This window comes from Tauraco erythrolophus, chromosome 23, assembly GCF_009769465.1.
Source record: "Tauraco erythrolophus isolate bTauEry1 chromosome 23, bTauEry1.pri, whole genome shotgun sequence".
NCBI lineage: Eukaryota > Metazoa > Chordata > Aves > Musophagiformes > Musophagidae > Tauraco > Tauraco erythrolophus.
The window spans coordinates 606,298-677,156 of NC_141487.1; the positions used below are offsets into that span (position 1 = coordinate 606,298).

General features: G+C 54.0%; 1 protein-coding gene across 1 annotated transcript; it reads right to left on the minus strand.

The window, feature by feature from the left end:
- Positions 1 to 1,636: 1,636 nt before the first annotated feature.
- Positions 1,637 to 53,886, minus strand: EPHA8 (EPH receptor A8). Its single transcript, XM_086625748.1, is given in 25 exon segments — positions 1,637 to 1,722; positions 1,725 to 1,750; positions 3,167 to 3,189; positions 3,191 to 3,307; positions 3,310 to 3,328; positions 3,703 to 3,850; positions 3,853 to 3,892; positions 5,668 to 5,817; positions 7,030 to 7,157; positions 7,160 to 7,238; positions 7,633 to 7,695; positions 8,291 to 8,487; positions 9,129 to 9,146; positions 9,149 to 9,253; positions 9,796 to 9,863; positions 10,538 to 10,634; positions 11,112 to 11,268; positions 11,453 to 11,577; positions 13,910 to 13,990; positions 13,993 to 14,061; positions 14,064 to 14,243; positions 15,227 to 15,382; positions 31,486 to 32,149; positions 41,390 to 41,454; positions 53,802 to 53,886. Coding segments are annotated over 25 exon segments (2,946 nt in total).
- Positions 53,887 to 70,859: the final 16,973 nt, after the last annotated feature.

A 70,859-nucleotide genomic window follows, 5' to 3' on the forward strand; every position in this document is an offset into this window, starting at 1 on the left:
ACTGGCAGGAACAGACCTCAGGCCAGATCCTACCAGTACCCGCATTTGAGTGATGCTGGATTTACTGTGCCAGTGCTAAGGACAGGATTCTGTGGGCCAGGCTGGTCCCTGGCAGTCAGCGTGGCTCCCCTCCACCATTTCACCTTCTCCAGCAGCCCCCCTCCCCAGCCATGCTCCCAGCAGATTTTTTTTTTGCAGTGAGTTCAGCCCCACGACTGAGGGCTTCTGTGCTTTGAGACCATTTTGTGTACTTAACTTCATATTTCAGTAAAACAGTTCCCAAACCCATAGAAAATTGTATTTACACCCACGAGAAACCTTGCCAGTCCACAGCCTGCCCCCACCCCGTGCTGGCACGTCTGCGTCTCTGCAGCCAGCTTGGCCTCTTGGACCAGCTCCATGAGTCTTTGGAGGCCGCCGCTCCACACCAGGCAAGCTCACCAAGGAGATGCTCCTGTGGAGGAGAGAGGAGAGCTGCAGAGGAAAGGCCAACCTCTCAGTCACTGGGCTCACCAGCTGGGTTGTGCTGAAGATCCTCTTTGCCCAGAGCAAACCCAACCGTAGGACTGCGTGATCACAGCTGGAGATGTTGCTGAGGAGCCTTCCTCTGCAGATGACACGGCAGCATAGGCAGGTTGTTGTGGTATCAGCTCTTGGGTTTCTCTAGGGCAATATAAGAACAAAGTAGAGTTTGGCAGAAGTGTCTCTGTCCCTCCACCATGTAAGATGGGAGCAAACTCCTCCACCCCTCCTCTCTGCTCTGGTACAGCTTTGCAGGAGGCCAGGATGGTTGTTCTGCTGGGAAGAAACCTGAGGTTGTGGCCCTAGAAAGGTGTCTGGGCTGCCCTGGGCTGCCTGTGCTGGATCCAGAGAGGAGCAGTGCTGCTGGGTTAAATGAGGTGGAAAGCCTCCTGCAGCACCCTGGAACTTCTTGAAGCTCCAGATAGCAGACTGTGGCCACCTCTTCTCCATGCTGCTGGGGAAGTCTCCTCTGCACGCAGAGCCAGAGGTTCCTGGCACTGTCAGCTTGTAATCTGTCCACTGCCCTCCTGGGCTTAGTAGAGGTGGACCGATGAAGTCACCTGCAGGCTGTTGCAGTTCAGGAGGTCCAGGCTGGAGCACACTGGCACTGAGAGGTATTGGGAGCAGCGTTGTCTCTGCTGTGTGGCAGCCTGCAGAGCCCTCTTCAGTTCAGAGATCCAACAGACTCCCAGTTGTCACTCCCAAAGAAGCCGTGTGCCATGTCGAGCCATACTGCTCCCAGTCATTGCTGTTGCATCTGATACGCTTTCATCTGCAGGGGCAGCTGGGGCCACCCTGCTGTGTGAAGGGGTTGCCACCCGACCTGCATAGTTGTGTGGGGACCCCCAGTCCCACAGGGACACAGTAGAGATGGAGAGGGGCACGAGGTGTCCCTGGCCCGCTTGGAAGGCTGCTCCCCCCTTCAGGTGGGGGAAGGAGGCAGCGGACCATCGAGGTATCTAGAAAGCCACGTTTCCACTGACACTGAAATCAAAGAGATGCGTGCCGGGCTCCAGATCCTGGTCTGGTGCCCCATTTCCTGCTCACCACCCTGCTGCCCCTTTTCCAGGGTAAGTGTTAAGGAATGCCCGATGCGGGTCTGCAAAGCCGGTGATCAGAGATGCCTCCTGGGGCCATTTGTGTTCAGCAGCTGGGACCTCATGGCCTGGATGCTGCTCAAGATCTTCTTCTGGTGGCCCTCATGGTAATGCCCAAACTCCGAACGTCCCTGGAGAACAGGACACTGTCAGACACACCATGGGCTGCATCTGTGCCAGGCCCCAGAGAGATGTTACTCCTCCCTATGTGTGCACTGCATGGACCACCCCAGGATCCCACACCGGGCTCCTCTCTACTTGCCCATCAGCACAAGGCTGTGGATGTGCTGAGGGATGGAGAGGCTGCCATGTCCATCTGGCACATCCTCCTGACGGGCTGCTGTGGACAGCCCTGGGGGGCGTGAGGGGGATCGCTCCTGACAGGGCTGGTAGGTGACAAGATCGATGCCTGAAATTGATTCGCTTTTAGCGAGATGCCCTCAGAGTAACCCAGTCATAAAGACGGATGGATGATGAGCCTTCCCACTCAGAAGCTTTCCTGATGTTCATGAGAAACAAGATCAGTATCAGCTCAATCCCACAGCAAGGCCCCAGGTACAGCCCCGATCAATGCACATGACAGCCCTCTGCCTGCTGGTCTCTTCCATCTTCCCTTTCACTGCCTCCTGCTCTACCCGCTGCACCTCGACCAAGCGTGCACTGTCACATCCTTCCCGAGTCACGGGAACTACCATCTGGCAGCTCCAGTGTCTTTTGACAGGGAACAAGTCTCCTCAGAGGAAGGAGAGGTTGTTGCCAGCCCTGGCACTAATGCTAACACTAAGGATGGGGAATGTAAGGCCAGGGTAGGAGCAGGTACAGGTTGCCATCTTTTCTGGTATCACTTGGAGCATCAGCCACCTCAGAGATCTCCTAGACAGGAGGCAGAGCAAGCTCCCTACAGCAGAAGGCGGAGGATGGGTGGTGGGCCACAGCTTCCCCAGCTCTCCTTACTTAACCCAGCCTTGTCACTTGGCTATGACATTCCCCTCACGCCATCGCCCTTGATGCGTCCCTCCCTGCCTAGCTTCACTGAACAGGGAGCCAGTCAAGTGCACTGGGGTCTAAAGAAGCTCTGAGGTGCCCCCCAGCCTGGTTTGTTACCCAATGATCTCAGAGAAGCTAAGCAGTATGGAGCAGCCACACTTTGGTCCAGACATGCTTTTGTGAGGGTAAACAAAGGTGAGACTGCAGGAGACAGCAACTTCATATCTGACCCTGCTTTGATCTAGAGGTTTGATTACATGACCTCCTGAAGCACCTTAACAACTCAAGTTACCTATGAACCTATGGTGGCTTGGAGAGCCACCACAGAGCACCAGAGGTGACTGGTACTCAAACTCTCTCAGTACATCTCCCACACTTGTTCCTCAAGGTCAGCACAGCCTGGGACTTGTCCCAGGTCCTCAACAACCATTTCCACCTAGGGATGTGTCCTACTGGCATCAAGGGCCAACTAGATCTAGCAAGCCAAGGCAGGATGGCCGCTATCTGGGGCTAGTGGGACAGTGCAGGGCACCCCACCGGTGCTGTTTGTTCTCTGATACTCCTCGATGTTCATGCGCATCACACATGCCCAGAGAGGAGTACCCTGCCATGGCAAAGTTGTCCCCGTAGTGCCCCAGTCGGATGGAGTCCAGCCAGTCCTCCACTGTCAGACAGCTGGCCAGGTCGAGCAGACCTCTGTCGAAAGGGTGTTTGGGTTGAACCTGGGAGCAGGATGGAAGAGGGTTAGCCCAGGAGGTGTTGGTCCCAGGTCTGTCTCAAAGAGCCTGTCATGCTGCAGGGGAGGGAAGAACAGAAAGCCCTCGCAAGCTGGCAGAGGCAGGCACGCCACTACATGGGCACTGCTGCTGGTGCTTGGCCAGACCCTGGCGTGGGGATGCCACGGTGGGAGCGAGGCAGTGAAACACAGGATGCTGCCCACCACCCAGCACAACCTGTACCCGGGCCCCGTGCAGGTCCATAGCTGCAGGGAACCCACAGCTGCTAGAGCTGCATGGAAATATCCCTTATTTGCTGCAACCCGAATGTTCTGCCCAGCATCACCCTGCCCATGGTGGCGGCTCAGGAGAGCCCTTACCGGTTGACAGTGGCTGTGCACTTCAAGTTGTCAGGGTTGCGGATGAGCTTGTCCAGGATGCCGACGATCTGGGAGAAGCGTGGTCTCTCGCTGCGGTCCTTCTGCCAGCAGTCTAGCATGAGCTGGTGCAGGGCTGTGGGGCAGCCATGGGGGCAGGCAGGCGGTAGCCTTCCTCCACGGAGTTAATGACCTGGAAGGAAGCACATGCCGAAGTGGAGCTCCACTCCTACCCAACTCCGAGCACCCCAGACGGCAACACACGGGGAGATCCCTGGTGCACGAGCTGCTGGGGCCATCAGATGGGGGAAGCGGGGCAGATGTACACAGGATTCATGCTAAATGACAAGTGCATTGCCAGCAAGCTGTGTACCACAGAATCACAGAATGTCAGGGATTGGAAGGGACCTCAAAGGATCATCTAGTCCAATCTCCCTGCCGGAGCAGGACCACCTAGATCAGATCAAACAAGAACGCCTCCAGGAGGGTTTTGACATCTCCAGAGACGGAGACTCCACAACCTCTCTGCGCAGCCTGTTCCAGTGTTCTGGTACCCTTACTGGGAAGAAGTTCTTCCTCACGTTGTAAGCGGAACCTCCTATGTTCAGCTTATATCCATTTCCCCTTGTCCTGTCATTGGATGCCAGTGAGAAGAGCCTGGCTCCATCCTCATGACAGTCACCCTTTTCATATTTATAAACATTCATGAGGTCCCCCCTCAGTCTGCTCTTCTCCAAGCTAAAGAGACCCAGCTCCCTCAGCCTTTCCTCATACGGGAGATGCTCCACTCCCTTCATCATCATCGTGGCCCTGCACTGGACTCTCTCAAGCAGTTCCTTGTCCTTCTTGGACTGAGGGGCCCAGAACTGGAACCAATATTCCAGATACGGCCTCACCAGGGCAGAGTAGAGGGGGAGGAGAACCTCTCTCGACCTACTAACCACACCCCTTCTAATACACCCCAGGATGCTCTGTGGGGAGCTGGAAGCAGGCTGGATACACACACATACAGAAATCACTGCTACAACAGTGGATTTATTAAGTGGTCCAACAGGTCTAAAATATTGCAGCTTCCCTCCAGCAGACAAGCCACGAGAGCTGCACTGACCTTCGGTTACTCTACAACCAGGGCTTGCCACCGCTCAGCAAGGCTGGAGGAAAGCCTACTCAAAGGAACTGTGTGGAGGGGGTGGTGTAAGCCACTGCATCCATGCCCTGTTGTCACCAAAGCCACTTTCTAAAATAATAAAAACACTAGGAGAGAGGGAGACTGTCAGGACTCCAGAGCAAGGAGAAGGCAGATAGGCTTATAGTCCCCGTAGGTAAAAAAAACGGAGTACTGTGGTTCTGCAGAGTCAAAATGTTAATTTTATTGCCTCCTTTGGAAATTTTTCTTCCAGGCTGTAATCAGGAGCACAACTTACATTCTCCTACAGTTTTTATGCTACTCTTGGTGTAAGAGTGGCTCCCCCTAACTCTGACAAGCCCAAAGCCTACTTCTGGGTGGTGTGAGCCTGGGGCTCTCAGCAGCCTCACGTGGACACTGGAAGGGACGGACCCCAGCACCGGGTGCAGGAGGCACTGGCAGGATGATGCAGTGGGGCTGCGGTGATCCTAGGGAAGCCCTGACCCCTTCCAGGGAAAGGGAAAGGTGGCACAACACATGCTGAAGCTCTCCAGCCAGCAGAAAGGCTTGTACAGAGCAGCAGACAGGGATGGGGAGACCGGGCACAGCCACGTTGCTGCAAAGGGAAGGGCTGGGCAGTGCAATGACGGGTAACATGTCCCCAGTTGGGGGGGGGTGTCCCCCACGGAGGGGACAAGCACTCTGTGCGCAGCCCTGTGGGACGTGAGAAGAGGCAAGGGTTGCTCCTTGGGTCCCTCCTCCCCAGCCTCGCTGCTAGGCTGGCTTGGGTGAGGGCAGGAGGAGAGGCAGGCTTGCACCCGTGCTGCCCTGTGTCCACTCACGTCCCGGTTGGTCATGTTCCAGTACGGGCGCTCGCCATAGGCCAGGACCTCCCACATGACGATGCCGTAGCTCCACACATCGCTGGCCGAGGAGAACTTGCGGTACGCGATGGCCTCCGGAGCTGTCCAGCGAATGGGGATCTTCCCGCCCTGCGAAAGCGAGCAACAGTGGGGGCTCAGAGCACGCAGGGCTCGGGCACCCCTACCTCTCTGCATCTGGGACAGCGGATTAGAGAAGCGATGCACTGGAATGGCATCTTTTGGAAAGGACTGAGGAGGCAATTTGCACAAGATAACCCTGAAGGTGTACTTGAAGGATGACGTCAGGGATTTCCAGTAGAGCATGGAGAAGGTTGTGCTGTTTTACAAGGTCTCCTTCATGCACAGTTCTGGCCCTCAGCGCTCAAGAGAGCGGAACTCAAAGTGATGTGGTGGAGTCGAGGTCTAGCAGAGCACAGAGCATGGAGACAACCCTGGGCGCAAGCAGAGAGCCTGACTTGTTTAGTGTGGTGGACAAGGAGAGTGATGACATGTGTTCCCTGTCCATTACTGCTTTGGCAGGCAAGCACTGAAGAGGAGGACTTGTTGGATTAAAGGGCCATGCCGACAAAAATCAGCCAATAATGAGCTAAGAATACATTTAAGCTGGAAATGTGGTTGCCAGCCACCTGAAGAGGAAAGGTGTAGGGAACATCAGGTGGGTTTCCCAGAGCAGCTGGGTCAGGCGTGATGTACCTGGGAACACCTTTCAGGTATCCATGTCTAGGGAGAGTTGCCTAAACCCAACTGAGTCCTGCCTGCTCTGGGGCATGCCTTGATGAGGACCGAAGATGAAAGATGTGGTCATTTGGGTGAGTTCCTTTGGGGAAGGCATCTCCTGAACAGGTCCAGAAACACAGGACACTACCTTATCACAAGTTTCTGAACAAAAAAAATCCTCAGTTCAGTATTATACCATAACACCCACCTACTGACCGATGGCTTTAGGGACAACTGAAGGAGTGGATGTTTACACAGTTTAGGGAGGGACTCCAACAGGGAGCATCCATGTGCAATGGCTGTGTATGCCCACAGGAGCTGTTGGCTGGGCAGGGTTTAATCAGCTCCCTGTTCTCCTACCTCACTCCTCTTTGTTCGCTGCACACTTCAGTTCTGGGATGCCCTGTATGCAGGAAAATGCATTAAGGCTCAGAAGCTATTTGGGTTCATGCTCTTGGTCCAGATATCAGTGTTGGGGTGACTATCTCCATTCCTGCCTAGCCTAGCTTGACTTGAGAATGTCTAACTTCTCCATCTCTCAGTGGCCTGGGGCAATCACCATCAGTAAGGATCGGCAAGAATGCAACACTGGGAGCCACGCACCGTGGTGGTGTAGGCAGCATCGGGGTCATCCTCCAGGATGCGGGAGAGGCCGAAGTCAGACACTTTGCAGACCAGGTTGCTGTTCACCAGGATGTTGCGGGCAGCCAGGTCCCGATGCACATAGCCAGGTCAGACAGGTACCTCATGCCCGCTCCAATGCCACGCAACATGCCCACCAGCTGAATGATGGTGAACTGCCCATCATGTTTCTGGAAAGGAAACAACTGAGAGTTCATTCAGTATTTTCACCAGCAGCCTACTGATGCTGTTCTGTTAAAAAAAACCCCGTAGTACTCTCATCTTTGGCTTAGTATCTCCTCTGACCCCAGTGCTTCTCTCTCTTCCCCCCAGCACCACCTCCTGCACTCCCAGCACTCTGACACGCCGCTCAGGAAGGTTGCCCCCGCTTTGCCAGTGCCATTCTGCAGAGCCAGCCGTGATGCCCTAGAGCTGGGTGTCTACTGGAGAGGCGAGAACCCAGAGCACACCGCGCGTGCATAGGGGTCGCAGTGGCTGGGAGGATGAGGAGCAGAAACAGCCTCTTCTGCAGTGGCTCGGTCCAGGGGGAATGTGCAATGAATAGAATACATGAGAGCTCCTTACCCTGAGGAAGGTGTCTAGCGAGCCGTTCTCCATGTATTCAGTAACAATCATTACCAATTTTGCCTGCAGAAGACAAGGGAGGTCAAGTTAGTAGAGAAGTCACCTTTCTCTGGGAAGCCCAGTGCCAAGCTTTTACTGGGAGACACACGAATCCAGGCCCAATGGATCTCCTGCAGCCCTGCAAAGTAGTCTCACCCCTGCACTGTGCAGGACAGGCACAGTGGGGATGTGGCAATAACCCCAACACTTACCTCTCCCTCCAGGTGCTATGGATGTGACTAGGTCAGCTTTGCTATCCAGCTGAAATTTGCATGCTATTAGCATAATGCTTTGCATCGGAATGTGCCTCTTTGAAGGAAGACTTCAAATTATGATTCAATACAGGCAGCCTTTAAAATAAACGCTAATGGGAAGGACATCTCCCAATTCAATAACCCCGACCTGGGGCGCACTGCAGAGCAAGATGGGGAACTGGCACATGGAAAGTTTATCCATGTGGGCAAAGGGGTGGGATGGAGGGGACTCCAGGAAATGAACATCTGACAGTTGAGCAACCAGGGCAGGCAAAGGATGGAGCGCATCCAAAGTGATCCCTGACCCCATCTCCCTTATCGTCCGCTGATCCCAGCTCTGCCCCACCAGTGGATCCCATCCCCGCCTGCCACATACTCCTGGTCACCACTCCCTCCAGATGGATGACATTGGGGTGGTCGAACTGTGCCATGATGCTGGCTTCACTCAGGAAGTCCCGTCTCTGCTTCTCCGTGTAGCCTGCTTTCAGTGCCTTGATGGCCACAGGAATCTCCCTCTTCCCTGGCAGCTTCAGGCGGCCGTAGCACACCTCTCCGGACTCCCCTGCAAGGCAAAGAAAGGTGAGGGCATGAGAAGCTCCTCCTCTTCTTGCACCAGCCAGCAGCACCGTGGATCACCCAGTCCACCAGCACACTTGCAGCGTGCTCCAGCCCCTCAGGACTCCTGGGCTCTGTGCATCGCTGCCTCCGAGTACAGAAAGGATTGCCCATCTTCGGCTCCCTTGCCAACTCTGGAACTGGGCAGAAATATCAGAAACCACCTCTGTCTGATGCATTGTACTGAAAGTGATGAGCCAAGAGTAATGATTACAGTGACACTTGCTTTACGCTTTTAATCAACAGATTTTGAAGTCTCTTAGGGCAGCAGGGATGTCTCTTGGCCAGGCTTCCTAATGCTGTTCTGGGGAAAGCCCTTGGAATGCTACTGGTGAAATTTCAGCTCGGTCTATGCCCTGTGCTTGCCTGCAAGCCCCTGCTCCTATGCAAAAATCCCTTTTGTTCTGAAAATTTACCGTTCTGGCTTACTTTGAGGTTTGAAAGCAGGGTGACCACGTTGGAGCACCCACGTGGGACAGGCTGAGCCATCTGCTGTGTCAGCCCGAGCCGTTGGTGCCACGCTGGCTGAGCAGCAACCCTCCACACCAGGCTGCCTCCCAAGAGTTTATTTCATGCCCGAGGACTCACCGGATCCAATGACCTTCCGATCTTGATGCGGGAGGCCTCGATTTCACGGGTGAACTCATGCACGGCTTGGCAGGGGTCCTCATACGTGTGGGGGTCCACATAGAACTTGGACTCAGGGAACTTCACTGCCAGGTTTCAAAGGGGAGAGAGAAAATAAGCTCTTTCAGGCAGCTCTGCCAAGAAGTAGAGGCACCAGCAGCCGGGCAGAGGATGGGCAGGGATAAGACTTCTTGGGTTGACATGCTGAGGAACCACAGAGGTTTGCAACCCCAAGGAAACCCAAGGGCACTCTTCGGCACAGCAGTGACCTCAGAGCAGTCTAGGAACTGGCTGTCTGGGTATCCTCCATGGGATTGTCCCCGTCCATCACCCCCTCACCCCTACTCCCCACCTATGACGATTTTCCACTCTTCTGGCCTGCTGCTGTCTAGGATGAATGTGCTGCAGTCCCATCTCACACTGTGCAGCTCTTCAACCCCATTACCAAGATTCCCCTGGGACAGAGCTGCTGCTCAGCTCTCCTAGACACATCCCCAGAAGCAGTTAGTGGTCAAAACCCTTCCCATTGGCAACCACAGCAGTGCCAAGGGTTAATGGTCCAAGTCCCTGCCCATCAACAGGGCTGAGGTCCTTCACACCCCAGGGGCAGAAGCAGGGAGGGTCCTACCTTGCCCGTTCTGATAATGCATCTTCTCTTCATCAGAGTCCTGGAAAGCCTTGCTGTACCCGCAGTGCCTGACCATGAGGGACACAAGGGTCAGAAGAAGGGCTCCTGTCCCTCATGCCCACAGGCAGCCAAAAGCCGGAGCGGAAGGCAGTGTCTGCCAGGGCTGCAGGCAGCCCAGGAGAAGCTGGAGCTGACACTTGGCCCTCCACCAGCTGCATCCCTGCATCTTGCTGGACTGACTCTTTGGCCTGGAGCAGGTACTTTCCAGGTACTCTCCAAGGCTTGCAGTGCTAAAAGCTGCAGCCCTTTCGTCTCCTGTGGGCAGTGGCATGTGTGTTCCACATGCCTGGCTTGGCCATGATGAGATACAGCAGCACATAGTCCCTCTTGGACCTTTCTGATGGACAAGAGCTCTTTCCACTCCTGACCTACTCCCCAGCCCATCCCGTCAGCCCTCGTACGGGTAGTGGTATTGGTACCGGTATTGGCACAGCTATCACTATGGCTATCTCTGTCGCTATTGCTACTTGGCTTGCTAGCATGAGGGGAGGGTCTGGATACTGGCTCTGAGTTGAGGAATTTGAAGCAGGGTGACTTCCAAATGAAGTCTCTTGGTTGCTCATTAATTCCTCACCTTTAGCTGCTCTGGACAAAACTGAGAGGAGAAAAGTTGCGCCCAAGTTCTCCCATGCTCCCTGCCCTGCTGGTGACAAGCCACACTGATCTCCAGTGAAACTCTTACCTCTTCTTGCAGATTAGGACCACCAGCAACGCGACAAGGCCAGTGATGAGTGTCAGGCAGATCCAGACAAGCGTCATCGTGTCGTACCGGAGAGAGACTGGAGGAAGCAGAGTAAGAAGGAGGTGAGCTGGAGTGAGGAGCGCTCTGTTGTGCTCAGAAACTCGCCTGCCCCACTGGGGTCATGTTCTTCAAAGATAAAGCACCATTTCCCATCCAGCCCCAGCTTTGGGGATCTCCCAGTGTACAGGGACCATTTACACATGGGGAAACCAAGCATAGAGCTGGGAATGCCATAGTGATACAGCAAACCAGCGCAGAGAGGAGTCTGGAGCCTCAGGCCCTCACGAGGTCTTCCCTGCCCTAACTGCTGTTTCATTCCTCCCTATTTTTTCTAAAGTGTAAGCAAATCTCAGGAGGGCTACCTCAAGCAACCCCTGCAGGCTGCAACCCCATGACTTGTGCCTCCAGCCTTCCTCCCCACATGGCAGAGGAGCAACGGCCACAGACAAGGGCATTGCCATCCCTCACGCTCCCTCCCCCACACTTCCCACATCCCACAACGGCACATACTCACCTGGCTTCCCTGTTTCCACCTCCACGGTCTGACTGAACCTCCCACAGCCAGCAGAAGTGCGAGCCCGAACCTGGAAAATGTAGCGGGTTGCAGGCTTGAGCCCAGAGATGGTGGCAGTGGTGCCCTTGGATTTCAGAGTCGAATAGCTCTGCATTTCCTGTCCTGGGGAAAAAACCAACACCAAAAACTCTGCTGCATCAGCACAGCCTCCACTTCCAAAATGGTCCTTTGTGCAAGGCTGGCTGATAGCAGCCATTGCACCAGCAGAATTTAAACTGAGTCGTGCCCCTGTATAAACCCACCGTGCTGGGACTGGTTTGCAGCAGCAAGCTCAGCGTTACCTTCTCGTAGTACTTGATCTCGTACTCCAGGATGATGCCGTTGGGCTGGTCTGGCTCTTGCCACAGCAAGGTGACGCTGTTCTGGCCTGTGCTCTCCTGGCGTACCACCACCACCTGGGACGGGGCTGGGGATGCAGACGGCAGGGTGTTAGGTGCCTGCTGGTGGGGGTCCTGCGTGGGTGAGGGCAGCAGGACACAGCAGCAGGGAAGGGTGGAACTGGAGCCCCATGCAGGACCTCTGGTTTAAACCATGATTCAGTTTTAATTAAAGCCATGTGGAGATGAGTGTTGTGAAGGGGCTTGCTAAAGGCTTTCGTTCGCTTCAGTTGCCTCAATCTCTTTCCCATGGAGTGAGCAGGGCTCTGAGGAGATCAAAGAGGAGGGCACTGTCCCAGCACAGGCAGGAGGGGACACTGGTGCTTCGCTGTGATCTGGAGCCAGAAAGGAGAAGTGACTGTGGGCTGGAGGTCGTGGAGACCCTTAGCAGGACCCTGACCTCTCCTGCCCCTCATGGGGAAGGGGGAGAGGGGCAGGGGAAGAGGGAAAGGGGAGATGATAAATGCCCAGAGGGTGATCAGGGGCTGAGCATCAGTCTAAAGGTGCCCTGGGGATGTTCTCCTGCTCTGAGATTCTGGTCACCTGCCTGGGTCTGTGTTGAGAGCCTGCAAATTGGTCCTTGTACCTGCTGTGTCTGAACTGGAGCTGCCACAGCCAGAGGAGCCAACTCACCGGCCTCTTTTCCCTCTGGGAAAAATCCCCTGGAAGGACCCCAGAGAGCGTGGTAGGGTGCTGCGATGGCCAGGCACAGCCACTGGACCCTACTCATGGGAAGGGGTCAGGCACCCCTTATGACCCTAACTGCCAAATGAAAAAATGGGATGTGGTGGTTCTGGGGAAGATGGAGCGGCTGTCTGCCATGGCTCAGCTCAGGGTGTCGCTGGAGGAGCACAGAGACCAAAAGAGGCCACAGAGGCTGCATCAGCAGTGGGGCATCCAGGGACTGAAAGGCAGCACTTATAGCCCAGTTCATCTTCGAGCTGGCTCTTCTGAGAAGCAGAAATCACCATTAGGACACAGGACCTCAGGGAGTTGGGACAGGGTGGGATGGTGGCAATCAGCTAAACCCCACAGGCACGTGCAACGCCATCTCTGCAAACAGCCCCAGGACATGTCTGCTGCACCTGCTCCTGCCCTGCTCAGCCCCCCCACAGCACCGGGTGGACAAGAGTGACCAGCACCCAGCACGGGCAAGCCACCCGACACAGTGCAGCAGGGGTCCCTCAGCCCCTCCTGGTGGGCCCGGGTGCTCTGTGGTGTGCAGCAGCTGGAGCACCGTGCAGGCACAGCAGCTAAACTTCAGTCACTACCAAATTCCCAACCCTGCTGGTTTCGCAGCACCTGCTCAGTATCCACTTTGCAGCAGACAGGTTGAAATGGGAATATTCATCCCTTCCCAAGAGCATCCCACTATGAGGCATCACGCTGGCGCTACTCATCAGCACTTGGAGGGATCGTGCGGGAGTGAGCTGGCAGGACTGAGCCATTCCCATGTGGGCTCTGCGGAGGGGTGGGGAAGTGCTACGGGCAGGCACTAGTAACAAGAGGCCTTGTTCTTGTGCCAGCCATGAGCTAACCCAGAAAGGCTTCCCAGGTTTCTCCTGCTGGCACCATAACCATGAGAGCAGAAGGGGCTCAGCATCATGGGAAGTTCCTGCGGGCTCGTTTCCAACTGGGAGGATTAACAAGAAGGGTCAGTCCCTGCCTTGTCCCCTCTGCCTACAGCGTGCTCCATGGAAAGGGGCTTAGCTGGGCTCTGCTCTGGGGAGATGCCCAGGTGACCCTGCAGCAAGGTCCTGGCCCACCTGTGCTAGAGCGTTGCTCAGAAGTGTTTCCTGGGGAAAGAGCATTTCACAGCAAGGGGTTCGCAAAGATGAGACGTGCATGAGAGAGTCTTGTCCCAGCAAACGTTGCTGTCACCTGCCAGAGGCTGGCATTGGTGTGAGCTAAGAGCAGAGCATGAACTGCTGCTTGGCCCTTTGGGAAGGGACAGAAGGCTGGAGGAACAGCCTGAAGATTCATGCTCCACTTAGTGTTCCTGTCAACAAACAAGTGTTCTCTGTGCCCTCTGTCTCCTGCAGAAAAGGAGCTTCCACCAACGGCTGCAGGCTGAAGTGGAGGGAAATGAGGACAAAAAAGGATACCATGAACCAGAGAAGGGTAAGTGTTGCCTTAGAGAGCAGCTTGTTGCCAGCCCACCCTGGATCCCTGAACCCACCTCCAGCAGCAGAGAGGACAGGAGTCACATCTCCTGGGGGTCCCATGCCCATCACCAAACCAAGCCCTTGGCTGCCACTGCAGGTTCTTCCTCTGGCAGATACTGGCTGGAGCAACGTCAGAGCAACATCAGCATCACCCACACGCACAAAGCATAGCGAAGGGTGTGTCTGCTCCTCCTACCTGCCTGGTTTGTCGTGATGTTGGCAACTGCAGCTCTCCGGGACTCCAGGCTGAGGTCAGACACGCCGTTGACAGCCTCCACCAAAAGGAGTAGTTTGTGTGGGCCAGGAGGTTGGTCACCGTCAGCGCTCCCTGCACCAGGCTCATCTGCTGGGCACGAAGCGGATGCCACTGCCGCACGCCTCGCACTGGCCAGCGTCCCCCGCGCAGCGCCTGCAGACCACGTTGTACACGATGTCGGCGCGGCCCCCCTTGTCCAGGGGCGGCCCCCACTCCAGGGTCACCGAGGTGCCGTTTACACTGGAGATGAGGTTCACGGGAGCAGAGGGGGGCCCTGGAAAAGAGCAGAGGTTCAGGCAGAGCCGAGGCTGCTGAAGCACGTTGGGACTGGCAGAGCACGGGGCCAAGGGGGAGGTGTGCGTGGGCAGCAGGTTCCGGCAGGTGCAAGGGATGCTACAGACGGAAGACGGAGGGGAAACATGCCAAACAGAGGACAGCAAAGACGCAGACAGGTCTCAGGGTGAAACACCATGGAGGTAAGGTGCTCTGGATGAGGACACCAACTGCCAGGCAGGCAAGAGCTGATGTTTGTTCTGGGGAAGCCAGAAGCAACGGAGATGCATGAAGATTTTGGGGGGAAGAGCCAAGGTGTCAATGAGCTGGAGGGTGGAGAGCAAGACCCGCTCATCTAAAAGGAAGGGTAAACTCACATTTCCTGGGGAGATTAACAACCTTGGGTGGATATCCCCTATGGAAACACAAGTCAGATGTTGCTGACCTGTCTTTCACCCTGGGTTCATCTAGCAGCCCCACACCTTTCTGCCCTCCTGGGCCAATTACAGGGAGGAGGAGGACTCCTGGGGTGCTCTTGTCCCTTTTTAACAGCACCAGACTCCTCAAAGGAGCCTATGGCAGAGAGCTGAGTGGAAACCATACAACAAGCTTCGCTTGTGCTGACGTGTGGCCTCCCAGGGGTCCGATCATCCCATGCATTTCTGCAAAGGAAAGCAGCCAGTGAGTGGCTGGGATGCTGGCTGGTACGTGAGAAGGTGAGCTTGCCGGCAGAGCTATGGTCTCACCCTGCTCCTTTGCAGGCGAGAGCCCTGGGAGGGGAGCAGGGTCCAGCCAGGGATGTTTGGAAAGCAGCTGAATGAAACAGAGGGCAGCGAGGGAGTGCAGCTAAGGGAGATCCAAGGTTGGAAGGCTGCTGCAATGCCTTGGGCAGCATGCACAGAGACAAGGCTGCATGACGGGCTTGGCCCTGGAGCATCTACTGTGTCTGAGGAGGTGGTGCCTGGGCAGTCGGGGGGTACTCACGAGTGCAGGCAGCTGAGGGGGGGTCCTGCACCGCCCTGTAGAAGCTGCTGTCGCAGCGGCACACGCGGGCCGCCCGGCTCTCCGAGTGGCTGTGCAAGGGGCACTTTGCACACAGCTGGTCCCCGGGGGCTGACTTGTAAAATCCCAGCTGGCAGGCTGCGGAGGAGGGAAGGGGCAGAGGTCAGAGGGATGCACCTGGATGAGGAGCACCCCATGGTTTGGCAAATCCCACCAGTGCAAAGCCAGACCCCACTCTCACCCCCATCCCAGTGCATGAGAAACCAGCCCTTCTCCCCAGCGCCTGGGTGAGTGCCCCTCCATCTGTCCAGCTGGAAACCAGGCTCTGTGAAATCCTCTTTTGTCTCTCCCCTCAGCCGGTACTTACGGCCATCCTGGTACCCGCTCCCCACTGCTTCACCAGCAGACTTGGGTGCCTCTGCTTTTGGTGAGCTGCCCGCAAGCTCGAGGTGCTCTCCTTGCACCCACGCCTGCTGCCCAGAGCTCTCCCCACTGCGGCCACCCCTCTGGGCCACCGCCTGACCCCAGGGCAGGGAGCGCTGTGAAGATCCAACCAGGCAGCACTGCAAATCGCCGTGTAAACCGTCCTAAGAACCATCATTTATGGGCAAATTGACGGCACATTCCTCACTTCACAGTGGTTGCCACACTACTCGTGCTGGGCGTGACCAGCTGCCCAAGAGCATCCATGTGAGTGGTTTCAGGAATTAAAAGCTCCACACCTGGGAGGTGGTTCACCTTCCTCTGCAAGTCCCTGGTGTGCTGCTATACTAAGTGTTGCTATACTGTACAAGTTTCCTTGCACAAAACGAGGGAAAATGCCCTCTCTTGTTTCACGTTGCAGCAAACCAGCAGTGCCCACACCCTGCCTGCTCCCTGTGGAAGGACCAAATAAGCCAGCCTGAGCTTTTTTTGCCAACACGACCTGCCCTCAGGTGCTCTGCCTCCTCCTGGTGCTGGGGGCAGTGCGACAGGAGCACGCGCTCATCCAGTGCTAGGACGGGCATCAGTCTGCTCCGTCCTACCCCCATCTCTCCCAGCAGCCCCTCGGGTGAATCATTTGTCAGACGAACAAACAGCTCGTATCTCATTAGGAAAATCGATTAGCTCAAGAGTGACATGTGGCATGTCAGGTATCTGACCGGGGGTGGAAGGATCTGTCCTCTCTTGCAGATTTTGATTCCAAACAAGGAAAACCAGACTCTGTCTGGGTCCCCATACTCATCAAGTACTTCTAGGACCAGTTTCAGTGATTCAAGCATTAATCCTGGCTCTGACTCATTTCTGGTTTTCCCAGCTGAGGTAATAATACCTTCATTTTCCTGTCTTTACCCCCAACGGCCAGCTCTGCATACAGCCTCAATTTTCACCTCCAAGCATGTAGAAGGGTTTTGTTTGCGATCCAGCCTCCCTCATGGTCTGGGTCCCTCCGTGCTGTTTGTTCTGCTTCTGGGTGTTGATTTGTTTTCTTATTAATAGCACACCTTTCCTTGCCATGGATCTCCCTGGATTGATTGCAATCCAACATATTTGTGTATCACACACTGCACAGTACTACAACGACCTCTTCATAACTGAGCTGCTTTCAGCAATGGCAGCCGCAGGCAGCACACCAGCCACACGCATCCCTGGTGTCTTGCTGGTCCCTCTTCACGGACACTGTCACCAGCTTCTGTGGCAGTTTTGCACTGAACGCAGCTTTAAAGACAGGGGAGCAATACCACCAGCAGGATGTACACATGCTGCACATGCCAGAGATGTTGGTATTGCAGGTCGTTATCGCAGCTTGGGATAGCAGGCTGAAAAAAAACAGAGACCAGAAGCTCAAGAGTTTGTTCCTACATTTCTGCTCCTCTGCTCCCCAAAGGGCATCGGAGCAAGGAGCAGAAATGCCCAAACTTGTGGATGCAATGGAAGGCAGATGTGACTTGCAAGAAAATTGCAGCAGCTCGGGGCTGGCTTTGAGCCCCAGATCTCCCGACACCTCTCACCTCCTCAAAGGCATCGGAAGAGGAGAGAAAACAGGGGAGGCAGAGCTGGGGGAAGGACGTTTGCTATCCTCAGCCAGCCACACTGAGGACAGCCCGCGACATTTGCCAAGCTCTGGTGCTGACTGGTCCTCGTGATGCCACACACCAAGAAAGCCAGGGACTCTCTGCCTTCAGCCTGATGCTTCAACACCATCCAGTCTGCAACCACTTGGTTTTGGTTGTAAGACTGAGATCTGAGTGCTGTTACACCCTCTTCTCAGGTGGGGACAAATATGGGAGGTAGCCAGCTGGGGAAAAAAAACCCACCCAAATCTCTAAGAAAGAAAAGCTCCCAGTTTTTCTGTGTGGGAAAGGATGAAGACATGGCATAAGCACAGCTTACCAAATGGGAACCGAGCAACGAGACAGCCCCACAGCCTGTGCCGGGCAGCATGCACGTCGGATTTGCTGCCTTCAACTTGTGTGAATCCACCTTGGACCTGCAAACCATCATCATCTCTACCCATGCAGAAACCAGGGACTCTTGACTCAAGAGGCACTGGAGTGGTTCCTCCCACCAATATTTAATTAAAGGCAGAGAAATCAGTGCTACATTGGGTATGGAGAGAGAGGCCAACAGGAAAGATGGGAACACGAAGATGTGTGTTCAGATTTCCACCAAGCAATTGTAATCACTTAGCATTTAATGTTGTAAAAAAAACCTTGTTAATTACCCGTAGCAATGATTCGCAATTATTTTAGATGCACTCAGGGGAAAATTATCCTAAATGACAAATTACGGGTGAATTTGTGCGCCAAGGCAGAGCTGTTGGGAGTCACCTCCCAGCACCTGGACCACACAAGCACATGAGGAGGCTGGGGCAGGCACTGCCCTGGATGGGGTCGTGCACCTCCCTGTGCTTGCTTTAGATGGAAGCAGGACACAGGCACGGGAGACAAGGCACCAGCTTGGAACCTGCACGAGATATGAAATCCCCACAGTGCAGGACAACAGGCATATCCTGCTCTGGATCGAGGTCTCTCATGCCAGGCCAGTGACAGGTGGAAGAGCAGGACCTCCTGGGTTGGCTCTGGTAAGAGCAAACCAGCAGAGAAGTGGTCAGAGAGAAAAGTTCAATCAAAAGCAACAGATCTGAAATCTACAGGGCTCCACAGCCACGGTTGTAGCACACATTGAATTCACCAAAACCTGAAGCCACCCACCAGTAGGTGCAGAACCTTTTTCCTGCTGTCTTCACTGCAACCAGTCACTGCCACTTGCCAGAAGCGCCCTCCCAGGAGCCCTGCAGAAGGTGGGAATTTCTTTTTTTAAATTATTTTATGCAACCGATATCCTTGCTCTGTGTCTGAGGATCTCAGGTCCTGCCTCTTTGTGGACCACCAGAAGTCCTGCTACTGGTGTCCTCCTCCTGTCCCCGGTGCCATTCCCCTGCTAAACCCAGCCAAGGCTGCCAGTCCTTGCGGTTCCATCTCGCGGTGTGGTTTTGCAGCGCACGTGGGACAGCAGCAGACCTTCGCCCACAGCCCAGCTCAGGACTCACACATCTACACTGGGCTTTCAGCTCAGACACCTGGCTGGTCCCATTGTCACCAGAAGAGCCCACAAAAACCAACACTAAACCTGTGCTTGGTAGAGGACATCTCCAGCCCTCTGCCACATAGGTGGGTCCCCATTTATCACCCCAACCTCTTGGAATCAATACCATGGCGCTTCCACTGATCCCCCCTCTGCACAGCACATCTTGCCTGCTTTCCCCAGCCCACCAGTCCCGCTCTCTCATGGATCACCCGCCCAAGAGGGCCCGGAGCAGCAGGCTTGTCTCAGAAGCAGCAAGCGTGGGGAGGACTCTGCCAGCCATCTGTAGTCCGGTCCATTTGTTTCCCTCCCTCTCCGTCCTCTGGGGACAGGACAACATCTGCTAATAAGCTGGCAGAGCTCGGGAGATGATAGATGAACCTGTCGAGGATACGCTAGCTGGGAACAAGCCACTCTTCTCAGTCTGAAGTTGCCATCTGGGACTAGTGCTCTGCAGGTTGCCTCGGTGGGACCACCAAGGGCTTCTTCAGTGGGGCTGCAAATGCAAACACCAACCCTGTATCGCTCCCTCTCAGCTCCGTCCTCAGCCCAGGAGATTTGGGCAGGGCGATGGCATGGCTGGGAGGGTGCCACCAGTTGCCCCCTTCTATGATCCTGCAACAAAGCTGGGCACCACCAAGCACCAGAGGAGCAGCCACGTACCTCGTTTTAGTGGTGCTGGGAAAAGATAGAGGTGGAAGTAAGGGTGTCATAGCCACTGTGACAGACAGAGACAAGCACTGGTCCCAGAGCCCTCCAGGCTGAGGGAGAAGCTAACATGCAAAGTCTTAGCTCCTTTCAATCCAGTTTCAGCATGATGCCTCCAATCTCAGCTCTGACATGACACAGAGGCTGAAACAGAAGCACATTATTCACAGCCATGTCTTAAGAAGAGGCATCCGCCTCATTTCCCCAAACCTTGTGTTTTTGCAAGGCTGTGCTCCCCTTTCCCTGCAATCCCAGGTCAGCCCAGGCTCTGTCCTCAGGTTGGTCAGTGGTCTGGAGGGGGTTTTGGGGGCTCACTGGGCTCAGGCAAACTCTTGGTCCTCAGATCATGCTTTGCCCAACAGCCCTGCTGATGCTCTGCGCATCCTTTGCATGCTGCTTGCCCCTTGCATTGTCTCACGCTCCTGATCCCTGCCTTACCTCTAGCCCCTGAGCACCTCCTTACAGCCCTTCATCCAACCCAGTTCCTACCTTGCAGCATTTTTGCACAGCTCACAACCCTTCCCACTCCCAATACCACCTTACAACCCATCACAACTCTCTACACACCTGATCTTGTCTCATACCACCCCAGACTCCACCTCAGATCACCTCCCAGCTACTTGGCCCTTCTTCCCAAAATTCAACCCATCTCACACTCCTGCACACCCCCAAAAGTTGCAGTGAGGGGAACCAGGAGAATTTTCACCCACAAAGAGTTTGCAAAGCTAGCACAGCCCTATGCATCACACTGCAGCCAAACGGCACGTGCAGCAAAGGGCACCCTGCACAGCTCCTTGTTCGACATCCAGATGTCATGGTCACCAGGACAAGTTGCATAAGCAGGGCCCTGCTCTTCCAGGTAGAGTAATTCCACTTGTAGTGCTGAGCAAACTGGAACCATGGTGGTCCAGGCTGGCTGCATCCCAAACTGGACACCTGCATGGCACTGCCGTAGAAAAATCAGCAGGTCTTGTCTCTTGCCTTGAATTGGTACTGTTGAAAGCACCACTGACTCTGCACTGCTTTTCTTCCCTACTGGGAGTGCTGCTGGGTGCAGACATCCTTCTGTGGGAGGGAAGTCGGGGTGATGCTGTGCAGCCATATGCAGGTGAGACAGCCTGGCACGCTGCTGTGGTTCAGCCCAGCCGGCACCTGAGCACCACACAGCAGCTCCCTCACTCCTCCCCGTCCTCCCCATCCCCCATCGATGGGGTGGAGAGGAAAAAAATGTAAAAAAAGTCTCAAGGGTCAAGATAAGAAGAGGGAGGGATCACTCACCAACCATGGCCTTGGGTGAAACAGGCTCTGCTTGGGGACAAATCAATTTAATTCCTTCAGAGGGGATAACGAGAAACAAAGCCAGATCTTAAAAACACCTTCCCCCCACCCCTCTCTTCATCCTGGCTCTACCTCCTGGAATGGGGAGGGTTGCAGGTCAGTTCATCACATGCTGTTTCTGCCGCTCCTTCCTTAATGGAAAGGACTCCTCGCACTCTTCCCCTGCCTCCAACATGGGGCCCCTTCCCACAGGAGAGAGCTCTCCATGAGCTTCTCCAATGTGAGTCCTTCCCGCAGGATGCAATCCTTACCAATCAGATTGCTCCAGTGTGGGCTTCTTCCCCACAGAGTCACAGCTTCTTAATGGTTTTAAAATAGAGGGAGGTAGATTCAGGGTGGATATTAGGAAAAAATTTTTTACCATGAGAGTTGTAGAACACTGGAACAGGTTGCCCAAAGAGGTGGTGGATGCTCCATCCCTGGAGACGTTCAAGGCCAGGTTGGATGAGGCCCTGAGCAACCTGATCTAGTTGGAGATATCCCTGTTCCTTGCAGGGGGGTTGGACTAGATGACCTTTGAAGGTCCCTTCCAGCCCTAACCATTCTATGATTCTATGATTCTTAGGGCGCAGCCACCCGCTCTGGTGTGGAGCCCCTTCCCACAGGAGGCAGTCCTCAATGAACTCCTTCAGGCTCAGACATCTCTGCTCCAGTGTGGGTTCCTCCATGAGCTGCGGGTGGGTCTCTGCTCCACTCTTAACTTCCATGGGTGGCAGGGGGCCACTGCTGTCTCCCCACGGGCTGCAGGGGAATCTCAGCGCCGCACACCTCCTCCCGTTCCATTGCCACCGTCCGTGGTGTCTGTGTGGCTGTTTCTCTCAGTTTTCTCTCTCCACTGCAGCTGTGCTGGGCCTGACCGGCCCGATGGACCTCAGCAGTCCCAGCAGGATGAACTCTGCCCAGCGGGTGCCCCGGCAGCGGGGTGCTTCAGAGCTCTCCAAGACGTGCCACTGCAGCCATCTCCAGTCAAGCAGTGGTAGCCCAGGGCAGGCAGTTGCCCTCCTGAGAGGCTCTGGAGGGGGTCAGCACCCATCTCTTCACTGTAGGTCCAGCCCAGTTCAGGTTCTTTTGTCTCCCATGAATATGGCATTCACAGAGGCGCTGATTAGCTCAGCCCTGGCCAGAGACCAGTATGATCCAGGAAGCTTCTTGCATCTCCTTACAGGGGCCATCTCTGCAGCCCCTGCCCTGCTACCAAAACCCCAACACACAAACCCAGCACACACGTTCTCAGAGTGAAGGTTCTTTTATAAAGCTTATCTGGGGAAATGCTACAGCTTGCAGGAGTTGGATGGAAACAGGTGGCCTAATGCTAGAATTAGAAAAAAAGCTGTTTCCAAAACTCAGTCTTGTCAGAGGATTTTAGACAGAACTATCCAAGGCTTCTGAAAAAAAAAACCCACAGTTTTCACTAGACCAAAAACAAACCCAGAAAATGCTGTGTTCAGGAAGAACTGGGACCGAATGGGAGTCACCCCAGCAGATGACAGCACTGGAGGTAACCCTGCACCCCTGCTGCAAGAATTCAGCGAACAAAGATTCATAAATTAAGAAAAGATATACAAACCACCAAGAACTTAATCCCAGCCCCTGCAGGAGCCAGTACGCAGCTTTGGAGGACATGTGAGCCCTCTCATCACATGCATATGGCTATGAATATATCTAGGGGCTGAGATATAAGATAAGGATGCCCAGCACTCCAGCAGACGCAAGTGAAGAGCATCACAGGGGCCAACACAGCCCTCGCCCCCACACAGCTGAACACCACCAGCTTTTGGATCCCCTTCTCCTTCACAGGAAAGTGTAGGAAAGTGTTAGCAGCAGCATCTTGTTTTTAGGAAGGGGAAGAAGTCATCACACAAAAAGCAGTGACATGGGTGGGATCTGGATCTCACCCCAAGTACAGAACAAATTTTTGGCACAGTCCTACTGCTCTGTGGGAACAAGGAGCACCTTCCCCATGTCAGATGATCACACCAAGCCTGCTGGTAGTGAATTTAAGGTCCCCAGCCTCCCATCGCATTGCACCATCTCCAGTGTAAGCACCGTTGCAAAATGCCAGGTCTTTCCTGCAGACTTTTTCTAAACTCTCCAGCAGCAGCTTCCCAGGCAGCTGCACACTGGTAATCCAAAGCAACGACCTGTGTTTGTGACCTGAACCTGGGCAAATTCTGTAGAAAAGAAGAGCTCAAAAAAAAAAAAACAAATGTGATAGTTTGATGTGTGGGGGGGTGTTCTGGTGGCAGGGGAGGGGATTTGCTCCCTGTGCCACCAGATCTGAGTCCCATCCCCCCCGGGTGGTTGAGCCAAACCGGCGCCTCTGCGAATTGCCCTATTTAAGTTGGGACAAAGGGGCGGGAAAGGACTTTTGCTCGGGAGCGAGGAGAGAGCAGGAGGGCGCTGCCCTCGCTCCCGGCTCCCGGCCGGGCGGCTGCCCGGGCCCGGGCCGGTGCCATGTGCTCAAGATGGCGCCGGGGGAGCCGCATGGGGGACTCGGGAAGCGCCTCGCTCCCGGGGTGCCCGCCGGGCCGAGCTCCTCTAGAGGAGATTAAGATCTAAGAGAAAACAACCACAACGACCGGGTCAGTCAGGATGGAGCAGGAGGAGGGGTGCTGGAGCTGAGGTTTCCCTTGCAAATCGGTGTGAAGATGGCAGGCGGCCCCCCTGCAGCCAGGGTGCACTCGGCGGAGCAGAGACCCACTCGTGGCCCGTGGAGAAACCCACGTCGGAAAAGAGATGCCTGAGCCCAGGAGAGGTCGTGGAGCAGGGGATGCGCGACCAGGTACTGTTGATAATGGGGCATGGAATGCACGACGAGGTCGTGGAGGCATCTGGAATCCGTGGGACGACCCACGCCGACACGAGTGCAGCAGCTCCCTAAGAGGCCGAGACTGGTAAAGCCCAAACTGGTGCGATCCATGGGGAAGGATTGCAATCCTGCGGGCAGGACTCACGTTGGAAAAGTTTGGGGACTTTTTTCTTCATGAGTAGGGGATCCACCGAAGCAAGGGAAAAATGGTGTAAAGACTCCTCCTCCTTTAAGAAAGGAGCAGCAGTAACAACATGGATGAACTGACCTGTACTCCCCCATTCCCTGTCCCCCTGTGCCGCTGGGGGGCAGGTTGAGCCAGGAACGAAAGGAAACGGGGTGGGGAGGTGTTGTTTTAAGATCTGGCCTTGTTTTCTTTTTTTTCTCCTCTCAAGTAACCGGTTTCGTTCCCTTGTGTCTCTTGTTTAGTAACTGTTAATAAATTGTTATTGTTTTTTTTTAAGAAGAAAGCCTGAGTCATGTTTTGCCCGGGACCATGGTTGGTGGGTGCTCCCTCTCGGTTCTTGTCTCAACCCTCAGTCCAAAAACCTCGACACCAAACTACAAACATTCCAAAACCAGTGAAGGTCTTTGAATGCTGCCAGATCCATCTATCACAGTCCAGCTGCTCTTCAGCACTACTTATTGGGACTACAGAGATCTACCGAGCACAAATGAAATTTGTTTCATTCCCACCCTGAACTCCAGCCTAGCCCTCACTAGTCTGTGCCAGTGGCTCAACACAGCAAACTCAGAGGAAAAGTGACAAAAAATAAAATATTCAGCCAGGGACAAAAATCATATTGTTCTGTTTGTGGGGAAAGGGCAGCTCTGCAGTCATCTCTGTCCTTTCCATTTGTTCCTAACCAGAAAAAAAATATATTTTAGATGTTTGTTATGTTTTCTTAGTAACTGCAATAGGGCACTTGCTTGAGTGTTAGAGGGAGCGAAGGTGCTGGAGATACTGAGGTCACCTTGTCCTGCACCCAGCCTTCTCCAGCCTGTTCACGGAGTGGAACTATCCGTGCGTACACAGCCCAACAGACCTGGGACGCAGACAGACTAATTAGGAGCCAGGTCTGGGACTGTAAACTGGAAGTCCTGGTATGAGACAAGTGTGAATCCAAGGATCTCAGCAGCCTCTAGTGCTTGGACTAGTTTCCTGATAGTGCTGGAATTATCCCCAAAACTACATCAGGGTGGTTACAGCTGTGTTTAGGTTAGTCTGAGAAATCCCCAAGGAAGGAGATCCTTCCACCTCCCGGTGACCCATCCCAGGGCTGGGCAATCGTCTGGGGGAAGAAGTTTTTCCTAACGTCCAGCCCAAACCTTGCAAGTAACTTCTGTCTGACACATCTTCTTTGCAGTCTGTTCCCATCTGAAGTCTGATACCTGGATCCTGAACAGTCCTAGCTTATGTGGTTTGGAAAACAAATTGGTTTGGTTTTGGGTTTTTTTGTTTTGTTTGGTTTTTTTTTTAGAGTGCAGGGCTTTGCACAGGATAAACAGAGAGTGATATAATCTTGATAGCTGGTATTGCCTGTATTTTACAAAGCAGCTGACTGGCTTGCAAATCAACAATGAAAATCTTGTAAGTCACTAAGTTTCTTTGATTTTCTTGCCTGGCATCCCTGAAAGGACACTTGCATAACTCCCATAGCACATTTTTGAAACTATCACAGCTCCTGCCCTTGAAAGGTTTATTCCAGTACACTCACAGCAGAGCGGTGGGCACCCGGGGCGTTGGAGCAGCCTAGCTCTGGGTACGGCAGCCGAGGCCCTGCCAGCAGGCACGGGAGACTCTGAGCAGGCACTGCCGAGGTGCAACCAGCCACCGAGCCGCATGTGTGCACTGGGACTTGCATGGAAAGTGTCCTTGAAATCCACACTGATTTGCAAAGAAACGCTAAACGTATTCTGTTTGTCTGGAGTGGCAGTGACAGGGTACTTGGACACACATTTATCTGTCGCCTTGATATATGGCACATACACTTCCAGGCAGGACCTAAGGGAGGTGGAGCCCAGCCTGGCAATGGGTGCCCTGAAATCTCGGGTTTGCTGGTTGACAGAGGCACGTGTCAGCCCCACATACATTTTTGGGGTAGATCATAGAATCACAGAATCACAGAACGGTTTGGGCTGGAAGGGACCTTCAAGACCATCTAGTTCCAACCCCCCTGCCATGGGCAGGGACACCTTCCACTGCACCAGGTTGCCCAAAGCCTCATCCAACCTGGCCTTGAACACTTCCAGGGATGGGGCAGCCACAGCTTCTCTGGGCAACCTGTGCCAGTGCCTCACCACCCTCAGAGATAAGAATTTCTTCCTTATCTCTGATCTAAATCTCCCTTCTTTCAGTTTAAAGCCATTGCCCCGTGTCCTGTCACTACATGATACAGACAAAGGGTACACTACATCAGAGCCAGGAAAAAAGGGTTTTGCTTGGAGTCAGCCCAGCAAGACCAGTGTCCTGTCTGCAACAGAGCAGCCCGTGTTGGCTGTTTCACATGCAGACACAATGAACTCACGGTTGCTGTGCAATGTTCTTACGCAGGCGGGAAAAAAATCACTGTTAGCAGAAAAAGCAGAGAGAAGCCTGAGGCTTCTCAGAACATCTCTGAGTGGGAAAAGGATACCGAGTTTGCAGAGATAAGGGAAGGGGCAAAACTCTGATGGGGTCCTTTAACCCACTGGCATATCTTTCCTCCTCCCTGCATGCTTCTCCACGCTTCCTGCACTGGAGGAAGGGAGCACAGGCTGTTTTCTCCCTGGGTAGGTATCCAGCATCCCCACCTGCAGTGCACTGGGCAAAGGGATCTATTCCTCGTGCCCAGGCCCAAGGAGAGCAAGTCACATGCCTCCACCTTTCCTCCCCTTCCAATGTCAGCATCTGGACCACATCTGTTCACACAGCTGCAAAGGTTTGCTGCTGTGGCTACAGGTCATTGCTCAGCCCGGCACAGCTGGAGTCCGTGTTTGTGACCTGGCTTCCCCTGCCAATGGCTTCACCTGTGTCATTTTGTCTCCTGGTGTTTCTAGGGCTTACCCTGGTCCTGTGTGGCCACCAGCATGGTACATGGGTGATGGAGTGCAGCTGGGAGGGGTTTCCCCTCCTCTCACACCGTGTAGCTCTGCTCCCCCCTTGCCCCACCAGCTGGAAAGTCAGTCTCCACTGACTTTCTTCATAAAGGTCCATGGATACAAAACTGTATTCACAAGCAGATAATTACCAAGCTGGGTATTTTCTCCTCTTAATTAGCAATGCCGTGGTGCTTTAATTGCTCGATTAAAGTTGCCCACGAGGAAGGTTTAAGGTACATTAAATTTGCTGATTTGTTCATCAGCATGAATCCCACCAACTGGAAAAAATTAACTGTCTTCCAGATTGCTAACCAGACTCTCCAGATCCATTTCCACTAACCGTGTGCCACAGGAGGCACAAGGAGCCCAGCAGCGGAGGACCTGGTCCATGAGGGACTATCACTCCCTCCCCTATTCCCATCTCTCCTTCAGTTTGGGAGCTGGAGGGGAAAGGGTCCCTCTCTTCTCCTTGTCCAGAGGACACAGGCCATTTTTTTGGCTTAAGCAGAGCTGGGTAAAGTCTACTGCAGGGTATCCTGGTTCAGCCACACACATCAGACCCCTGTTCTGTAGTTGTTCTCACTCAGCCCTGGAAGGCTGCAAACACCCGTCCTCGTGTGCAAATGGGCTGATGGAGCAACAATTGCTTAATTGTTGCTTCCTCATCACTGTTTTCCAGTGGAAGGCAGCAACAGAGGTGAAGCCCCTGAGCACTGCAGAGGGAAATCAGCCAGAGCCATCAGGACACCCTGAAGCTAAGACACCTGGTCCCAAACTTTCAACTAAAATGTCTGAACAGCAAGTCCCACTCCTGAAACGCATGGATATAACACAAAGATGCCCTGAGCTCTTCAGTAACGGTATTCCTGCCAAAGGCTCATCTACCCGTACTCACAACAGGGAAGGGGGCCTGTCCTTTCTTTTTCACCTTTTTTCATTCGTTCACTAAAGAAAACACTTCCTGGGGGATTCTGCGCTCCTGGAGGTCTCTGTAGCTGGTGGACGGATGGATGGATAGGTTTGTGTCAGCTCCCAGAGAGCAGCACTGCTATCTGTAGCTGTGGCACTACTACCAATGCTCCAAACCAACTCTGCAAGTGTACGACTTGCCATCAGCTAAACAGATTTTAGTTCAACTTTCCAGCTTTGCTCACTGATAGCTGGTGACAGATGCAGCCCGAGGAATAATTCAGATCCACCCCAAAAGGCTGACCCTGATGTAAGGACTATGGACTCAAAGCCTTGGTAGCTCAGGAGCCTGGCAACCCTCCCCAAAATGGGGCTGACCAGGGCTGGTAGGAGGGGTGTGGGTGAAGAGCCACTGTCCTCGCCTGCCTGAGCCTCCCTGTCCACCTCTCCATCCATCCACAGGACGTGGTAAGCATGTCCCGGCTCTCAGCCTCACGGCTGTTCGAGGAGGTGGCTTGTGGGTTTCTTCCCTTCCCACAGAAGCAGACCCAGGGTTAAAGTTCTCTTTGCTCATTTCTCTAATTGCACTGACCTTATTGAAATGGGTCTCTATTTGCCCTGTACAGCAGCTGCATATAAATAAGGTGAATTATGCTGATTGTCTTCTTATCTGATAAATTGCTGGGACCGATCCTTTTCCCTTACGGAATCGCTTATTCTGCTCTTCAGGCAAAGCGGTTGCTATTTGCTGTGTGTAAGAGTTACTGATGCATCTTCCTGCGGACTGATATATTTCAAGGAAGAAAGAGCAGCACACCCGAGGCTGGCCGTGGATGATGGGGGATGAGCAAAGCAAAGTCCTTCAGAGCCTTGAAACCGGAGGGGAAAAGTGAGTGGGGCAGCGGGGTAGTGCTGCCCCGGGAGAGAGACCCTGAGAGGTTTCTTCCTTGGGATGGCTATGGCAGAAGATGCCATGGGACTAGAAGCTGGAAATTCCAGGAGCTAGCAGACCCCAGGATCTCATCAGCAGCTGTGGCAACTGATGATCAAACCCAGTTTCTTCCCAGTAAGGTGCTGCAGCATCCTCAGCCACAGCTGGAAAACAGGTCCTGTGCCTCTGAAGATAAATCAGGCAGATGCATGAGGCATAGATACAAGGGGCAAATGTCTTGCGTGATGCAGGGCTGTGACACATCTGATGCCAGGCTAGCTGGCATCCTTAGCATGGTCCTGACAGCAGTGCCTCTGGGCTGAGATCTGGCCCTCCCAATCCCATGGAAATTGCCCCTGGCATTCTTATGGTGAACACCAGGACATCACAACAAGATGAAACGTGTGGACCCCGTTGGGTTAAGTGCAAGGGGTCAGAGATCCCAGCCACCACCCTCCTGCCCAAACAAAGGGGCATCCAATATGATGTCCAAGAGTAACGGGGATGAGAGGCAGAGAAGTTCCCCAGGTTCCTACACTTCCTCCACCACGTCCCACCTCATCCCGTTCTTCCCAGCTTTTTGGCACGGCCTTCCTTCTCTTCCAAAGGGCTGGGAACAGCTCCGGACATGGTCTGGTTTCCTGAGCTGTCTTCCATCACTCTGGCAGGTCTTTAGAAAAATGGATGTTAAAGAGGAGGGGGAGAAACCTCCGCTGTTCAAACATCTTTAGCTTTGACAAATAAGGCGTCCGGCTGTGAAAGGCGAAAGGAAATTAATTTGGAATCACATTTTAAACACTGCCATAAAGGCAAAGTATCTTCTCTCTAATTTTTTTCCCCTCAAGCAAAAAATGAATTTCCCTGATATTTATAGAAAGATTATTAGGGCCACGAGGAATGATTTATATCATCTCATCCCTGTGACGGAGAATGAAAAATTGCTGGGGCGACAGCCACTGGAATCCCGCTTTTGTCTGCCTGACAATTAAAACGGCTAATTTCCAACTCCGACAGATCCGCTGGGGTTATAAATCATTCCGGAAAGGCACTTTTCACCGTGAAAAATGAACTCTGCCCCAATCAAGCACGAGAAGCTGAGATCAGAGATTTGCATCTGTTTGCTTTCGTGTGTAAATATATGTACTTGGGCTCCACACCCACCTACCAGCGGAGATGGAGATCGTAGGAAGGAGGTGCTGCCCCTCCTCGATTGATGCTGGGCTGTCAATAAATGGGACAGGGAAGGCAGGAGGGTGAGACAACACTGAACCTTTCCCTCTGAGGTCAGGGAAAGGCCAGTGACATTTCTGTCCCGTTTCAGACACCACAAGCCCTGGAGATCTTCGCCTGGTTGAGCAGCATGGGTCTGAATCCGTCTGCACGCAGAAGGGACAGCTTCTGCCTGTGTCCACCACGATTCCTCCTGTGCTGTGTCTATAGGCAGGGGCAATCCCACCAGAAAAGGGCAGGAGGGCAGAGAAGGAGCTCTTCCACATCTTTGCTCTCAGGAGAGAGACAAACACGTCCAATGAAACACTGGAAAATGAGGCCGAGTACAACACTGATGCCAGGCTCTCCCTCAGCCTCCAGGCTTTGGGGCGGTGATCTCCTGGGGTAGATCCTGCTGTACAGGACTGCAGGATTGGGAATACAGGGAAGAAGCATTTGGCCCTTCTGAACCGAATCTTCAACTCGCAGCTCCTGGCAGTCGTGAGGCTGGGACACAGCCAGCCAGGCAGCCCATGCCAATGCCCCCTCCCATGATGCCACATGCCTGGCCCCACACACACTTCACCTCCACCATTTAATATGGGAGAAGACCCTTTCTGAATTATCAGATCTATCCCAGGCTGACTTTCATATCAATGGTCACAGGCAGGAGGAATTCCAGATAGAAGCATTTATTCTGCCCGTCCTTCCCACTCTGTGTAGCTGGGGATCCGCCGGGGCCGGCGCACGTCCCAGCAGTGCCTGGATCTCTTCCAGTCCAGCATCGGACGTCCTAACCTTGCATCAAGTCTCCCTAAGACAAATGCTCCACTTGACATTCCCACGAAACTCAAACAAAAGCCCCGCACTCGTATTTGCGGAGGTGGCGTGCTGCTCCCCTAAACACCTACCATAAAGAAACCGAGAGCAAATAAATCCGCGCGCAGTGCTCTCCTGGGGAGCCCTGAGCACTGCGCTCTGTACACACACGTCCTCGTGCCTGGTGCACGGGTGCTGCTGGTCACCCCGCTTCCTTATCGCAGTTTGTACAGTCGACAGCTTGAAGTCTGCCCAGCGGCACAGAGGGCCCCCGGGAGGGCTCTCCACAGCCCCGGATGGCAGGGCTCTGCGGCAGCCCCGGGGAGGGGTGATGGATGGTCGTGATAACCTTGCTTCATAAAAGCTCGGTGGTTTTCTTTTTCCATTCCTCACTTTCAAACCCCCTGCCAAAGGGAAGTGAGCAGTAGGGCATTTTGGAGAGGTCAAGTTGTGCTTTGCTGGAACGCACCAGGAGGGATCTCAGCACCAACCAGAGCTGCTGGGAGCACTGGGCTGGGATCTCGGGGCCACATGCTCCACGGTAGGGGAAGATGGAGCCAGGGCAGCTCCCATCCTGAAGCAAGCCCCCATACCAAAGCCAGATCCCATCACAAAGCCATGCCCTGTGCACCATGACCCATGACTGTCAGGCTCACAGGAGCTCCCAAGGAGCTTGCCAGCAGTACCAGCAACACATTTTGGAAGCATGAAGCTGGCCAGCAAAGGCTTGGGCAGCCCTTGGCCGCCCAAGGGTGGCTGTCCAAGTTTTTGTGAGCAGGCTTCTGTCCTCAGCCCTTCCCCAGAGAGATAAGAGCCCTTTGCAGCCATCCCTCCCCTTGCAGGCAGGACTAGCAAGAAGCAGGGACTCACCCATGCAGGAATCCCGCTGCTCTTCATAGCCAGCACTGCACACGCACTTCCCGATGGGCACCAACCATTCTCCCTCGGCACTGCAGTACATTTTGGGGGTGTCTCTCTCCTCTGAATGGCCCACGCACTCTCCCCGCACTTCCACCAAGGAGGATGAGTCCGCCCCAGTTACAGCCTCGGAGAAGGATGCCAAGTTCCTCACCATTGCCGGGCACTTCTTGTAGTACACCCGCACCGAAACGATGGCAATGCAAGCGCCTATGTCCTGGAAGGCCAAGTAGAAACCCCTCTTGCTCAGTGGCCCCACGCCCCGCACCTCTGTGTTCAGCTTCAGGCGCCTCACCCCCAGGTCCACATTGGTGAAGCTCTCATCAGCTGCAATGGTGTCAATCTTCATAAACTGGCTCTCCCGGGTGCTGGTGCCCAGGTCCCGGTCGGACTCCAGGTAGTAGAGGTTGAAAGTCTCCTTGCAGGTGCCCAGCACGCCCGGCATGCTGTTACAGTCCCGCAATGTGAATTTGATCTCTGCGTAGACCCGCCGCGCGCCGTCCCGTTGAACCCAGTTGGTCCGTAGCCAGTTGTTCTGGTTGGGAGTCATGACATTACAGACCTGGTAGGTGTGGATGGGGCTGAAAAACTCATCCATTTCATTGATCGAATCCCACTGCGGGACAGAGAGAGAACAGGTCATTCCAGATGGCTAGGCGAGCACGGGGCATGCAGGAGTCTGTGCCATCACCCACCCCGGGTTGAACTCCCTCTGCTCTTGCAGCTGCATCTGGATGAGACATCACTGCTGCCACAGGCCAAAGGAAAACAGGCTGAGCAGGCTTTACCCAGCACTGATTCGGGCAGTGACTCTCACAGCCCGCCCTGATGCAGCGCTGGGTGCAGTGCACCCCTGTTCGCAGACGGGTGCTTGCACGAGGCTGATCTGATGGCAGAAACTGATGGCAGCGTGTGTTTGGGAGGGCTCCAAACCCTCCAGGCCATGTCTGAAAGTCTCTTTTCCTGGTCCTCAACCTTCCATTCACAGCAGCAGGAGGAAGGCACCAGCATGGTGCTCACCTGGGTCTCTTCTGGCTCATGCAATCTCCATGCACAAAATAAATGGGCTGTTTTCCAGCTGGAGAATGAGTTTTGGGGTGCATACCATGGGGTGAAGGGGAAGCATGCAGCGAGCACAGGATTTCCAGCAAGAAACAGGGGTCCATGGGGTGCAGAGCCCACTTCTTCCCAGGCAAGGCGAGGTCAGCATGGTTCCTCGGTGTGAGCCCACAGTTCTCATCCCAGCTGAGAGGCTGAACTGGGGGCTGGCTCTGGGAAGCCAGGGGCTCATAGCTTGATAGCTCTGGGTTTAAAATTCAATGTAGCTGCAGCAGCAGGGTGAGCTTGGGGAGGGGATGCTGGGCAAAAGCACGTGAAAGCAAGCAGGACTACGATGGAAGGGTGGTCTGGGGAGTCACGGGGTGAGTTAGGAGGGGACAGGGACATTTGTCTCATCCAAGGGAGGGATACTAAGCGGTTTTGACCGACACAAAATGAGAAATAGTGATATTTTTGATATAAATGAGCTCAGCAGTTGAGGGACAAGTTGAACTTAGTTATTGGGGACTACAGAACACCTCTAGGGGCTTGCTCCTGCCTCACACGTCTTCCCCTCTGCCCTCTCCACCTCCACCAATCCCTCACTAGGACACGCAGGCCTTCCCTTCACTGGGGAGAGAGCCCACCTCTTTGGCCCATGTCCCTGTCCAAAGCAGGCATCCCCATCACATCCCCAACAGAGAGATCTGGGACACTTGAATTCTTCTTAGAGGAGAAGGAAGAAGGGGAAGAGGAGCAGAGGAGGACTTCAGAGCTTTTGACTTCTCCCTGGTCTCAGCAACAGGCTTTGAAGATGCCTGAGTCCCCCCACCATGCCTGAGTCCAGCTGTGAGGGGCAGCCCCAGACGCAGCCCTGGGGAGGTACCAGCACCCCTGCAGCGCTCGCTGCCCTGCCTGCCAAACCATCGCCCCACAGCCTGATCACTCCCTTGTCCTGGGGCTGCCAGCGTGCTGTCGGGGCGTGGGGGAGCCAAGCAAAGCTCCAGCAGTGGTGCACAGAGCAGGGAAGCAAATCTTTTAAGTAGCATTGCAAGTGAATTAAAATAAACCTCCGTGCTTGCTTTGACGAGGCAAAAATGGTGTTTTCTTACGCGAGTGGTGACCCGTGCTTCATTACAGATGCAAAAACGAGCAGCCCAGAGAGAAGGAGCTTGATGCTCAGCTCGAGGTGGGAGGTGAGCCTGAGGACTTGACCCCAGTGACTGCGGGAGCCGGCGAGGAGTCAGATCTGCTGGGACAGGCACCCGACAGCCTCACTGTGTGGCTGCCAGCACCGCAGGGACAGGGCACAGCTGGGGGAGAGCATCACACCTCCACAGTGAAAGAGATATTGGAAAGAGGCTATCAGTGATACCTGTAAGACAGCCTGCTCCCTTCTCCCCTCGCAGGTGGGAAAGTCTTTCCTCACTTAACCTCCTCGACCTGCAGCTCCTGTGGAGGAGACGTTCCTGTGCCTTCTGCTAGTGGCAGAGCAGTCATTTTGGTGATGTGCATCTTCAAAACTCCCCCAGCATCCTGCCTTTAGAAATCTCTGCTCCTCACTCCTAAAGGGCTTAAAACAACTTGGAAAAGGCAGCAGCTCCGGGTGTAGACTTCGACAAAAGCTTGTACAGAGAGGAATATGCTGGCAAAGGCTGTGAAAGCCAAGCCACTGCCAGGAAAGAAACATATTTCTGGTTCTTTTAAAAAAATCATCCTCTGAATTTCAGAAATGCCCAGGTTTGTCCTAGGTCCTAGGATCACTGAAGACCTGCTCTGCGCTCAGGCCACATGGAGAGGGACCAGGCTACCTGTGTGCTTTGCTGGAGGGGTCAGCGGCAGCACCCCTTGTGTTATGCCTCAGTTTCCCCAACCACAGCAATGAGCCCGTAGAAAGTAGTGACACCCAGGATGCACTCCTGCCATTTGGCCAAGGGGTATAGGGCTGCCCTGAAGCTCGTGCAGCAGCAGGCACGGCACGGCTCCCTGCACACGCCTGTGCCCGCTCCGGCAGGAGCCGGCCAGCTCCCCGCTCCCACACTGATGTGTGCGTGCACCGTGGCGCTGCGGAGGGTGTGGAAGTTGTTGTCACAATTAATCGAGCACAAATTAACACAACATCTGTTTCCTGTCTTTTCCCTGCTGAGCTCCCCGTGGGAAGCGGACTAGAGCTGTGCACAGAAGGAGACATGAGGGGCAAGGGCATAGCTGAGAGTGGGGAGTGGGGATGCTCCCGCGCGGCAGAGCCAGCTCCCCTCTGCAACGTCTGTGGTGCTCAGGGCTCTCCAGCAGTGTCCGGCAAGTGAAACAGGAGATTACTGTGTGCACCAAAATGCCTTGGTCTCCAGCTGATGCAGTTACTTTGGGTCTCCATCACCACCAGACATTCAGTTCTTTCCCAGATGTGTGTCCCCACACCCCTGTGGGGTTTCTCACCTCTGGCAGAGAGCAGGGAGCTAAATGTCCATCTCCAACCTCTGGCAATGGTCAGCATCCACCGCAGGGGAGAACTTGGAGGGCTTGCATTTATTTACAGGTCTTTCAAACCTGGTGCTTTTTTTATGCAGGGGTTGGACTCTCAGCTCTTTCCCTGGGTCATACACAGTGCCTTGGGATCCCAGCCTGGGACTGGTCCAAAACACCATGTCTGAACCACTGGCATAAAGGGCTGGACCACCTGAACTGGTGGCTTGGATGCCACAGGCGCATCTTCCCAGCGTGCCACAAGGCAACGCAAGTCTCACAAGCTCTACCAGGTCCCAGAACCTGCCGGGCATTTGGGATGGAGGGACCTGCTTTAGGAATCCCCCTGACTTCAAGGGTTTTTCTGTTTCGTCATAACTATGAGATCTCATGGCCAGGCAGAGGGGTCTCTGACCATCCACAGCTTTGACGCCGGGTACCATCAGCTCAAGAGCGCAGGCACGGTGCACGCGCCCAGCCTCCTGGCATTGCCTGCTCTCGCCTGACAGTTTGAAGAGGCTTTTATTAAACGAAGCTCAGCCTGGCCCCCGTCACTGCGATAAGATCCCCTAGCGAGACGGAAATGAGGACATCATAATTAACGTGGTGAGCACACACGCTGGGGGGGGACATGATTGCATCTGTATTTAGGGGTTTGCCTAATAGTTTAAATTAAAGTCAACACCAGTTATAAAAAAAATTGCCAGATTATGAAAGGCGAAAGATGTAAACACCAGATATCTGGGCAGCTGAGCAAGGTCTTAGAAGTCTCCCAGGGCCTGTGCAGTGCAGCAGAGTGGGGAGGAGGAGGAGGAGGAGCAGGGGGGGCGAACGCACAAGGAGAGACCACGTCCTCCTGGAAAATCAGCTCAGCCTCCCCCCACCCTTGTGGTGACCACCAAGGGAGCCAAAGGATGACATTTCCCCAGCCCTGGGACAGCTTTCAGGAGGGATGCCAGGTCTACCTGGCATAGCAAAGCTTTGGCTGCTGCTGGGACATCCAGCACTTTCCTTCCTCCTGAGAGCAAGCACTGAGCTACGGCTCCTCACCAGGAGCTGCTGAGTCCCTCGTACCACTGTCACTGGGAGAGAAAAAAAAAAGAGAAGAATGTTATTGCAGCTATAAATCATTAGATGGGAGGCGTTAATGGAGATAATCCCCGTGAAATCAGTCACTGCTATGGCTAAGGAGGGATTTGTCAGGCCGTTAACTACCCTGAGCTTCACTGCAGGTGATTAACTCCTGGGTAGTGACCAGCATCTGGGGAATTAGCAATAACCCAGCATTTACTGAACAAGCACTGGGACATGAGCTTTTATCTCAATTACTAGTCTAAATCTTTATTTTCCAACATTCCATTCCTACAAATCTTTTATTTCAAAGAAAATGAGTATCGCCGCAGCTTGTCCAGTAACTTCCTCATATTCCTGCATCCAGGCAGAGAGGCTCCAGATTGGAAGAGAAACCCAAGAAATGGCACAGGGACATCAAAGTGATGGAGGGCAGAAGACATGGCCCAGGCAGATGGGAGAGCCCAAATATCTTTTGGAGCTCTGAGGAGAAATGCCTGAAGGGATTGAAATGGCAAACATACAGCACAGCTTGGGCTGGTGACAGGGTTTTTGCAGGGTGGGCTTGGGGCAAAGGGAGACCCTGCTCTGTAACAGATCTGGCATGTCAGACAGGGTTCATCCAAGCCATGAACTGGTTGTTGGCGGCAGGACCAGAGCCTGGCGAAGAAGTCCTTTGCTGCAAAGAGTTCAGTTCAAGGGCATTTACAGCAGCACCGTACACTAGCATGAAATCCCCACCCTTGATGCTCAAACGCTGCCGAGAGACTGTCCTACGGGCAGAAATGTGTCGTCTGTGCTCTCATCTGGCTGTTTAAGTAAATCTGGTGCCTTTCTGCCAGTTTTCTCTCTGAGCTGCTGCAGAATGAGGGAAGAGCACTCTTGACTAATTGTGCCCAGAGGCCTCAGGATAAGTCATAGAATCACAGGATGAATTGTAGAATGGTTTGGGTTGGAAGGGACCTCAAAGATCATCCAGTTCCAACCCCCCTCCCATGGGCAGGGACACCTTCCACTACACCAGGTTGCTCAAAGTCCCATCCAACCTGGCCTTGAACACTGCCAGGGATGGGGTAACCACAGCTTCTCTGGGCAACCTGGTCCAGTGCCTCACCACCCTCGGAAGAATTTCTTCCTTGTATCTAATTGAAATCTCCCCTCTTTCAGTTTAAAGCCATTGCCCCTTGTCCTGTCACTACACACCCTTGTCCAAAGTCCCTCTCCAGCTTTCTTGTAGCCCCTTTAAGTACTGGAAGGCTGCTAGAAGGTCTCCCTGGAGCCTTCTCTTCTCCAGACTGAACAGCCCCAACTCTCTCAGCCTGTCTCCAGAGCAGAGGTGCTCCAGCCCTCAGATCATCTTCGTGGCCTCTTCTGGACCTGCTCCAGCAGCTCCATGTCCTTCTTGTGTTGGGGCCTCCAGAGCTGAACGTAGCACTGCAGGGGGGTCTCAGGAGAGCAGAGCAGAGGGGCAGAATCCCCTCCCTCAACCTGCTGCCCACACTGCTTTGGATGCAGCCCAGGACACGGTTGGCTTTCTGGGCTGCCAGCGCACATTGCCGGCTCATGTTGAGCTTCTCATCACCCAACACCCCCAAGTCCTTCTCCTCAGGGCTGCTCTCAACCCATTCTCCTCCCAGCCTGTACTTGTGCTTGGAATTGCCCCGACCCATGTGCAGGACCTTGCGCTTGGTCTTGTTGAACTTCATGAGGCTCTCACAAGCCCATCTCTCCAGCCTGTCAAGCAGAATACCAGGTGTTGAGGCAGCTCCTTGGGTGGCAGATGCCCACCAGCTCGCTGGGTTGACTCCAGACCATGCAGCGAGGGAGATGCTGTGGGGCCAGACCACACAGGTGCTGGTTGGGAGCAGTTGAGGAGGTCGTGGGCAGCATGGGGGGCCTTTCTCCAGCACTCAACGTGCTCCCATTATAATAAGCTTTTGCAAGACATCATTCAAGCTCCTTAGATACCCTGTGTCTGAACAAAATCATTTCCTGTTTGACTTTGTAAATCAAAGTAGACGATACAATAATTATTAATAATATGTTGACTTATCTCATCAGCGTTTTAATTAGTCAGTAGAAAAGCAATTTGCAAAGGGGCCGATCAGGCTCCCTCTGATCCAGCAGGTCATGTGCCAAGCAAGGAGAGGGGAGAGAAGGGCACTGGGGCACTGGGGCGTTTTGCTGGGGAGAGCTGGGAAACCCAGGCACAGAAGAGGAAGGGGCAGCCTCTTTGACGGCACTGATAAGAGTTTAATTTTCAATGCAAAGGGAATTGTTCTGGGGATGGAGCGAGCTGCAAAGCTCCTGGGAGCCCTTTGAAGCTATAATTGAGAGGAGCCGCAGCCTGCGGGACAGGGATGCTCCCAGTGACCCTTCCGCTTCCTGCACGTGTCTCCGGGGTGGAGGTGAGGGGGGAACGCAATTAAACCCCTGAGCAGCAATTACAGCCAATTACCCCTCAGTTAATTGTCTGGCAAGAGGAAATGTCAAAACAGGCCACTGTGTGCCTCCCTGATGGCTCGACACTCCCCAGGGCCAATGGTGCTCCTGACCCTCACTGTGCCCGTTGCTCCCAGCCCCCGCTCTTCTGCTCTCGCTGGCCACTGCAAACCCAGAGAGGAAAAAAAACCTTCCTATGAGGCAAGTTCACCTTGCCCACAGGTGCAATGAAAGCATCAGGACTTTGCAAGTGGTACCCTTCCAGTTTTGCACCGCTGATGCTTTGGACCGTTGCTCTGGCTGTGCCAGCAGTTCTGGGATCTCCCAGCCCAGAAGAGAAAAACCTCTGAGACTGCCACCTCTCCTCTGGCATCCCCAGGAGCCCTAGAGGGTCAGGACAGGACCTGCAAGTGCCGGAAAAGTAAGCTGTAGGGGCTGAGCTAGTGAACACAAGTCCTCAGGCAGGACAGCCAGCAGGCAGCAAGGGAGGACAGTGCTGGGGGAGAGCACTGCCAGCTTTTATCCAGTGGGAGTATCTGAATTAAGGACATGGTAGTAAAAATGAGGGACCCCAGATAAAATCTGGCTTCACGGTACGCTGCCTCCATACTGCACCAGCAACCTTACACAGCCTTCGCAGTCCAGGGCTGCCCGAGTCACAGCATGCCACGGTGGGCAGGGTCAGTGCCAGGGACACCAGCGGTGCTCTTGAGATGGTGACCAGCAAACTCAGCCCCTTTCCTGGAGCAGAGATCACACCAGGCTTGGAGCAATGCGACCCAAGCTACCAAGCCTGTGAGTCACCCAGCCTCTCTCCCACCTGAATCTGAACCCTGCTGTAGGAGCTCCTCAGAAGGCATCTGCTCAGTGCCAAATCATTGGCATCAGGAGCAAGCATCCTACAGCAGCTTCTTTCAGACACCAGCACCCTATGTCACCTCCCTTCTGGTAATGACATCTGGGTCCAAGTGCAAATTCACTACCCAAAAAGCACCTGCAGCTGAAGGGCTGTCAGGAGCTTAATAAAGGAATGAGATGCTCTTTCAGGGTGATGCAACGCAATGGCCCATGAGGAAGAACCACAGCCCAGACAAGCATTCAGAGGAGCCATTAAAACATCCAGCTGGAAAAAGTTACATCAAGTTGTTTGTGCAAGAACAGCACACCAAAAGGTGTGGGCTCATGGTGCAGTATCCCAAAGAAGGAGGGTCTTGGGCAGTCTGTGAGCAGTAGAGGGTCTGACTATGGCAAGGAATTGCTTGGGATGCGGTGAAGGCCAGAGTAGTGAAAGTGGGCAAAGAAAAACATCTTTCACTCCCAGAAACATCACAGAAACCTCCTCCATTCCGGGGGAGCAGAGGAAGCCCTGGTGCCTGATCCCCTGGGATGCCAGGATTTGGCAGCAGGGCTGGGATGAGATGACAGCGGCAAGGTGGCAGGAGAGGGACCCACACAAGCAAGGGCAGCCTGTGCATGACAATGACGAGGACAACATCTCCCTCATCCAGGCAATGGCAGAAGAGGGTCTGGCGGCTGGAAATCAAAGCCGGGCAAACCCACATCGTGACAGGTTTTTAACAGTGACCTGTTAACAACATCGCTACAGGACCTGGAGGATTTAACACCACTGGCAATTTTGTAGTCAAGGATGTTTTTTTCTAAAAGCTGGGCTTTTCTGAGATGCGAGTGAATTGACAGGTCTGAAGATCTGTATTTATGCAGGAGATCGCATCACATTAGCTCTGCAGTCCCCTCCGACCTTGTACCTCTGAATCTGTTACATTCCAGGATAGTCATCATCGCAAGAGCTAACTGCTAAAATGAGAGCCAAGTTAATGATTTAATATATTTACATATATGATAATGTCTGATATAAATCTGATCATTGTTATTATTATGAATTCTCAGTTCTGATCACTCCTGCTCAAACAGCGCGGGGACTGAAAGTCTCAAGCAACAGATCAATGGAAGTTATTAGAGGCCTGGGAAGATTCCTGTAGGAGGCGGAATTGAAAAGATTAGGGCCGTTTAGTTCAGAGAGGGGATGAAAAACTGTGGACATGAAAAATCAACACGGCAGCAAAAGCCAGGTAGGCACCCCAATTTTGCACAACTTGCGCGTGCAGCAAACCCCACTGTGCCTTGCAGTTGGTCCTGTTTGTATTTATGGGATTGTTTCTGTTCACTTAACGAATGAGCAAAATCCTTACAGCCAGGTCACAGCTGCCGTCTGGAACTCACAATTTCCAGAAAGCTACTGGGGCAGGAAAACCTGGACATGGAAATGTAAGTGAAGGAAGCACATGGAGAAGGTCCAGCCAGCAGAGATGGCAGGTTCACACAGGATCACTACTCCCGTCCATACCGCAGGGATGTGCATTTACAACCCCATTCCCCATAAGAAATCATCCGCAGGGATGCTCCCCTGCCCCTCTCGCCCAGTTCCCACTGCAAACTCCTCTGATTACAGGCAGTTGGGAGCTTTCCAGTCATTTTGGGCTGTTCCCTGACGCTCTCCCCGTGCAGTGAGGAACGAGATGCTTCTCAGCACAAGTGCCCACAGGGTGACCCAGATCTTGGATTCTGTCAAAGCTCAGGACCTGGTGACAACCTGGTCCCTACCAGGGGACATGAAGCAGTTAAATGGCATTTCCAAACCAGCTGCATCCCACTGATAGTCTTTCAGGCTGGCTTTTTCCCGACAGACATGGTGTCTCTGCCCCATCAGCACTGACCAAGGCACCAGCCTGGGGCTGAGATGTCCATCCACCCTGCCCACAGGGACCCATGATGACCCGTCCCACTGGGGTCCCCCATGTGCCAACAGCCACTTCATACTTACCCCGTGCGAGGGATAAGTCATCCAGCCCCAGTCCCCAGGGATTGTTGACGTGTCTAGCAAGTTCACTGGAAAACAGGAGCAAAATGCTGCATTAGAAATCTTTCTCCCTGTCCCAGATGGGCGAGGAACTGAACCACCACAACCAACCACTCCTTGCACCCCACTCGCTTTACTGCCCTCTGCGCCCATCAATCCATGGGGCTGCTGCCAGGGACCTGCCTGGCTGCAGCTGACACAGATATGGAGCAAGGGGATGGCAACAAATGATGCTCCCCAGAGCTCTTGGTTTGGGGTAGAGTTGAGGTGGGGCTGTATCAGTACCGGCCATAGGAATGAGATCAACGCGTCCTTTTGGAAGAGATTGGGTGGCAAACAGCAAGTTAGGGGGGACGCAAAGCAAGGGGGAGCTGGGGAATCAAACTCCAAGCACCAGGTTGACTGCCAGTCCCACCTTGGGCCAACATCGATGCAATCGAAGCAACATTCCTCACTTAGACACTTCTCCTGAGGCTCTGCCGAGCCCTTTAGGCTCACATCCCTCCCAGCATCACGATTTGAAGTCTGCACTCCAGCAGCGCTGTAATTATGCACCGTGGTGCCCAACTGTGGCATAAAGTGACCCCCCACAGTCCCGGCTGACACCCCACCAGAGAGGCCAGGCCGTGGGGGAACAGGCTGCATGAGGAGACTCATCAAAGTCAACTCTTGAAAAGCCCTGCCACCACCGGGAGCCCAGATTAACGAGGAGACACAGGCAAAACTGCAAGGAGAGGGGAGAAGCTTCTGGCAGAGAGGAGGCAAGGACAGCTTTGAATGTGCTCAGGAGCTTCCCGTGGAAACCCGTGTGGTGTCAGTGGGAGAGGGCAGTGGGATGCCACAGCATGACTGCATGCACAGGGCGAGCTGCCCCTGAGCATCATCTGCTGCCCATGGGCCCCACACACAGATCCCGCATCTACAGGCAGAGGAAAGCCTTGCTACTGTCTGATAACCCCACAGCTTGCTCAGCACCCACGGAAGAAGCCCAAGCCCCATCTCCAGGGTGCAGATCCATGGGGATGGAGGCTCAGGAGAGGGTGCCGGCAAGTTTCCCTGACCCTTGGGAGTGAGTGCAGCAGGCACCAACATCAACTCGCCAATGCCTCGTCACCCCTCATCAGCACCACGATCCCTCTGGGACCTCCAGCGCTCTTCTCCCAACAGTCACCCAGTAAGGTCAAGCCCATGCTGGATGTTGCCTCCATGACAGCTGCTTTTCCTCACCCTCGAGCAGCATCAAACAGGACCTTGAAGGAACTTTGCACCGCATCTCTGCTGCAGCACCACGTCTCGACTGGTCCCTGGGCTCTGGAGGGACAGCGGTCCCAGTGCAAAGCACCAGCTTGTCGAGGGAGGGACGGGGCACATCGGGACAGCAGCTCCAGCCCCAGCAGAGGCTGGTCTCAGCGTGGTGCTGGTCCCAGCAGCCAGAGGAACGGGTGCCACTTTCATTTACTATTACCAGGCAGGGAAGGAGAGGGGCGGGGGGAGTGGAGCAGAGACGTGAGCTGGCTGCGAAACGCCTGGACGTCATGCTCCTGACAGAGCAGATTAGGAGCTTTTGAGGCATTTATTAATGTTAGCAGAACAATTTGAAAGAATTTCCAAGGTTTCTTGTGTGACTCCATTGGCCCAACAGCAGGCTGAGCCCCTCCACTCCCCACACGGCGCTGCTCCCACTGGTAAAGAGGCCCCTTGCCCTCAGCACGGAGTAATTACCTCGGAGATCTCAAATCCATTTTTATTTGTTATTGTTAATCTGAAGATTTTCTGCCTATTTTCCCTGGGTAATTCGCCCAGCAGGAGCTGGGGCTCGGGAGTTTCCCTGCTCACAGCGCAGGAGCACAGTCCCGGTGACCCTCAGCAGGCAGGCTGCGGGGAGGGGACCACTTTCGCAGACCCTCTCTCCCCCCCGCCGTGGTCTCTGCACCCTCTTTCCCACGCTGAGATGCTCAGCAATGGACGCAGCTGCCTCTCACTGCTCCCCAGGCAGCACGAGGAGCCTGCACACACCGGGGTCCAGCTGGATCATCGTGCCTTGAGGAACGATGCTGAGATCGGAGCAGGCTTGGTGGGATGTACCCCAGTCTTGTCTGCACAGCGGCGTGTGGGACCTGGAGCCGGCTTGCTACACCCACCGCACCATGTGGACCATATGGCTGTCACCCAGGCTGATGCAGATGAAGGAGCCATCTCCTCACAGGTGCTTTGGTGCACAGATAACTACACAAGCTTGCATCCCCTGAGACATGCCTGTGGAGCAGATTGCTTGTGCCTTTTTGGAGGAAGAGGGCTAAAATCTTTCTGTTATTCCTTAACAAGCATTTCAGCCAAGTGCATAGGAGTCCTACGCATTAAGCCCACTGCAGTGGGCACTGCACAAAAATAACAGCATTGCGTGTCTTGCGTTAACTCGTGGTATAGCACACGTGTCTGTGGACACGAGCATCCACCTAGCAGCACTGTTACATGCTCAGATACGGGGAGACCAACACTCTCCCGAAACCCAACTGCCCATTTCAGGGAAAGTCTACAGACCAACACCGAAGGGAACCCGCCGCATCGCATGCGACAAGCGCCCCGTCCAGCCCCTTGCAGGTGATCTCCCAGCTGCGTTGCTTCTCCGGGGGGCGATGCTCAGAAAGAGCCCGCCCTTGACGCTGGAGGGCGAGCAAGGCGGCCACAAAGGACCCCTTTCAGCTGAAACGTTTCTCAGAAAACATGCTGGTTTGGGAGACCTCTCTCCTACAGCTGGGCAATTCTGTTTGATGTTATGGACTGTCTGCACGTATCAGTCTCAAAAGGCGAGCTCCATTTTGTTTTCCTGAGCACCATTTTGTATTTTCCCTATTCTGTGCCTTGGCCTTGACTCGGCATATTGAGCCAAAACACCAGGAGGTGTCAGGGGAAATTCTCGCACTGGTGGAAAAGCTGTCAAGCCTGATTGCCCGTTCAAATGGAAGCACCTAGGAGAGAGCAGGTCGCTTCCCCAGCACCAACTGGGGTCTTGAGAAGGAGTCTCACGCAAGGCAGACCTACTTGCTCCTTTATAAAGTTGCATCATGTAATGTTGCGTGAGTAGAGCGCACCTCAATCTCATAGATGCAGATTATGCAGTAGTCGAAGACTAGATGTACGTATACGTATATGTGTAGGTATAATTTATTTATACCTACATCTTTACTTTTATAAGTATCTATATCTAGATATCTTTTATCCATATCTATTTCTGCAATCATATCCATATCCGTATCCCTACCCATATCTGCCAAATTCTAAACACCACTTGGGATGAGTGAGGAAGCTGAGGCAGAGGATGTACGCTTTGCCTGAGTCCTTATATCTCTTGCCATATATCTGTATCTACAAAGAGTGAGCTCTGAGAAATCCTTCCCAGCACTTGCACTGATGGCCGCAGTTCCTGCAGGGATGTATTACATCCCTACAAACAGAGACACAGGTGTCTTGAGGTTCCACATCCAAGCATCCCAGACTCAGGAATGGTGCCATGGGAGCCACAGCTGCCCAGCCCAGGGGAGCCTTGCGGACCCTCAGCCCAGCTGAGGGTGCACGGTGAGGTGGTGGGACAAGCCTGGGGGTGACACGTTGAGTGATGCACTGAGCCCCAGCCTCTAGAAGAGCAGTGGGAGACCAAAGAGGGGTCTGAGCTCCCTCACTAATTGTTAACCCACTGCAGTCCTCACTCTAATTACTCCACCGTCTCCCTCCCAGGCAGGGGCTTTGTAGCGCAGGCGTGGGGAGGAAGGGTCAGTGGGAGCAGCCCCGTTCCCTTGGGCTTCAGTTCCTCTCCATCACAACTTCAAAGGCCTCCCAAGATTCACAGCAAGGCTCCCCCCATGCAACAACGCCTTTTGCATCGATAATTAAACTCTTATCAGCACGGTTAGGAGCTCCTGCTCCCTGCTACCCAAAGACTGGCAGGCTCAGCCCCCACAGCCCCGTGAGGGTCTGCACACCCCACGCCAGCCCCACAGCCCCAACCCCACTCGGTGGGGGAACGACACGGGGAGGGTTATCCGCAGCGGGAAGAGAGAGTTGGGGTATGGGAAAGGGGCAGGGAGAGGCTCCCTGAGAGGAGGGGAACAAGAGCCAGCGGCATTCATTTCCCATAAGCTCAGGCAGGACTTTGAAGGGGCAGGTGGGGCTGGGGTGGGTCAGCTATTTGCATCCCACTGTTTAATCCAGGGGCGTGCTGAATAGCCAGCCGCGACCTTTCCAACTCGGGAGGCAAAGCTGGGCAACAAAGCTGTGTCTTACTGGCCTCGGAGCATCGTGTGAGGACAGGACAGGATGCTTCGCTTTCAGCTTCCCCCTCCCCAGGACAATATTTATCTTTAAAGAAAGGAAAACAGTCATTTTTTCACCAACACACGAGGCCAGCTGTTGGGGCTTCGAGGCAAAAGCAGCAAGCCTGGAGGGCAGGTCAGCTCTTCCCGTTCGGGAGCTGCACGCCAGGGATGTGCCCCACGGATCCAGGTCGGCACCGCGGCGGTGGGATGCTGTGCACCGGCGCTCTGCCGCGCCAGCGGCCAGACCCAGCCAGGCTTTGTGGAGCCGCGGCTGGTCCACACGGCTGCCCGCACGAAGGACACAGCGGGGATGGTGCTCGCGTTGGCATCGGCACCCGCTGGCCTCGGCTGCCCAGAGAGCAAATTTAGGGAAGCACTGCGGGTAGATATAAAAGATGTCACCAAATCCGGCAGAAATGTGGGATTACCACATTTCTGGAAACACCACAATCAGGCTGAAAAAAAAAGTAAATTAAAAGAAACATTTTCAAACAATTACCGTGAAAAAGCAGTGCTGCTTTTTGGACGTGCCCTAATTCCCATTTCAGGATTTCTTCTCAGACCTCCGGATTGTTGCTGTGAACTTTCTGTATTTAATTTTATATCGTTTTGTAATGCATCAGGAGTGGTAATGCCCATAAGGACTGCCCAGAGGGTCACCCTTTTACAGTATACCAGGAGCAGAAGATACTTTGATGCAGGAAGAAAGCTTGTTTGTTCAATCAGTGCTAACAAAAAGCCGCAGTTCAGATTTTAAAAATAAAATGATCAACCTGATCCTTCCAGACCCTGCATGATATCGTGTAAGATAATGTGCAGCGCAAGAGCGTAACCCGTGGTAGGACTGAGGTGTCGCGAAATAATGTAAAAAATGAAACAAAACAAAACAAAACACTGAATGAAGTATTTCCAAGGCAAAAATCCCTGAAATTACAGAGAAGTATTTTTTTTTCCCCAGAAAAAAAAAATCACATCAAAAGCCAAGCAACAAAAAAATGTTCCCTCTCAGAAATATAGGTGAGGAAATACAGATGTAAAATGCTTGTGTTTCCTGCTCGTTTGAGACTCCTGATGCCCGTGTGCAGTGGGACAGTCAGGGCGAATTTGACGCTCTGGCTTAGACGACCCAAATTAAAGCACGCACGCTGCCCGCCGCCGGGCAGGGTGTTCCAGCACCGGCACGCATCCCAGCGTCGTGGCACATGCAGGTTTCGGTGCAAACTGTGCACGGTCAGCTGGACGTAAATAACTGACTGGAAATGTTAAAAAACACGAGCTGTCCCAGGGCTCAAGGACGGGGTGTGCGGGGCCAGACCCGGGGCTCAGAGCGAGGAGTGAGCACAGGTTTGCATGTCCCTGGTCCAGGAGCTTGTGCTGGTGGGGAAGGAGCTATTTTGGGCTCAAGGGGCAGCTGGGCTCGTTATAATTCAGGGCAGAAGCCAGAGGAGGAGGTGGGCAGACTCTGGGGATGGTGGGGGGATGAGAAAGGTCAGGGAGGCAAGAAATTCCATGGAAACATCCGATGTGAGCAGGGGAAGGAGCAGGACTGCGGTGAGGCCGGAGAGGGGGCAGGCACTGGTGAGCACCGAGGACAGCTGAAGGGTCCCCGCAGTCCTGCAGGAGGGCTCTGCGGACCTGCTGTCCCCAGGATGGATTTGGCCATCCAGGAGTCACGCTAGTCCTTTCCATCACAATGTCCCCAGGCTAAAGGACAGCAAGACAACACAGACCGGTCCATCAGCAGAGGAGCCCGTGCCTTGCACAGCCACCCCTTGGCATCTCGTTTGGCTAAAGCCCTGCAAGAGCTAACCTGGTCAACCCACACACCATCGAAGGACAGCATCTTGCATCCCTGACTAGTGTCCCCAAACCCAAAAGCTTGAAGAACAGGTAATGGACCTGCACCTGGACCAGGACTTCCCGCTTTTTGCCCAGCTGCAGTCTCAGGTTCAGGGACAGGCTGAATATTTCATGCCACCAGTAATGCAATATTTTAACAGTCTTCAGAAATTGTACAGGAATTTTGTTTTCTAACACAAAATACACCTCTCCTGCTTGCAGTAAGAAAAACCTGTGTGGCACAGACTCAGAGAAACGGGAGCCCTCTCCAGAGGGGTTTGTCTCAGTGTCCTCACACCAATCCTGGCTCCCTCTTCTCTTTTCTCACATTTGTTGGGTATAACAAAACAGATGCTAATGCTTTTTCAGCTTTAGCCGCCGAGGTTTCCAACCTCTGCTGCATTTTCTAGCAGTTAAAGCTCAAGCCTGCTAACTCCATTCTGGGTCCTTATCCCAGAGCATCTCAGCGCTTCCGCTCCCCACCTGTAACCCGCGTGCCCGCTTGGTTATCTCCTGCCTGTTTGGAATTTTGTAGATTTCTTACCCAAAATTATGACTCCCTGGTGTCGCTCCCAGCCACTTCCTATGCCACCCACAGTGACTCAGGTGGACCCGGCGCTGGAGACCTGTGCCTGTAGCAGAGCCTGCGAGTCCGTCAGCAGGACAAACCCTGCAGCACCCCGAAAAAGACACCCTGCCCTTCCCACTGACTCCTGCATCCCAGCTGTCCCAGCAAAGATTTGAGTTTTATCCTCCCTGGACGTGTGGATTTTGGCAGATGTGCTCACTTATCTGGATTATCTGAAGGGGCTTTGGCTGTCAGTTTTTCAGGCTGTCGGATGCTTTTTCCCTAATTTCTCTGAGGACGTCTTTTGCTCTCCCACCAGTTGGCCACCCTAAACCATGCTGAGCTGTTTGTACCCCAGTGACATTTTAAAAGCAAGTTACTTTCTTTTAAAAACAATTACTTTGCTCTCTTAAAAATAGCTTTCTAAAACGGAACATTTTCAAATGTTGAACATTTTCAGGGACAAAAATACTAAATATCACAAGAGTACCTAAAATTGTATGGGAGGTACATAACACAGAAGGTATTTCATTCAAGGAAAGATCCGGTGATTTGTGTCCATCCTTGATACTGGGATGGAGCTGATCTCTTCAGCTGTAGCCAGGGCCGCTGCCAGTCACTTATATGGTTAAGGCATCTTAAAGATGATAAACTGGAGATAGCAGAGAAGACACCACAGGTGCAACCATGATACCAAGGAAAAAAAATACGAGTGAGGGGAACCTGCGGAGCCCAATTTGCTCGTGCCCACGAGCGGTGTGAGGCACCCAGTTGCACTCAGAACTTACTTGCACCGCAGAAACACACGGGCTCTTTAATCTAGCAAGAAAAGCCTTTCGAGAACAAACGATTGAGAGGTGAAGCCAGGCAAATTTGTATTAGGGAAAAAAGGGGTCCGATATTTTAAGGCTGAGGATGATGAGCCATTGGAACAAATTATTAAAGGCAGGGATGGGTCTGCCTTTGCCAATGTCTTCAGATAAACATTGAATACCTTTGTGGATGGTGTCCCTCGGCCAAACACTGTTCATTAGGCTTTACTGGCGTGGCTGGACCTGATCCGTAAAGGAGTTACATCCTTTATGTGGTTATTTATGACCTTAAGTACCTCACATCGACACAGGCAGGACGTGGGGTGTTTTGTTTCCTTTTGAAGGAAATACGACCGCATGATCCCGCCACTTACTTTTGAACTACCAGGGCCGATCGGGTTAATCGTTCCTCTGTGACAGAGGAATAATTTTGAGTGTTGGTCATGCAAACACACTGAGGTTAGGGAGAATGAACTATCAAAAACTGTCAGGGTATGAATAGAGTTATCATATGAATGGATTTGCCCCTGGAGATAAAGGCAGCACTGAAGGCTGCCAGCGAGGCAAGTGGGGACGTACGAAACACAGGACCCAACCGAAACAAAGAGCGGAGGTGTCAGGATGTCTTGAAGAAACCGGCACTCTTCGGACCCTTGTCCATCGGGACCCACGCACGCCGGTCCCAGCGGGAAGTTTGGGACGAACCGCTCTCCCTCCCTCCCCGGCTGAGCATCTTTCGGGGCTGGGGATCATTGTTTTGTGTTTTATTTTTTCATTTGGGAAAAATATTTTTCTAATCATTTCTCAGCAATCAAAAAAATAGGGAATTCCTTCATCCCTGCAGTAATTCACTGGGTTTTCAATTTTACTTAAATTCGGATTCAACAGATCTATTTCCACCACCACCAAAATGGGTGCCCATTTATTTTCACTGTAAATAAACACCTCACTATTTCAGAAAACGAGAATTCAAGGAGAATGGAAAAAAAGCTCACAGAGTAGGTGCATTTTGTGTGCCGTTGCGTTATTTTTCTGCAAATTTGAGGGTTTGTTTTCCAGAAGTTTTGTAAGCTATTAATACAAGAAAAATGGAAATGAAGATGAGATCAGAAACATATCTTTATGAGCCTACCTATAATCATGCAAGTATTTACTTTATATCAGCATTTTGGGGGTAATCAAAAAACTACACACCTCAAAAGGATTTTTTTTTTTTTGGCAAATGTAGCCCAAATCAACTGCTTATTTTAAACTAATGCTTCTCCATCTCCCATCGCCAAAAGTCTATATACCTCAAACCTCTTATTTCCTGTTCTTACGGAGGAACACGGCATCCTCACAGCCTTTTTACAGCTGAAAAAGCTATTTCCTCTCCCTTTCAGAGCTTCGTTTCTCCCGCAGCCCCGACTTCGGCATTACTGCAGAAGGGGTAGAAAAGTAGCATTGAATAAACGCACAGATGAGTTTTTACCTCTTTCTGTTTGAGCAGAGGGGCAATTAATGAGATTACAATCAAGAGATTAGCGGGAAGATTGCCACAAACGCTTCTGGCCCCCATTTCGGCGGCGCAGCAAGCTGCTGGGTTTTCCCAAGGACCCTGGTGCTTACCCGCGCTCCATCCCTGTTGCAGGGAGGAACAAAACTGGTGCGGGGAAAAGCCGAGCATCCCCGTGTCATCAGCTCTGCATCCTCCCCAGTACGCTCCCTGTCCATCACCCTCTCCCCGTCACCCACTGTTTGCCTCAGCCATCTGTATGTGCCCTAAAATGCTGGGAGAGATGTCCCCAGGTCCCTTTCCCTGCTACCCACCAAGGTATCACCCAAGCTCACCCGTGGGCCATGGGCTCCGTGCTGTGGTGGGGAGGAAGGTGGCTCACCGCACGGACGGAGGGCAGAGCTGAGCCGGAGGCATCACCTGAGAGAGAGTAGACTCCAGTGCCATTTTCTGGCAGAAAATACGATTTTGTCACACCCTGTCCACGTCCCAAATGTGGTAATTTCCGCTCATCTGATTCTCTTTCAACACAACAAAGATATTTCATATTTTATTACATAACTTCAATTCATGGTGTCGTATAACATATCTCCTTTAATATTTTTGCCTATGCAACTCGGCTTGTAATAGCGTAAATATTTTAGTCTATCACGCTATTTTCATATTATTAAAAATAACTTTTTTACCTCCCTGCTCTAAAGCAATTTAACAATTTCAGACATTTTTTTTTTTTCAGCAGGCCAAACTAAAATCTTCCACATCCTGCAAATTTTCACCCGTCTAGAAAAAATCTGAGTTTTGGCTTCCAGTGCATTTTGCAATGGCTGCCGCGCCGAAACGTGGGGATTTCCCGTGGAACGGCGATTCTCTTTTCCTCCCGTTTCCAGAGCATCTACTGCACGCAAGACTGAAAGGAATAAAAAATATAAGCTCAAAACTTCTTGGAACAAATCTTTCAGGAAAGAGAAAGGCACTGGGAGCTCTTGGAATGGGAAGAAAATCAGACGGAAGCCGTTTCTTCAGGTTAATACGTGTCTTTATATACCAATTGCCTCCCAATCCGCACACACGGAGTGCAGCACACACCGGCCTTAAATTTGCTTTTCAGCTGTAATTTTCTACCCTGCGGCTCTTAAACGAGCGTTGGGTTTGCTGGGTAGCACGGCCAGAAATGCACGGCAAGAAGCAGACCATGGCTGTGGCAGCAGGCAGAGGTCACCATCAGCAGCAGCCAGGCACCTCTGTGCTCCACTGCTACACCCTCGCACCGCGCCCGCACGTGCCACGCGCTGTAGAAAAGGGGTAGCAAAGCCCAGCACAACCAGAGTTTCCTGCGCACCGGAGTGCAGGAAATGCCAGCGCCGTGCTGCACTTTGCAGCATCTCTCCACGTTTCTATCCCCATCCCCATGCCAGAGTGCTCAACAACCAGCACCGCAACCGCCCTGGCACGGGAGCTGCCACCAGCCCATCCTGGCACCCTGAGACACCAGGTGCTGGCAGGACCCTGCAGACACATCCCCAGCTCCACTGCCCATACCGCAGGGCCCGGCTGGCACTGAGCTGGCCCGTGCCATGGCAGAGCAGTGCCTGCAAAGGCACAAGCATCCTTGGAGGTGGCAGACAGAGCACACCCAGCTTTCTACAGGGTCCCGCACTTTGCCCTGATGCCACCCAGCCTGGTCTAACCAAGATCCAGCCCACCTGGTCTTCCTCAGCCCCTGGCTTGTCTCCAGCCCCGTGTATCGCCCTGAGCAAGGCTGTTATTGAGACTAGCTTTCCTTTCCAAAAAGTCTTGTGGGAAACTCAGATCTTTCCCAGCCGGGGACATGCAGACAGAAGTCCGGGACCTGACTGTCCATACAGATGCCATGAAAACCACCCCAGCAGCCAGCGATTTCCTCTGCAGAGGAAAGCAAAGAGGCCCTAACCTCGCTTGTCCATGCCCAGGGTTAGCCAAGTTCAGGCAGAGCTGCAGTGCTGAGAGCCTGGGGCAGCGCGGGCAGCATCCTGCACTGCGCTCTGCGCAGGACTCGAGGCACAGGGCAGCTCCTGCACCATGGAGCGGAGGGCAAGCAAGGGCTGGGGGTGTTGGGGTCCCATCCTGCACCTGCACAGCCCATCCCCAGCAGTGAGAGCCCAATGCATTGCCCGGCAAGGGCAGGAAAGCTGGTGGGGAAAGACACAGGAGGAGTGCCAGGAGGCGGACTGCTGGCAGAAAACCGGGTTAGGACCAGCAAATAGCTAAAAATGGGTAATACAGGTGAGGAAGACAAGCTGAGTGGAAGGGGAGATGCGGGTGGGTGCTGGAAGAAGGCAGAAGGCACAAGGACCCGGCCTGGCCGAGTGCTGCAAATTGCACAAGGCATCGCGGTGCCAGCCCATGGGCCTTGGCATGCTGGAAAGATGGCAGTGATGCAGGGGCAGAAGGGAGTGATGCCACTGCCGTCATCGGGTAGGGATGCCGGCACTGGGGCTCAGTGCAGAGGGCTGTGCCGTGCTGGCCGTGGCTCTCAGGCGTAGCAGAAGGGAGGAAGGATGCTGCTGCCAGTGCCAAGGACATGCTCAGGAGTGGGAACGGCAGATCCCCGGGTGATGAAGATCAGCAGACCTGGGAAGCAGCCGTGCCGCCGCTGCCAGTGCGGAAGGAGGCAGGCGAGTGGGTGGGTGGCAGGCAGTAGGAGCAGCGCTGCCGAAGCCAAGGGGGGCCCAAGATGCCGGAGTAGGATTGCACTGCCGACAAGGGCCGGGGATGAACGCAGCCAGCAGCAGGGCAGAGCGGCGCGGCGGAGGGAGCAGGCCTGACGTGGCTGACACTGAGATGTCGGGAAAGGGTCCTTGGCTGTATCCCTGCTTTCCACTTCAGAAGTTTCCAGCCCTTCCCCTCACGACAAGTTTCCCACCTGAGTGCCCTTCCAGCTCCCCACATCCTCCGCACGCCTTCCCGTGCCCACCCGCTCGCTCCATCACAGCCCACGCTGCCCAGTCAGTGAGCACGGCCCCGCGCTGTGGCCAGCTCTGGTGATGAGGATCGCCATGGCTGAGCTGGTGCCTGTGTCCCTGTCCCCTCTGCAGCCACCCCTGCACACTGCAGCAGAGCCCTTGCAGGGCAGGCATTGCTGCAGAAATCAAGTCCTCCTGCCCAGTTCCGAAGTTTAGCCTCTGGTGCAAAAGCTCCAGGATCAGCAAACTCAGGCAGGCAGGAACCTGGAGCTGTACACCCCTGGGAGCAGGGAGAAGCTAAGCCTGGCAGAGCAAGCGAGCCCATGAGAATGCATCCAAAGATCCGCAGCGATCCTGCGGGTCCCCCCAACACTGCCCTGTCGCTCCAGGGCCACCCCGTTTCTTACCTTCACTGGTGGTGGCGGAGAGGCAGGCAGCCAGAGCGATGACGATAGAGAGCGAGGATGTCAGACCCCCCTGTGCCCATGCCATGGTCCGGCAGGGCCACCAGGTGTGGGACAGGGCCACCTCGGTCATCCCAGCACCTCTGCAAGTGAGCGCCGGGAGCTACGGCGCACGCCGGCTAATGCAAAGGCACTTTGCGCACATTGCTCGCATCCACACGGGCGAGCGGCTCGGCAGGGAGGGAGCAGCCTGCCCGTCACCGCTCGCAAGCCAATGGGGTGGGTGGGCTCTGCAGCGAGCCCCCCTTCCCGCGCCACACACGCACGCCGTACCCAGCCCAAGTATCCGGACAACAGGCTCCCGCTCCCCCCTGCCACCCGCCCTCCCTCCCTCGTGAAGCTCGAGCAGCCCCCGATGCTTCTTGCGCTCCCCAACCCTCTTCGCTGTTCCTGTCCGGCTGCTGTGCGAGCCAAACTTGCAGCCTGAGCCGCGGCCCGGCGGGGAGCTCTGCACTCGGTCGGGGTCAGGCATGAAAGGGGATGGGGTTGCCCTTCAGTCCCGGTGTGCACGGAGAGGAACAGCCCTCGCACATGACCCCATTGCACATCTAGGGCAGGGGAAGACAGGCAGAACTCCCCCTCTCGATGTTTTTCATCCTGGGATAGACACTTTCTGCTCGCCCTTGAGCCGGGGCGGTGGGACAACACGGTCAAGGCTGATGACACCCAGCCTGCCTGCAGCCACGTTGTCTGGCTGAGAATGGGCTGACCCCTTCAAAAGCAGTCTGGGAGGATGCAGCAGTTGTCCCAGGGTGGGCAAGACCAGGTGCTGGGCAAAGGTGCCCTGCAACAGGGATCTGGGCTGCCTCAGGAGCACAGAGCATCCTCCCCACAACCCTGCCGAGGAAGACTCTGCATCCCTCTTGGAGCTGCCAGAATTGACGAGCCAGGTGGGTGCCTTGCTCAGCACTAAACACTCGGCATCTGTCAACCAGCCCCCTACAGTGGCCAAGACTGTTTCCCCATCTAAATGCTGAACGATCACTAAAACCTGCCCGTGGTAACCACAGGTGCTGACTCCCCCCATGCCATGAGCAGTGGGGTTGTTCACTCTTCCGTGGACTCACAGCCAGGGGACCGAAGTGTGACTGCAGCTGTCCCCTGTCCCCAGCAACTCACCCCAGGAAAAGGCACGTGAGGGAAGACGGGCATCACCAGTTTGCTGTCAAGCTGTTCCTTGGATAAAGCTCATCCCAGACTTGCTCAGTGGGTTTGGGGAGGCGTTGCACACCTTCCATCCCACCCTGGATCCCAGCGTGTTCCCAGCTTATCCTATGCTGGGGCACCCCACGGCACTGCCAGCAGCTTCCTACGTGCTGGGATGAGGGGGGCTCCCTGGCTGTCTCATCTCGCAGGATGTGGTGGCAACAATTCCCCATTCAGAGTGGATAAGGATTGTGCCTGCAGGGATGTGTCTACACCACTCATCACCAGGACCTGGGAACAGCCCAGGGCGTCAGGTCCCTCCAGGTTTTTTTGCTCTGCCTGCCTGGGAAGCCATCCATCCCCAGACAACACTGGAGAGAACCTGTCATCAGCAGTATTGTGGGATGGGCTTGCAGAGTGGCTCAGGCAGCGAAATGGCTCCAGCAGGGATACGGCCATGGCTCAGGGAGGACTCTGGCAGTTCCCAAGGCAGCTGGCAGAAGTTGAGCGGTGCTGTCAGGCCAGGGGTGCAGCTAAGCAGTGGTCTTTGCAATGGGCCTTGGAGCAAAGGGGTCAGGATTGATGGTTTCCTGAACAGCATCAAGCCACCAGGAAGCCCCAGAGCAGCGCTGATGCTGTGATGGTTGCTCCTCTGCAGCTGGTGCGAGAGCTGGCTTTCCACCAGCCATGGCATTGCTACTCCAAGCCAGCAATCTCCGTGTGCTGAAAGGGCTTGTCTCAGTTCAGTGCTGGATCCCTCTACTCTTTGTCACCCAGCGTCCAAGCAGAGCCAGGTGTGCCGAAGGGACACCGTCCACACTGCCACCATCTCAGTCCCAAGTTGTGGAAACGAACGTCTGGGGAAGCAGAGGCCAGCTTTGGCCTTGTCGTGCTGAGTGATGCCCGCTCCCAGGGTGATGCTCTAATGCAGGGGGTTGACCCCGCAGACCTCCAACACAACTCAGTCACCCGTGCAGGCTCGCCAGTCCCCTGGTGCCATCCCAGCCCCACTTGTCCCAGGAATATGGGTCCTCCAGGTCTTGCAGAGATGTTCAGGGCTAACAGATATTGCACCTCTCCGCAGCTTTGGGCTTTGCTGTGACCCAGGATCCTAGAGAAGACACAGTGGTCAGGCACTGTTACAGAGCATAAAGTGGCTTTGCAGGAGCCAGGACACAGTGACTCCAAAATAGTGTGCCCTAAATCCCTGCCAGGGAATGGGAGGCCTCTCGGATGCACTGTCAGCTTTGCAGAGAGAGGATGGGGTACTGGGGTGCCTGCACGCAGTGGTGGGTGCTGAGCCTTGGTGGAGGGCTGTGCTGGCTCAGCATGAGCTGCGTACTGTGGCGCGGTGCATGCACGCTGAGCACCGAAGGGGTGTGGGCGTAGGGTCCAGCATCCTGGATTCACTGGACACTTGGCTTTGCAGTCAGGATGTGCCTCGTGTGCATAATTAGTGCACGTGCCTGGAGGCTGGGCACTGTGGGGAGTGCGGAGACGGTACAGGATGCAAACACATGTGAAAAGAGCCTGTGATGCTCCTGTCTGGAAACGTGGACCCTTTCCATACCAGGACCCACGTGCAGCCCTGGTCACTGTCACAAGGGCTCCCAAGGGCTCCCAGGAATCTCAAACAGCCCAGGAACCAGACGCACACAAGGCATCACACCAGGACCCCCGGCCCTTCTCCCCACCTGCAACCCCCCCCAGGCTCGCGGTCACCTCTCTCTGGCCTGAGCTGGACGGGGCACGGCACGTGCCCGTGGCTGCCTCCCCCATCTCACTGTGTGCTGCTGCCTCCGCTCCTTGGCGAGTCTCTTGCCATCGCCACGTTCCTCAGACGTGGTCCCGCACCTGGCTGTCACGGAGATGGGGAGGATATTTATAGATGCTGCGGAGAGAGCAAAGCACAGCTCAGACAGGGAGGATCATTGATGGAGGGGAGCCAAGCCTGGCTATGCCCCCTTTTAGCATGACCCAGGTTGTTGTGCATTTACCGGGGAGACCACAGGCTCCTCGCTCATTCAGCAGCTCAGTCCTGAGTGGCTGCTGCCCTTTCCGTGCAGCTTTCCACCCAGGGATTGCCCATCGCAGCCCTGCAAGGGTGAATCTGCGCCTGGGCTTGCAGGGAGGGCAGCCCTGCCTGCCTCCGGTGTCCCCCACCCATCCCTGCGCAGAAGTGGATGCTCAGGGCAGGGAGCAGAGCCATGATGCTGGTCCCAGTAACCTCTAATGCCTGTTAGTCAGCCTATCCCTACAGCACATCCTTTTCCCAAGAAGAGGAGTGTTGTGAGATGACAGGGCGTGGGTACCCTCTCCCAAGCCCAATGTGCATCCCTGTCCTGCTCACAAGGTGTCTGTGGGAGGAGGAGGAGGAGGAGCTGAGTGGGGCCCCAAGCACATGCAATGCTGTGCAGAGATCTGGGAGCCTCCCAGCAAAGCTGCATGCCACTGTGCGTGACAGGACAGGAGTCCTGGGTGGCTTTCCCCACACAGCCATGCACAATGTCCCCTCCATCTCTTGCACAGGCAACAGCCCCAACTCTGAGAACCTTTTAAAAGTGGGATTGGTAAAACAAGTCGGAATCTTACTGCCTTCCCCCCGCCCTAAGCCCTCCATTCTCGCCTTCCCAGCAAAGTCCCAGGGGTAGCAGGACAGGAGGAGGGTGCTGGGGCCACACAGGTGGTACATCCTCCTTCTTCACTTTCACGTGGCTGTGGCATCCACCAGCAAAACCTGCATTTGGTGCCCCAGCCTGAGCTGTTTGCAGTAATTCCCAGTGAACTTCCATGTACCCCATGTAATGATGCATATGGAAAGCCCTTTAAACTGGCTTCTACGATACAAACATGCTGACATGTTATCTGCAATGATACCACAACTCCTCTGGAGCAATACCCACACTACATCAGCATCACTGTAAGTCCCCGTGCTGCATCGGGGCTGGGACAGATTGCTCAGCAGCGAGGCAGAGCATTGCGGGGACCACATCTCACCTCCTCCCTGCCTCCTGGGAATCCTGCACCAGGTCTTTTTCCTCTCCACTGCCCTGGGGTTTTCTTTTCCTAATGCATCAGTCCCTTTTTTCAGCCAGGTGGCTGCCCTGAGGAGCAGGCAAAGTGGTGCCTTCCCTGCTTGCCCCAGCTCTCCCTGGGGCTCACCAGTATCCCCATCACTGCCCGGCCTCTTCCCCAATGGAGCAGCCATCGAGCCAGCGTCTTTCATGAGATGTCATGGCCGAGCATCCCATCCAGCCCTTCACTGCGGCCGGGCAGAGGGTGCTGCTTCCCTCCCCATTACTGCAGGCAGGTGCCCAGGTTCTTCCCTTAACACCAGCAGAGAGGGTCAGCCCTTGGCATCAGTCGCGACGAGGCACCACCGTGGGAGGCCCGTGGCCAGCTGAGCAATCAGCGCCCAATTAATTCAGGTCAAGGCTGCGGAGGCCTGGCATGCCTTTCTTCCTTGTCATTATCAGGAATGCTGTGTATTAATATCCTTTATATTAAAAAAAAATAATCTTATCACAATTTTTTCCTCGTTGAAGGAGATGGTTTGGAATTGGAATTGAGACAAACATGAGGCAGGAGCACCGGCTGCAGAAGGGGAGAGTTTAAGAAAGGCCTTTTGGTAATATCCATCGTTCCCTTATCAGTGAGGATATTAAACGTATTGAAATGCTAAGCAGCTCTTTAATGGCTGTCTCTGATTTTCATTAAACAAGCAGGGGATGAGCAGGAGGGAAGGGGATGCAGCACTGTTCACTCTCTAAGAAATTCTGATTGCTGGATATTAACGGCATTAACGTTCTTTTATCCAAGAGCGCCGGGGTTGTGCTTGCCTTCTTGCCTATTTTCTGTCTTGCTGAAGTGGAACTAAGTCCCTGCTCCCTAAGATGGGTGCACGGTTGCTACAAAGCTGTTAGGGACCAGGGTTGTATAGAGTTGCAAAGCAGGGGCCTCCCAGGGACCATTTGTTTGGTGACAGCATCTCCAAGCCCCACCACCTCCATGCTGCCCAAAAGGAGATATGGTTATGCCTTGAAGGGGCAGCCTGGTCCTGAGAAAAGGGGATGAGCAGTAAGAAGAAGTTTAGCTCAAGTGAAATCACCACAATACCCCCAGGCTGGAAGCATTACCTGCAAGCCTGGCAATAGCACATCCCAAGGGACGGTGAGGGATGGGCTGCCCCTTTGAAATGGATATGGCAGTAAGTCCTGTCGATCCGCAGACATCTTCAGGCATGGAGAAAAGTGCATCTGTGCCCTGTCTGAAGGGACGTCTGGGCAACATCTCTGCCCCCTTCTAAAGTCTCCCTCTGCATCCAGATCTAAGGATCTAAGGAAGAAATTTCTTAAAATGAGAGGGGGAAGCCATAGAACAGGTTGCCCAGAGAAGCTGTGGATGCCCCATCCCTGGAAGTGTTCTAGGCCAGGTTGGATGAGGCTTTGAGCAACCTGGTGTAGGAGAAGGTTTCCCTGCCCATGGCAGGGGGGCTGGAACTGGATGATCTTACAACCCAAACCATTCCGTGATTCTATGATCAGTGACATGTGACATAGTACAACCAGCAGATGCAGAGAGGGGATTCTGTCCCTCTACTCTGCTATTTTAAGACCTCATCTGCAGTGCTGTGTTCAGCTCCGAGGTCCCCAACATACGGACATAGATCTGTTGGAGCAGGTCCAGGAGGGTCACAAAGATGATCCGATTGCTGAAGCACCTCTCCTATGAAGCCAGGCTGAGAGAGTTGGAGTCGTTCAGCCTGGAGAAGAGAAGGCTCCAGGTAGACCTTCTAGCAGCCTTCCAGTATCTAAAGAGGCTACAAGAAAGCTGGAGAGGGGCTTTGGACAAGGACGAGCAGTGAAAGGACACGGGGCAATGGCTTTAAACTGAAAGAGGGGAGATTTCAATTAGATCTAAGGAAGAAATTCTTCCCTCTGAGGGTGGTGAGGCACTGGACCAGGCTGCCGAGAGAAGTGGCTGCCCCATCCCTGGAAGTGTTCAAGGCCAGATTGGATGGGACTTTGAGCAACTTGGTGTAGTGGAAGATGTTCCTGCCCATGGCAGGGGGGTTGGAATGAGATGATCTATGATCCAGTGCTGTAATGACTGCAGGGACCATCTCTCATGGGGAACACTGCCATGGGGAGCATTGGAGGAAAGCAGGTAGTGCCACAGCAGGGCCTAGGGCCATACAGGGTCCATGGCAGAGGTTTTAGGGTGCTCTGCAGAGGGACTCAAGCCTGGCCGCAGGGCTGAATGTTTGCAGGAGCTCCAGCCCACACTCTCAGCTCTGACATCCAGATAAGGCTGTGGCAGCCTCTGGATTTCTCTGCAGACAGCCCCAACAGTGATGCTTTGCTGGCTGAAGAAGCAGAGATGCAGCACAGTTAAGTCCGAGCACTTCAAAGACACATCAGGAAACAAAACCCATGAATCAGGCACTAAAATGGCACAAAAGCCACAAATATACCTCATCGCTCTTAATAACTCTCCTTTGCCTTTGCTGTGTTCTGCACGGTCACCCAGGCCAAAGGCTTTGCTGTTATAATCATATGCCTCCAGGAGCCGGGGCTTGAAAGCATCCGAAAATAACACACAGCTGCCCGTGGTATTGTGAGAGTCAGCAACCGTGGAGGAAGGCAGCGGACCGGCCGGCTGAAACCTCCTCTCCCCGTCCAGTGTATATGCATTTGGAAAAGAAAGGAACAGAGGGACAGCCTCAGCACTCTCTTGGGAAAGGCTGGTGCAAACAAACAAAAATTAGCTGGAGCTAACAAAACAGGGGCCGCCAGTAGCCCAGGCAGAGCTGCGTGTATTTAATCCCAGTCTCCAGAGCACAGCAGCTCTGATATTGCCGGAGGGAATGGCTTTGTGGGCTAAGCAGGTGGTTTGAAACACTTAGACTTTGGGAAAACACAGGGTCCCTGCAGGACAGCTGAGCCTGCAGCCCATTCACCACCCCTCCGCCGCACAGGACCGCGGCACCGTCCAGCTCTGGGGCATCCCTTGCATTTCCTGAACTCAGCCTGCGCTTCTCTCCTCCCAATTTATTCCACACTTTTTTCTTTGCTCCCCTCTGTCCTTGCTCTTTCCTTTCTTGTGCATGGCTTGTTCTCTCCTGTCTCCAGGGCTTTATCCCACATGGACAGATGAACTGCTTTGCGTCTGCCAGATGGTGGTGGCACCTCAGTCCCCATCCCCTGCCACTACCGCCGCTGCCTCCTCTGTTTGCTCAGCGAGTCGCTGCTTTGCTCCCTGATATCAACTTCGTCTTCACCTTGCCTGCATCATCAGCTTTCTCCGGTAGCAATTATTCAAGAGCTGTCCAAGGCACCCAAAACCCCATTAGTTGTGCTATGGGATCCAAATGCTCTGTAGAATCAAAGGGGACAGTTCCATGTTTGTCTCTTCTCAGGGCTCTGGACACTGGTGGTAAGATGGAAAGCAAAGAAGAACAACCCAGGTCCTGCAGCCTCCCTTGGAAGCACATTATACTGAGTCTTAACACCCTCTGGCATCGCCAACCTCTGCCATCCCTAGTAGAAAATCTCTACTTGGCCTCAAACCCCCGATGCTGAGGCCATAGCCACAAGACAGGCAGAAGAGACCTCCAGCCCCATCTCAGGCATCCTTTGCACTGCTGACAAAATGAACTGATAGCTGCCTAAACTGCTGGCTTTATTTCAAGAGCTTTGTTTCTGCTGCAAGTAGAAATCTCAAAGAGACTTAATTATAGAGCTGGGCAGACACAGGCGTAATCCTTTTGAAAGCTGACAATGAGACACTCTCCAAAATTAATTTTGACGCTGTAAAAATAACCAAACAAAGCTCCATTTAAAATGGGGTGAGTGATTGGGGAACAATAGTGAAACAAACGGGAACACCCACAGCCACTTCAGAGCTCAGCCAGGGTTGCCCCTCTCCAGAGAGCGGCACCAGTTGGGCATGAGACACCGGCACATCGGCTCCCTGCCAGCAGTACCTGGGCTCTGCTTGCCTGGGCTGTGCTTTCACAGAGCTGGGCTCTGCCTTTATCATTTATCACTTTAGGAAAATTTGGGAACAGGCCACCGGCGTGCAAAGGTGGGGCTGGCAACGGCGAAGGATGGTTCCAAGCCACGATCTTCTCCTCCAGTTTGGGTTGCACACCCCAGGATCCCCAGTTGCTGTTTCAGGTTTAGTATTTGCTCTTTCTGAGGATGAAGTTCAGCTGAATCAGGGACCTTACCACCAGCTGGGACTATTACCCAGCCTAGGTCTCTGTGTATGCAGTTTGGAGCCTGTCTCCTGCCCAGGAGCCATGTTCCTTCGTGTGGGATGCTGGGTGTAGGACCATTTAGGAAGAACCAAAGCTTCCCACCCTGCCCTGGCTATTACACAAAGTTATAAATAACTTGGTTACCTTGGGTGACCTTGTAGAACTGCAGCCTAATTTCTTCAAACATCCACCTCTCCACCTTATTTCACTGAGATTTAACTCCCTGTGGGGTGTGAGGGGTCAGTGAAAAGCCCTTCGTTAGTTCAAGGGTCAGCAGAACATGAACAAACAAATTGGAATTTTGTAAAGAGCGTGTATTTAATTAATACTGTCTCAGGAACTAATTAACAGATTCACTTGGAAATTGTCAGGAATATAATTTATGTTTCAAGGGTAGGCGGCGAAGGGTCAGGGAGGACACGCTATGTGTTTCATATGGAAACAGGGACTCAGATCTGGGAATGAGATGTAGGCAAACCCCAGCCTTTGGTGAGGAGCTGAGGCATCGCTGCAGGAAGGACCATGTGTGACCACACCACCACAGAGGCCAGAGGCAGAGGAGAAGCCAGAACCTGGCTTGCTCAGGGTCAGCAGGAGGCTCTTTGCTGCTCTCAAAGGTCAGTGCAAGCAAGTCCATGCTGCACAGAGGAGCAAGGAGCCTTTTAACACAGCTGATGTGCTCTGGAGAAGCCAAGGCTGGCAGCATGCAGCATCACCAGGCAGCTCTGGCTGCCACCCCATGACCTTTTTACAGCTAAACCAGCCACGATGCTGCTGTGTCATCTCACAGCTCCAGGGTTTGATCTCAACTTTGCCCCTGGATAGTCTTCAAGAGCTTGCCCGAAATGTCTTATGCCACAGCCTGCTCATCTGAAGACAGTGGCATCAGCAGGCAGGTCAGGAGCAAGAAGTCACATTGCCAGATTCTGGCATCACTTTTCCCCATGCCATATTTTCAAATAGCATGAGATTTACCTAGCCCTCAGCATGGGTGAAGTTTACTTGTCCTCTGGTTCAGGGAATTTGGGCTAAATTGAAGACAAGTGGCTTCAGAAGGGAGCTTCATCAAACCACAGATAGTACAGGGTCTGAGACGAGTGCCCAGGAATTGGCAGGACAGCCATCCAACAGTCATCTTCCTCTTGCTCCAACCGACAGCAAGCTGTCCCTGATTTTTAAACATATATAGTTTTTCCTATTCTGTCTTTGGAAACAATCTCTCCATAAGACAAAGTGAAAAGAACCCCAAGAAGAGCTGATATAATCACTCCTGCTTCCCCATGGGTTGTTCTCCTCTCCAGTACCCCATCCTGAGGACATTACTCACCCATTGCTGGCAGCCTACACACAGGTTCTGTTGTGTTGTCTGAGGTCCCATGGGGCACCAGGCACCAGCAAGAGACCGTCCAGGGCTTTGGTCGGCCTGCAAGGCAAGACATTCTCCTACTTGGGCATCTCAGCCCACCAAGATACCACCCCCAGGACCATATCTCTTTCCAAGCTATTTTTAGAAATACTTCTCAAAAGCTAGTAATTTACCTTTGCAACAGGGTGGCCAGGGTCTTGAGGTGCCTTAAGAGAGGATTTAGGCACTAGGGCTGCTTTTGAAGGCAGCTCTGCTGCCAGTTGCACTTTTCCTGACCATGTGTCGTGGTTTTAGGCCGATCCAGCAACTAAAACTCACACAGTCACTCCTTCTTCAGTAAAGCAGAGAGGAGAAAAATATAATAAAGGGACTGAGGGTGAGACAAGAACAGAGGGAGCACCCACCAACCATGGTCCCGGGCAAAACAGACTGGGCTTTCTTAAAGCAAAACAATTTATTGACAGTTACTTAAAAGGACAAAGGGAAACAAAACCGGTTACATGAGAGGATAAAAAGAAACAAAGCCAGATCTTAAAACCGACACCTTCCTTCCCCACGCCCCTTTCTTTTTCCTCCCTGCTCTACCTCCTCCCCCCAGCAGCACAGGGGGCAGGGACTGGGGGAGTGCAGGTCAGTTCATTCCGTGCTGTTACTGCTGCCTCTTTCTTAAAGGAGAAGGAGTCCTTACACCCTTTTCCCCTGCTCCAATGGATCCCCTACCCACGAGGAAAAATCCACAAACTTCTCCAGCGTGAGTCCAGCCCACTGGAAACAATCCTCCCCACAGATTGCTCCGGTGTGGGCTTTACCACAGTCTCGGGTACTTAGGGAGCTGTAGCCACTCGCTCCGGTGTGGGTCGTCACGAAGACTCCAGATGCCTCTCTGCCTTGCCGTGCACCCCAACACGACCATCCTCAGGCTCAGGCATCTTCTCCCCACGGGCTGCGAGTGGGTCTCTGCTCCACCGAGGCCGTCCTGGTTGCAGGGGGGCCGCCTGCCGTCTCACCACCAGCTGCAGGGGAAACTCGGCTCCGGCACCTCCTCCCGCTCCATCCTCACTGACCTGCTGTCGATGTGGCTGTTTCTCTCAGATCTCAGTCCTCTCCGGGTGAACTCAGCCCAGTGGGCACCCCGGGAGTGGGGTGCCCCCGAGTTCCCCAGCTGGCTCCGCCGCCACCATCCTCCGTGGGTGGCTCCAGCCCGACGCAGGCAGCCACCCGGCCGGGAGCCAGGGAGCGGGGCCAGTGCCCTCCTCCCTTCTCTCCTTGCTCCTGGGCGAAGCACCTTTTCCCCTTCCTTTGTCCTGACTTAAATAGGGCAATTCGCAGAGGCGCCCTATTGGCTCAACCCCGAGGGGGATGGGAGTCCAATCTGGTGGCCAGGACCAAGTCTAACCCAGTTCCAAAACCAGGGAGGTCACAGGGAGCAAAGCCCCCCATCAAACCATGACACCATGCCATGCCCTGAGGGTCTCCCATCCCAAACTAGACACTGAAAGCTTTGCAGTAGACTCTATGCCCCTTGTTTCTCTCATCTGGCCATACAGGAGGACATCCCCTAACACCATCTGCTCCTTTGGTCCTCCAGTTACAGCACTTGAATCTTGGGACACTTGTCTAGGTGATGATGCTAGCAGAAATAAGTTCTTATCTGGTCAGTAGCACACTCAGGTGATGTCCACACATAGCAGAGAGAAGTCTCTTCACCACTGTCAGAAGCAGCTCGTTTTGCAGAGATACTTTCTGGCTAACTCTCAAACGTATGTATTCAAAGTAAAGCAAGTTGCCTTGGCCTGGAGATTTAGAGTCCATTTGCCTTCTGCTGCAGCACTGTCCTTTGCTCCTTTGAAGAAATCGTCTGAGCTAATAGCATGGTCACCTTCTTCTTTATCCTTCCCGTGCATCTGCTGGTGCTTGCAGACTTCTGCGTTTGCGGCCTCTCCCCAGCCCTCTGCTTCCACCGCTTATCACAGCACATGCAGCATCCAGGTGCTGTGCTGGCTTCGTTCCTGCTTTCAGATCTGCTCTCATCTCTGCCGCGGGTCACTCTCGTGGTGCCAAGCGTTTTCAACCGTGTCTACGCGCTACTCACCCTTCAAAGTTGTCACTCTGGACAGGGTGACTTCTGCTGCCTGGCAAATTCTAATTGCACTGCCTGGAGTTAGCTCCGCAACCAGACCTCTCTCGCTGCCTGTCTCTCTCCAGCCGCAGATCAGTCACTGCCTCTTCTGAGATTTCTTTCTTTCAGTCCTCTCTGATTAAACCATGTCTTTTATATGTTCCATTTTTTTCCATGGTGTTCCCGCGTGCCTCGGATTTCTGCGCCGCACTTCTGTAATTAGCTTCCTCGGCCTCAGTCAACTGAAAGCTACCAGAGAAATCAAATGCTTCGAAACCAGCCAGTGTAAAAAATAAGGCTGCTGCCTTGACACCTGCCTTTTTACTGCAACCTATTGCTTACAGCAGCGGTGAGAAAAGCTGCTTGAAGCTTCTTCACCATGCTGGAGAAGTCCAGATCCAGAGGAGCTCTAGCATCCTCCCATGGACCAGTCTGCACCCGAGCGGCTGGAGGAGCAGGGCAAGAGGAGAAACGCTCCTGTTACACAGCAGCACAAGTGACCAGCAGACTCACCCGTGGTGTGGGACAAAAGCACCAAGCCTCACTCTTCCCAGAAGAATTAAAAACCCACCATTCACCTCTCCAGATTGTGCCCCAACCTTTGGCAGGAGATGTTTCTCACAGGGTGCGTGGTTGGGCACCCTTGGTTGGTGCTGCATGTGCAGATGTGTGTATAGAGCTTCTTCCAGCAGATCAGTCTCCCGCAGGACTCGGAGACAGATTTTGTCCCGGTGAAGTCCCTGAGAGGTCAAGCACAGGGACCAAACTCAGAAGATGGCTCTGGAGTTGGGATCACACTTAAGAGGTGTGCCCCAGCCTTAGAGAGAGTGGAAATTTTGGCTCGCCAGCTTTTCCCAGGTTCCAGAAGACTCCAGTCTGTCCCAGCCTTCAGGCAGGAAGGTGGATTACACCAACCAAGCTGGTATCATGGTGCTGAAATCCAACTAAAGAGGTTGCCTACACGGCTGAGGCACTTCAAAGTGAAGTGTAATAGGCTCTAATCCACCTACTAAAAATCATACCTCCCTGCCTAGTTGGGATGCTGTCTTTAGTGGCAGAGATCTCTATAACATGACCCAATCTGGGGACTTCCAGACCATTTTTCTCCTCTACCCAAAAGGAAATGCTGCTGCTCTGGACTATTAAATGAAGTGATGTAAGATTTAAGTGCACCTAAGAGGAGGGAACAGGACAGAGAGGACAGGACTGCCTTTGCACAGTAGATAGAGACCTGGGTCCTGTTCCTGCCTTTTCTTGCCGTTTTACACCCTAAGTCTTGCCTTGCTTTAAAGCCTGAGCAGGAAGATGTCCTGGCCAGGCTACCAACTCTCAAGGTCTTCCACATGCACATTAAATGAAATGCCCCTGTCCCACCCTTTGGGTGAGGTCTGACCCATGGGGTTGGAAAATCATTTTATGTGCTCCCAAAGACTTTGCAAGTATTCTACATGCAGCAGGAGAGGGGAGCTGAGGACAACCCATGTCCAGGGACCCTAAGGCATGGACTCCAGCCTGGCATAGGAGAAATTGCACCAGGGTCTCCTATGCAGGGGACAACCTCCTGAATGGCTGATAGGACACAGGTCCTAAACCTACAGCAGGAACATTTCTCTCGTCTAAATAATTTAGTGAATTTGGATAAGGCATACACATAATCAAGGAAAAGGCTCAGAAATCAATGGGTGAAGTCAAGGACTGGGCCAGGAATGATCTGCATAGGCCTGATGGATCCACTGATCACATCTCCTTCCCTCCAGCAGAGCTGATGCCAGCATCCCACCCTGTTATCATCCCAGGTCAGTGTGAAGGCACCGCAGTGCGTGTCACTGTGCGTGGGAACAGCAACAGAAAGCAAACTGCTTTAGACTGAGGTCAGAATTGAGATTTGGAATTAGTATGAATATCCCTGTAGCTCTGGGATTATCTTCAGCCTGTCCCACTTTGGCACAAATCCGGTAACCAAAGGCATTCCTCGTTCCAATGGGCAGAGGGGAGCAAGGACAGGGGCTGCAGGGCTCTTTGGAGACATCTCCCAGCTTTTCTAAGTCCCTGGGAAAGCAGAGTAGCACCCCCACAGCTCAGAACAAAGTGTTTCCAGAAACCCAAGGCCCCTGGTGAGCAGAGGAGGTGATGCTGGGAGGAGAAAGCGGCACACCGGGTGGGCTGGCCTCACTGAGGGGCTGCTCGGGGTCCACCTTCATGCTGTGGGTGCTGATCTCAGCTCTCAGCATCCCCACGTACTCAGCAAGGCGGGAGTTCGGGGGCCCAAGTGGGATTTGGACAAGCACCACAGTGAGATGCTGTCCACCCCCCCGCCTCAAGCCCCCTTCCCCTGAAACGGGCTGTCAGACGTCCACTGGAGAAACTTGTCAAAGGCAGCAGGCTCCGGCAGCAGGTCGGGGCAGCGAAGCCCCCCGGGGATGGCCTGATGGACAGGCGCTGGTGTGGATGCGGGGAGCAGACCTCCCGGTGCGTGTGCCAGCGCCCTTGCCGGGGCTGCGAGCCTGCCCGTGCCGGCCTCATGGCCAGGAAGCACCCGCTTGGGGCTGTCAGCAACCCATCAAGCCAGAGCGTGAGCTGGGGGTGATGCTCGCGGTCCCAACTGGACGCTCCTGCACTCGCTGCAAGGCAAGATCCATTTGGTCCCACAGAGGGCACAGGGTGCCCTGCACAGGGGTGCCCGGGCACCTGAGATGCTCCCAACCTCAGTTGTGCTGTGCCAGCTGCACCCACTTGTCCTCTCACTGCCCTTCCGCTCCTCAGACACAGATGCTGAAGGTCCAGCTTGGCATCAACCCACTGCCAGGTTTGCCCCGGTGCGTTGCTGGCTGCCCACCCTGGGGCAGCCCAGGAGCTGGGAGGTCTCCGTAGGATGCTCCCTTGAAGATGACAGGTCTCCAGCTCAGGTTCAGGGTTATGTCTTGTGCTCTTTGCTGCTCCAGTCAGCAACGAAGAAGATAATTACAAGCGATAATTTATTCATTCCTGGTTAACCCGTTTAGTCTATCTAAGCCTGCTTCTAATTAGAAAACAAGGACCAGGACGCCTCTCCTAGGTGGTATCTTTCCCTAAAGAGGCTTTTCCATTAGCAATGACCACTGCTGAGCAGAAAGGGAGCCGGCAGGACCACTGCCCTCCCGCAGCCCAGCAATGAGGAGGTGGTGGGGACGGTCCGGCTGAGTCAGGGCAGCCATCAGCCATCAGCAGGACTGTGCACTGCATCGGAGGGGTGCACGGGAGGTCCCGAATTTCACTGCAGAGGGGTGCACAGCTGCTTTCGGGATTTGCAAACAGGAGAGGCTGAGATAGGTCCATCCCATCACCGACAAGGTCAGCAGCTGGTGCAAGCATACCAGGGAGGTCCCGATCCCCCGCGCCAGAGCAGCAAATCTGGCATTGCTGCAGCTGGCTGCTTCAACCAGCCCGGCACTCCATCCCAAACAGCACCTACCTCCTTCTTCAGGAACAAGGCGCTGCCCTGGAGGGGTGATGCCCAGGGGCAACGCCAAGGCTCCCTTCTCCTCCTCCTCCAGGACGGCGCTGCAGGGGGGTGCAGCAGAGCGGTAAGGGGCAGGGGACGAGGGCAAGTGGCCTGTGCTCCTGCCTGCGTGCGGGCAGCCCGCGGCTTCGCGTGAGGCCACTGCAGCGCAGCCCGGCCCGGAGCTGCACACAGCTGCTGCACGGCTGCCGGGCCCCCCGCTGGGCACCAATCTTCAGCTCTTTGAAATACGCATTAAAATACATGAGCCACACTCTCTGGCCAGGGCTCCCAGCACTGGATAATTGCTTCTTAAGTGCTTTCTAAATGCAAACTGCATGTCATTCTTACCACCACTGCCACCTCCCCTGCACCCAGCCTTTGATCTTCTACATGTCATGACAATATTGCAATTACCCCGTCAGTGTAGGGACGTGGAGGCGCTCCCGGCTGGGAAGCACGGGGATGCGCCGGACAGCAGAGTCCTGCCCTCCGGATCCATACGTGAGGGGCTGGCAAGAGTCCTGCGAGCCGTGTGCTGGCCAAGCCCCAGGCAGTGGATCCAGGAGAGCGCTTGGGAGTCACCAGGGAGGAGCACCGGTGCAGATCTCCTTGGTTAAAGCGATGACGTGCAGCAGGCTGTGGCTGGTGAGCAAATGCAACGCATTCCCTTGCATTGTCTGCTGTGTGAAACTTTCTGGGTGCATGCTCTCCTTCCCTGGCAAGGCGTCTGCAAATTCCGTAGCCTTTAAAACTTAACCCCAGCTTCCTGCTTGTGTCTCCTTTTTCCTGAGGCCCATGATGCTGAAGCCCCAAAATCACTCACTTCACCCCAAAGCCAACTTCTTTCCAACTTTTTGATTTGTGGGAAATGCTGGGGGTGGGGGGGAGAAAGAAAAAAAAAAGAAAAAAAAAGCCAGTATTATTCTGGATTGGCCCCAGGTGTTGATTTAAAAGTGCTGTTTTCAGACCAGCAGAAAAGCTGAACTCTGATCTACTCACCTTATTCTGGGGAGACACAGCTTTGAAGGCAGCAGCCAGCGAGGCTTCATGACAGCTCGCCCCAAGCCCTCTGCGAGCATTGCTTCTCGTGCCAATGGGCTACTGGTGGGGACCTGCCCCTGCAGCCACCCAGACCCACTGCCCACACTCCAGACGGGCCATGGGGCAGGGAAGATGCTTTTCAGTGAGGTGGGACAACAAGGCGGTGGTGTTTAGCAGAGTGTGGCTAGGAAAATCTTAGGGGATGGGGCGGGCATGCAGTGAGGAGGAGCAGCCCTCAGGTCTTCTCCATCCCCACCTGCTCTGTCTGGCCCAAACAGGGACAATGAGGCTGGGACACAGGTGGTTCCCAGCAGGGGCCACGAATTGGGATGGAAATGCTGTGCAAAGCACCTCCCTGCAGCGGCAGAGCCTTTTGGAGTGTCACACCAGCAGCCTCAGGAAAAAAAAACAAAATGATCCTAAGGAAGCGCTACGGAGCAGTGTGCGCAGCACGTGCACCATGGCACTGTGCACCATGGCACTGTGCACAGCATCACCACCCGCTGCTACTGCCACTGTCACCATGTGGGATCAGGGGCACGGGCCGTGTGCCCCTGCAGAGCAGCACCCTGGCGACTCCCCACTCC